The sequence below is a fragment of the Falco peregrinus genome, chromosome 7 (genome assembly GCF_023634155.1).
Source record: "Falco peregrinus isolate bFalPer1 chromosome 7, bFalPer1.pri, whole genome shotgun sequence".
Lineage (NCBI taxonomy): Eukaryota > Metazoa > Chordata > Aves > Falconiformes > Falconidae > Falco > Falco peregrinus.
In genome coordinates this window covers 60,699,663-60,771,751 of record NC_073727.1, presented here as the reverse complement: position 1 = coordinate 60,771,751, position 72,089 = coordinate 60,699,663, and positions in this window count along the sequence as shown.

Genomic DNA, 72,089 nt, shown 5'->3' with positions numbered 1-72,089 from the left:
GCCAGACCTGGGGAGCTAAAAGATATTAGATCTCAAAATTAATCCTGTGTTCTTGTCTTCATTCTACATTAGTAAGTGTTGCCTTCTGCTGCTGCTATTACAGTAAGTAAATTAAACAGGTTTTTCCTTCCTGCCACTGATAAGCAGAGGCCTGGGTGTGGACTAGAGGGTGCACTGAGTCCTAGTCTTTGGTAGAAACTCCAGAAAAAGAGAAAAGTATGTGCATACAACAGAGTAGCTTCTCTATTAGCACATTAACAAGATATCTGGGGTGCAGCAGAACTTTAGTTTATTTCTGTACCCACATGCCCCTTGTGCCTCTGAAAATTTTTAGCCAAGTTGCTTTCAGCCCAAAAGCTATGTATTCCACTTTTGTCACCTCTGTCAGCATTGCTTCTGTGTTCAATCACACGTCTTGGGAGGTCCTCTGCCACCAAGATGACAATGATGTGTTGATTAATTGCCCTGTCTCTGGTCCACACGGAGGAGGTACTTAAAGATGTCAGCTTGTTTTCCTTCTGCTATCCTTCTATTGCTGTTTTTTCTTACCTTGTTCATAGTGACATAGCTCTTCTACTATTTTTGTTTAATTACAGTCACAGAATTCTACATTCCTAGTGTAACTGTTAATTAACAAATTCCTCTGACTATTTAACAGATGAAAAGTGTCTATTCAGACTCCTACTGACATCTCTTTTCCTCTCTCTTTCCCTTTTTTCTTGAGGTGTGAAAAAACCTTCCCCTCCTTATAGACCCTTATGGCTGGCTAAAATAAATGCCAAACTGATTTAATTCACAATTCTACTTAGATCCCTAATTAACTGATATTAGTATTCTGTAGTACCTGATGTTTATCATATCTAAATATTGCATCCTCAAAAGCTAAACACTATTACATTAAAACAGTAATAGTAAGGCATAAATTCTTACAAACATTGAGACTTTGGAAACAAGAAACAAACCCACACCCGCTTCTTTCTGTCCAGAATGAGTTTAACAGAAGCAGTGACTGTGTTAGCTTCCTCTCTTGCCGGCAACTGTGATTACATCTGAGTCCGATGGACTATGGTTCAAGGAAATAAGGTATTTTAAGCTCTCTGCTGAAAACTACAACTAAAGTGCAAAATATAGAAACAGTGAGGTAAAAAACCTTACACCTTAAAAATATGCTCAGGATAACAACTGCCTCCTGATTACCCTTCACCCTGAACTTGAAAATAATCACATAGTTTTCCTGAAGCTCACTGTATTTTTGCAGAATTTTCTCTCATTATTTCACCACTGGAGTTTCCCTTATTATGTCATGAATGACTGGTTCTCTGAATCTGAACTTTGACATTTTGATGTCAATGTACTTTCAACCAACCTTGAAGAATTGGGGAGCTGCGTCACCACTAAATACAATCACAGAGCCACACAAAATGTCAAATTGTTCCATTTGCACTATGACTATAGCACTACAATTTTTCTTTAAAAATTAAATATATGGAAAATGTAGTCTGGAGTCTTTGATAACTGATCCTGTAAAAGAAGCAGTAAAGGGGAAAAAAAGGTGATTTCATGTTAAGATTGCCTTACAAAAGGAATTATGGGTTCTATGTTGCACCCTTAATTTTAGGTTCTTTGAACGGCTTAAGTCAACCCTTCTGGCTCAGGAAACTGCTTAGAATACAAGGCTAGAGGATTAACTTCTCACTCTCATAAACTTAAAAGGAAGATCTGCCTTCCTCCCAGGATTTCCAGAGTGGGGCATATCTCATCTGCTTTAGAAGGCTGCAGTGGAGGTAGTAGAGTAAATTACAGAGGAAGGCATTTCATGAAACTAATAAAAAAATTTGTTTTAGAATAAAAAAATTCACGCTGTCACACAGCCATTTATTTATCATTGACTATAAAGATATCCTTGAATAATTTATTCCTATGTAAATGCCTGCACTGTAGATATATCTGTTTGGAAAGATGTATCTGATCTAGACTGTCAACCAGACTTGTACCATCTAAATTGTACAATCATTTTCTATGTAATAATGAAATAAGAAAAAGCCTCCCTTAGTCTAGAAGAAAGCTGGGTAGCAGAAGAATTTAGTTCAAGTCTTTGCTGCAGTTAATTTTTCCTTTCTTATGCAAAATGAAATACCCATAGAAAAAAAGACTGAAAAAATCTCATTGCACAAAACTAACTACTTGCCTGGTAGCAAATTAGGACCCTTGTGAAGACTTATGCAGGAGAAAGAAGCAAGCTGAGGTCCTTAGTTCAAATCAGACATTGCAGGGAGAAGGGCAAGATGTTTCACAAAGTCTCCAGTACCTTCATGCTGGACTATGGATGCTCACAACACACTTTGTCACCTTCAAAATCATAGCCTGCTCTCTGTGTAGAGTAACATTTGGAAGTGGTGCTCTGAGGCAACACCTGAGACAGCATCAAGAGCTCTCTATAAGGTATCTAGATTTATTTCTGGACTTGCACAGTGGTAGACATTCACATGACCTGAAGGGGGAAATTTTTACTTAAACAGTACTGCCATCTCATAATGTCATAAGTTATCATTCCTGGGCTCCAGCTGCCTTTCGGGGTGTGTGTATGTGTGTGTGTGTGTATAATCTTTCACAGGTCCTACACCAGATTCATCATCTTAATGGAGATATCTCAGGTGAACTCAAATGTCATTAGATTTATTATTTTTTTTCCTGTGTTCTACCCTATGACCTTAGTTTAGGGAACCAGCTCAAACCCAAACAGTGCAACCCAGTAAACCACACAATTTTCCACACGTAATTGTTACCATACATAGCAGACTTTTAAGTCTCCATTACAATCAATGCAGATCTAGTCAGTGGAGCCTAGGCAGTGATTCAGCTTAAAATATTTGACTTAATGACCTGTCAGTTTAGGTGTTTTTCATCGTAGTGGTTAGCTGTCCAAATGAGGATATCTAATGAGCGTCTGCAGTGTGGAGAAGAGAGAAGGTTAGAAGCTGATAGAAGGAGATGCTTCCTCATTGCTCATCTCTTCTGCCTCTAGAAAACAGCATGGAACAAGAGTGATTTTAAAAGTTCCCTGTTGTCAGGGGCTTAGACAAGCCAGGAAGCCTATGATGCAGGGGTGCAGGTGGGTTTTAGCAGCCTTCTCTGGTTGGAGGAAGGAAAGATTGAAGTAGTTCAGGTGCTGCTGTAATCTATATTATTTTCTTAGTCTGACCTCCAAAAGAACAAATCTGAGGAATCTTTTTGTGTGTTTGTGTGTGCATCCTCTTTTAGCAATCTCTCTATGTTACCTTCCTGAGAATAGATGATTCATTCCCGGTTATTCTCAACATCACCTTGAACAGTACTGAAAGGAATAGTTTGTTTAACTTTCTTCATTTGTTTCTGATGAAAACAGTGTAGGTAATTGCACAGTCTTTGTGTATCTGTTTATCCCTCTGGTAACTTTTGAACCTGCTGTCTAATTTCAATAAAGACTAGAGCTCCCACTGAGCATCCCCTAGAAACGGTAAAATGGGTAAAAGAGAAATCAGGGTTTAAAATTTGTAAGTTTCCTCCCAATAATTCATGATTCTGTTTGTAGAATACACTATTGAAAATCCAATATGGCCTCTTGATTTATGTCTAAATTCTCTGTAAGAAAGGCACAGATAACAGAAAAGATTAGTAACATTTTATTTAAAGATCAATTGACTAAGAGACATGAACCCATAGGAAATGAAGTTATAGTTATTTATAATTGAATATGATTGCAACCAAAAAGCAAGTGATTTGCCTTCTAATTGTAATGATTGCAAACATTAATGTAAATAAACTGTTTATACAAGAAGTAGGTACAAAGAAAATTTAAAGTTTTAGGGAGTATTATTCATTGAATTCTTTCAACAGTAGACATCCAATGTGCTTTGCTGAGAATCAGTTCCAGTTTCCATTAATGCATTTACAGGATTTTAAGGTGGAGTTCTCCATTTCAGGGGAACTGATTTCCTTAAGATTTTCAAAGGCAGAAGAATTTCACACTTCTCTGAATGCCACTTGACTGCAAGTAAAAATGTTAACAGCTTGTGAGGGTGCTAATTAAAGCATCATAAAATTTATTTGGCTTCTTTGAAACTAACTTAACCAGAAGATGAAACTCAATCTGTTATGAAAAGCTGAAGATTTTATTTCTATCTTCATGTCTAAGCAAGGAATCTTAAAAGTCAAATTTCAGTTTTAGTTCATATAATGCCACTTTTTATGTTACATATATTTTACCATATTCTTGTATACTTCCAGGTTCCAAAGTCACTTATCACTGGCAGATCTGTTAGGTTTGTACTGGAAAATATATATTCCTGTCCACTTTTTCCTCATTCAGCTCTTCTTGACACAAGACACAAGACACGTAAGACTACAAACATGTACCCACACCCAATTAATAAAATTAACACAAGACATCCATTGTGAACAGACATAAATACATACATAAATGTCCACAGCAATGAGACCCAAATAATTATGACTTGGCTTTTGTAGCTGTATATACACATTCATATGGGGAAACAACCTGTTACTTATTTTTGAGCAGATGTGTCATTCATACATTTTCTGTTTATGTGTTTGTCTATGCAATGCCTTAAAGACAGAGTCTGAGATACAACAACTTTGCTTTCTCAATGAGAAAGAGTTGAAGTTTGAACCAAGGAAGTAGCTATGCCTAAATTTGAGGTATCTAATCAGAGATGATTAAGAGTATTTCATAGCCTGTTGATGGAATTACCGAAGATGTCAAAGGTCTTGGAGAAGAGATGCCGCCTGCTTAATTTCGGCCACTGAAGTTTTCAGACAGGATCTTCCTCTGGAGTCCTTCACAGCTATCCACCTCTTTTTCTAGGCCTTTATATACATGTGGGGTCACATACACATGGCATAGGTACTCCCACAGATATCACCTGCTCTCTCAATGCAGGTTCAAGTCTAAGTTAGATAAACTGGGATTCAACATCCCTGATCCAGACATGGCAGCAAGTGAATCTTTATGAAAAGAAGTTTGATGGAAAATGAAATTTTCATGTTATTTTTCAGAAACAGTTTTGCATATCAGGCTTCCTTTTCAGCATCTACGTGGCACGGCTAAGGTATCCTAGCATTCAGTTTACCACAGCTCCCACTGGAATTGCCATATTTTGGGGGTTTGAACATCTGGATGACTTTTCTTTAAGCTAAAAATTCAGTTTAGGTCAACATTCCTTAAATGGGACCCAAGATCTTCTGAAAACCTGATAGCAATTGCCCATGTCAATTGCTTTGAAATCTGCATCTTAATATTTGGAAACTCTTAAAAGTTCATCTTGTTCTTCTTATTGCTTACTTTCTCTAGGCAAAAGATTGATGTTTGATTTCAGCCTGCCTCACGTAATTTTAACTGTTTGATGAAACAGCATTCCTGAGGTAGGTAGGTAGATAAAAACCCATCTTCCCTGTGTAGCCAACAGAGCCAAGTAAATTCTTTGAAAATTATCTGTTATTTATTTCACTTTAAAAAAATGAGAAAAATAAAAAAAGCCACATTTTTGAAAGCTTTGAGCAACTCATAAATGAAAAGCATTACTATTTGCAGGGATCTTTTCATCTACATTGTCTGTATCAGGATGGGAGTTGGAAGTATCTTTTGAACATTTTGGGGGGGTTCCTCAAGAATTATTCAGACTGTATTCAATTACACAGGGAAATGCTCAAAAGCAATTAGGAGGACTTGTAGAAGAAATTTTAAAGATTTCCATTACTTTATCTAACAAGCTGGTAATTTGCTTATTTTTAATACACTTGCATTGGAAGTGACAATGGCAACTGGGGATTGTTTTAAATGTCAAATTGCTTTATTTTTGTATCAAATTTATCATTCATGTTTTTATGGTCAGAAGGTATAGTACATGTGTGAAGGGGCTGTCTTCTCAATACACATTAATACCAAAATATTAGTTTAATTTTTATGATGTATTCACCATGCTAATTTATATAGCACAAAAACCTAACCTGCATTTTGTAAAAATTTTTGTTACTTTACCTGATAAAAGAAAGTGTAAGTCCCTTTTTGAAGAAACACTGAGAAAGCGTGTCATGCAAATGTCACACAAACTTTGTTTTAATGACCATTTCTACTTACACATCAGATTTAAAAACTGAACACTTTTCCTACAACACTGATTTTACTTCAGATAGTATATGGATAATTTGGTCTACTTGAATACTTCTTAAAATACTTCTACTGACACATCTGAAATAGAAACATGAAAGATATTCCAAAAAGGATTATCCATCACATAAGAAAAAGAATTGCTTTTGCTTCCACAAGAGTCAAGTGCTATTATCTTACCTCCACAGCAATACCAAAGCAAGCATTAGCATTGCCTATGGAAATTGTGACTTGGGCCCTAAAAATCCAGAGATCTTTTTAGCACATGTAAGTGTGTTTGTTTTCTTTTAATTGCCACTTAATTTTTTCATGTTCATATTTTCAAGCTTTCTGCAAGAGCCAGAAAGGATAAAATGTGTCTTATATTCAAGCCTTCTTAAAATAGGGGAAAAGATTGCAGAAGCTAGGTCTTTAAGAACACCAAATATTCTGAGTCTTGAACACACAGAAATTGCATACATTAAGCTACACAAAATGCTTGAATCAGGAATTCGTGGGAAGATAGCATTCAGGAGGTCTAACCAGGGCACATTTCATCAAAACTGACTGTGCAAGAGAAAGTGTGAAATTGGCCAGATGTAAAGTGCTTCAAATACACAAAGCCAACAGAATGAATTCTCTCTAGCTCCTTCAGCTACTACTGATAGCTACGCTATCTTCAGAAAAGGTTATGATTATGAAGTTATTCCCTAGTTATAGATATGTTTAAAATTATTTGTAAATATCTATCAATACAAATGGATTTCTACGCTTGTATATGCTATTCCCATGGTTTATATACATCACGATAAACTATATTAAATGACATATCTGTATATTTACACACAAACATACAGCCTAAGGCAAGAATATACATTAATTAGAAAACTAAAATAACTTCTAGAAACTTTCCATCTTCCCAACAGACTTCTAAGGCTTAAAATGCACACACTATGTTATGAAAGAGTGAATGCTTACTGTAGAAAGAAACAATAGCATCGCTGTAAGTTATTTACACAAGAAAGATTGTTCTAGGAATCATGTGCAAATGATCTTTTAGCACAAAGAGACTCAACTAGAAGTGAAGTAGCATAAGTGGATTTTTGCTGACAATTAATTTTTTTTCTGGTCTTATAGTGTTACTATCCCTTTTTCCCCAGTTGTCAAAGGCAACAGAAACACTTGCTCTTTCAGCAATGATAATAAATTGTCAGAACAATATGTGAATCACACCTGAATTTCTTGATTTATAAACTTATTTACCAGTCTGTAAAGAGGAAAAATATTTTTTTACATTGCTCTATTTTGGAAGTTTTCATCTTTTTTTTTGGCAGAACAGTTATTTCCTGCACCCTTGGAACAAGTTTTTCCTGTATCATTGCAGACAGCTGATGTTGTCTTGGTCAACATTTTCACTTAAAAATATACTCTTTTGTGTCTTTGAAAAGCAGTTCCATTATAGAACCAATTATCTCTTTTCCTTCTTACATCAGGTCCTTGTGCTATATGGTGGTTGTCACAGAAATGCATTTTATGATGAAGAACTTGTAATCTGGAACGCTGCTGTTTTCATTGGTAACTGTAATCTTTTTTGTTTAATGTTGCAAGTATGAAAGTTTCCTGCAGCAATACACATACTTCTCTACTCTAGGCGTATAAATGGCCCTTGGAAAATACAGTTGCACTCACTTCCAGTAGTATAAAAGAGTTGTGGCATCATTTGACTTTGCATGCATTACAAGGAGGGAGAGCTTTTCTCCAAATCTCTGCAAGCTCTTCAAAAGAAATCCATATGTGTATACAATAAAGCAGTAATGGTATTATGTTACCTTTGTGTGTACCCCTGAGCTCAAAAAGAGTGGTTTGGTGATCAAGTTATAGTAAAAGCTTAAGAGTGGAGTACCAGATAAAACATGACCAATGGAGTGACTAATAAGGAACAGGCTACAAGACCAAACAGCAATAGATGTGTGTTTCCCTTTTTATGATATTAAAATAAGGTACACATGCACATGCACACACAGAGAGGATGCCAGAGTAATTAATTCTGCATTCCCAATTCTGAAGTAGATGCCAGCGCATCTGTCTGATTTCTTATGATCTTATGTACAGTCAAAGGATGTCACCACTTATGCTTGCAGTCATGGGAAGCTGCAATAGTCTTTCACAAAATCCTACTCAAGTTATACTCCAAAAGAGGTTTTATGCAGCATTAAAGGTTGCATCTTTAATTTCTTTTTCTTTTTTTTTGTGACCAGTACTCAACATTTGTGTGTATGTTTGGAATATTTGGGGGTTATAGCTAGCACGGCATAAACATTCATGACCCATACCCTAAGGTTATTAAGTATTTAATTATAAGGATATATTATCGTATTGGAAAAATATAGATATGGTCAGAATGTTTTGGTAACTCCTAGTTATTGGAATCTATTACTTACAGGAAATGATCATGTAAGACTGTAAATAATACCCATTCTAAACTGTGGTACTATTCATTCTTCAGTATTTACAGCTGAACAATGTAAAACCTTCCTCCTTGTTGCTCCTACCCTAGTGCTCTTGCATATTCCTTGAGACATATTTTCCCTTAACACTTTTAATTAGTATTGCAAGTACCTTGAAACTGTAACAAAGTCAGCAGAGTGATGCAGCATTCTAGTTCCACTGTAAAGAACAGGGTTTATGCGTAATCATAGGGGAGGTATTTCAGAAGAAATCAAGTTTCATTAAAAAAAAAAAAGTAGAAATGATCATTTAAGGATTTTCTTTACTTAAAGAAAAAGATTCCTGTGACCTTTTCAAAACCATTACCATTGAGAATAAGTCTCTAACTTAATCGATGCACCTGGCAATATTAGTCAAATAATCCTTTTTTCCCATTTGTATAACAAACTGAGGATTAAGCAAGGTGACCTGCTATCCTTAAGCAGGTATTGTTCTCCTGCAGGGGCTAATCAACAAGGGGGGAAAAAAAAAAAGAAAAGAAAAAAAAAGGAAAAGAAAAAGCCCCAAACCCTACACACAGAACATGCTATTATTATCTAGTTAACAGTTATTATCTACTTAATAAGATATTTCCACTGCATTCCTATTGTCTCTGTCCTTGCATGTGGCTCTTTTCATCACTGCAGAAACTCCACAAGTATATAAGCCTGCCTGAATATCTTGCTTCATCCTTCCTCAAACACATAAAAAAAATCGTTGATCCACTGACCTTTTTTTTTAAAAAAGGCAATTTATATCATCTAGTTGAATGTCTTCATTAATACTTGAAAAAAAGGTAAAATCTGAAATCTAGAAAAAGTTCCCCGTATTTTATTTCCAGCCACGCTACTTCTTGTAAACTGTAAGTATGTTCAAGCTGATAAATAATTGCTTTTAGCTCTCTCCAAACTATGCAACTCCAGTTACCTATAGAAGCATTTTGGAAGCCTTAGTTAAGCTGGGTTATTCTGTGACCTGCACTTATTCAGATAGGAAGTTCAATTGAGCATATTGAAATTCCATGTGAATCTTAAGTACACGCAAGGCTAACAATGACAAAATCTAGACATCTGATGATTGCATCTGTGATCTGAGGACAAAGAACTTACAGCAGGTCAATATATTATTCTTATTTTTACAAGAGTCTGGTTAATGTCTAATGATAAGCTCATGTTCATAACTTTTAGACATCATTTAAAAGCAGTATGTTTTTGATTATGAGGTAACTTGCCCTCAGGGCTTAAAACTATGGCATGACAGTGTACACTGTGCATTTTGGTTATTCAGTATTATCAAGGATTGTTAATTATATCTTCCTCCATTTCCTTATTTTCATGATGTGTTCCTTTCAGAATCTACTTTTCTTCCTCCTTTAAATAAATCTTTTTAAAAAAATTAAGAAACCAGTTCAGTTGGTTTTTTTGTATGGGTTTTTTTTTTGGTTTTTTTTTTTTTTTAATTCATACTCTATTCATTTGTGTTTTGTTTTTTTTTTAATAAAAGTCCTTATTTTCTAACTTGGGCTTTCTCCCATTTATCTTTATGGATCTCTGGATAAATCTTTGGCAATTTCATATCTTTTTTCAAAACTTTGTGTGAATATTTTGCTTTGAAAGTATCCTAGGAATAAACAGGTAGTTACAATGCCAACAATAAATTGTTAAGTAATTAATGTCTGATGCCTCTTTCAATTACATTCTTTTGGGAGGATATATAAGTAATCCAAATTCTCTCACTTTAATATTGATTATATGATCCTGCAATGGTAATGTCATGAATATGTAAGGTTTTGAGTGTTTTTTTTTTTAAATTATTCTATTCAAGGGGAGAGCCATTCTAATGAGTAATGTAATACTTTGTGCAGGTACCTCAGTTCCCTAGCAGGAGAATAGTAAAGGAGCCAGAACAGCCAGGACAATTGTGTTGTAATAGATTTCAGCACTCAAATTCTAGTAGCTTATCAAGGTATATTAAAAAAAATTGCTTAAAATTCCCTGAGGTGCAGGAATGCTTGCCTGTGCACACATATCAGCTAGAATAAGACTATTCTACCCTTCACACACTTCAGGAGTGAACTCCATCAAATAGCATGGCTTTTCCCAGTTGCTGATCCCCGACATTTCAGTGATGGATCATCAGTTCATCAGCTTGCTTAACTGCAGTTAGTTTTGAATGCTTTGAAAGCAGAGTTTAGTTTTTATTGCTATTTGCAGCTAGGCCAATTTTCTGAAATGTTGATTTTTAACTCATCTAAATAGATGAATGTCTGTCTTCAAGGTAAGTGATACTTGATTCATAGTTCTGTACAGTGTCATTTCCTTGAAAGGAACTGCAAGAAATGGGAACATCAAGGATAATTGCTTTGCAATGGGCTTCAGCTCTCAGCTCCACTCTTTTTCAAGATTCAAGAGTAAAGATTAAGGCTCAAGGGTATAGGAAAGGAAAGCCACCACCTACCAGTCAAATAACAGAAAACCTCTTCTCCTCTTTCTCACACTTCAAGTAACCTCTAACATATGTGTGGGTTGTGTACTGCGAGCATTTGGATCAAAAGCTACCCCTGTGTAGAGCCAGGGATGGATCAAGATTTAATTTGTTACAGCAGTTCTTTGATAAACAAATGGAATAAATAAAACTGTAAGGCTGGAAATAGGGCTTTTTTAGTTGCTCCAGCAGTCTTCCAGAAGAAGGTTGATCTTGGTCAAGTTATTAATGTAGTTAAGTACCATATAGCAACTATAATTAATTAGTAATCTCATACTGCATTTTCCTTCAAACTCAGCCTACTGGTAGGAGGTAGACAGCACTGCCATATGCAGGTCTAAGTGCTCACTTTTTGTGCATAATACAGTAGGACTGCTGTTCTCTCCCTTGCATCCTATTTGCTTGACGAGCCTTTAGGAGAAAGGATCCTTCAATGATTAACTAACAAGCTCCAGTGCTAAAAGCAGCACAGATTGCAGTTTGCACTGCTTTAGCTTATCAAGGGTAGACTACCTCTATCGCAATTATATCTCAGGGCAAAGTGATACTGCTTTAAACATACTGTAAAACGTGTCACTGATATGGACTTGTAATATTGATAATCTGTTAAACTGGCAGTAATCGTAGACCTGTATTGACAGTGCCTAATGTCAAGCTTTTGTCTGAGATGCCTCTCCCCACCCTAACCCACAAGAAGGAATAAGGAAAAAAATATGCAAACGGTATTTTAATTTAACATTAAATTTCCCTGTAGCCCTAACAGTCCATCTTCTACTTTATCCATATATCAAAATAGCAATGAAATTTAACTGTGAATAACAATTTAAAAAATAACTGATTTGCTTTAAAAACATACTCCATAATTCATAGGAGGGGAAAATAATTAAGCATAGTTACCATATATATATGTGGTTAACAAAATGAAGTAAATATGTATATTTTAGGCAAAATAATTTGATGCAGAGTAAATTTTCACAGGAAGAAAAAAATTTCCAAAGAAATCCATGCAAATCTGCATCTGAGTATTAAAATTTTAAACCTAAAAATACAAAAGAGTATTTGCACACAATTCACTGATTGGCATAAAAGCTGCACAATTCAACAGAAATGCTGTAGTAGGATTATTGGATAGAGGTTTTCCAGTTTAAAAGCCTGAGTACAAAACAAATGACTAGCATGCTGTGCTTACATTCAGGTAATAGACAAAAATGTTTGCTCACTCAGGGGTTCCCACTCCAACCGACTGCAGAGCTAGCTGGTGATCATGACTCTCCTCCACTTGTGCAGCATCTGCTTTGTTCTTTTCCATAATGACATGATTTAACTGACATGTTCAAATAAACTTTGTTTGCTCTTTGCCCACTCAGTGTTAGGAAGCCTAACCTTACTTTTGCCTTCTGGAGGCGCATAGTTCCTTGTGCCAGCCACAAAACCTCCTGGGTTATTACTGGTGTAAGGGCTGGCACCATAAGGGCTGAGAAGACCTTAAAATATTACCTCCATTCACACCTGCTTAAAGCCTGAGCAAAATAAAGGGTTAAATAAGTCTTTAATAAGAATATGTTAAGAGAACTACTTGAGGTGTGCATCAAGCTATCGTTCCACTCATCAGGCAATTAACACTGAAGTTTTGAGGTGCTGATATGCAAACCCCAGGAACAATATCTTTCCTAGCTGCCCTCATGGTCAGTAAGAGGAGTCTGAGGATTGCATACTGAGTCCACAAGTAGTAGCACCTCATACTTTTTTTCAGTACTCTGTGAATGTTATTTTCTTCTGGATATTAATGTTCTATTTAATTAATGTTCTGTTTTCTGATATGTCTGTATAGAAAGCTGATGTTCAAGATTAATGAAAATGGTCCACGAAAAGTGTAAAGAATCAGTAGAGTGCCTTTCCATCTTCACTCAGGGATTATCAATGATTGCTATGTAGAACCACAGTCAGTAGAAACCATGCTATAAAAATGACTGTCTTTTAAACATTTAAACAACTGTCTTGTGATATGGCGTTAAGTCCTGAAGTTTCCCTTCCCATAGTAAAGGCCACTGTAATTTTCTAACAGGTGCAACATTTATGAAATTGAATGTTTTGGGTACAACAATGCACCGGCAGATTTGGCCCCAGTGGATAATTTTGTAGCTGTGGATACTCTGCAGTTTCATACTCTTGGAAATTGGCTGTTAAACTCTGGCCAGCTAGTTGGTTGTACTGAGCTGTGGAACTGTACATCTTCAAAAGGAAAGCTACAAGATCTATGATCTAATGAGCTATGGAACTGTAGGCCAACGGAGCCACCCTAGTGGGAGAAAGGAAGCAATATTAATTTTGGAAATTACTTTATTTCTACAACAAAACTAATCTCAAGAGAGCTGTCAGAACCGCGTTCATGCTGTCAAGGTGTTCAGATGGATTCAAGTAATCCTGAACTCCTCTGCAGCCGTTCACACAAAGAGTACAAAGACAGAATTCAGAGCATAGCTGCACAATAATAAATGTCATGGAAAATACAAAAAGCTAAAGCACGGTGGGAGGATCAAAAAAAAAAGACAGCGAGAATCAGAGAGGTTATTACGAGAGAAACAGTCTAAAGAAGACAAATAGCTTTCTGTAAACAGTTGTACTAATATGAAGAGGGCAGGACTCAATTATTCATATTAACTACAGTAAAAACTAAAGGACAAATACAGCATAGAAATGTTTGGCTGTAAGTAAAAAAAAGGAAAAATATTTTGAAAAAAAACTCAAAATATTAAAATTAGCACTAAAAAGAAGATTACAATGATATAAAAATGTATTCTAGGGATTTTTTAGCATTTTGGTTTTTTTGGTTTGTGGTTTTGTTTTTTGGGTTTTTTTCCCTTATCATGGAAAGAGTAAAAAGAGTTAAAACCAGTCCTTTCATTAGAGAAAGAGACTTGATAGCCATTACAGTAATTTTTCTGACCTAATAGATTGCATGGTAAATTCAGGGCGCAGCTGAAAAAAATGGTATTTGTAATATCATAGAATTCAGGGACCTATGACAAAATGAAAATAATGTCAGTCAATTTGAATCATTCTGTGCTAGCCATGTGCAGTTTTAAAATGTTACAATATCTAGATTATGTACTTGAAATAGGCAGCTAGATTACAGTCTGCATCATTCTTCACTGTCTTTGAGGCAAGTAGATCACTATTATTGTGAGAACATAAGAATAGTCACACTGGCTCAGAGGAAAGATTAATCTCATAATAGGCAGAGGCACATAGAAAGAATGCCTAACCTGCAGTTTCAGTAAAATTCAGCACCGTTTTCTTGAAGTGGTGGTTGTATTTACACCTCTATGTTTAATACCCCATGTATGCAGAAGATTGTTTTAAAACCATCTCTTCTAGAAACTGCTAACTGTCCTAAACTTCCTCTTCTCATAAGAAGTTTCTCTGATCATGACCTACAGAATCTGAGTCTGAGGTCCATTTTGTTTTGTGGGGTTTTAAAAATACATTGGCATCATTCTGCTATTGTTTCTTTTCTTTAGTAGCATGAACGCTATCATTTCATGATCACTTTCACATAAATTGCCTTCCCCAGTTTCCAATTTTTAGTCATTGGGACTTAGTCAAAATCAAATAAGAATCAAATCTAAAATAACTGAACTTCATTATCAATTTAATGAAGATATTTGCCTTACTATTTCTGCACTTTACAAGAACTTTGGAAGTGTCTCTTTTAAAAAATACATGATCTGTTGTAAAGTTTCTCCAAGAGACAATCAAGTAATGAAAGTTTATTGTTATTATCAATCCCACCTGCTGATATTAATATTGTGTTCAAAGAAAAACATGATCTACCTACTAGTGCAAAGATCTAGGACAGTCTTCTCCCACAGCGTCCCTGAGTTCCTTTCCTTTTTTATTTCACTCAGCAAATCTCACTGTGCTTCCTTTCTCATTTCTCTGGACGGCTCTATGCAGAGTGTTTTCTTCTTGACATCTTTCCCGATCAGGCTTTGTACTAATATTCCAGTCCTGACCTTATCTCACTGAACCTAAGTGATGGCAGAAGGCTGTTTTGTTTGTGTTTGTTTTGTGTATACTAACATTAAGATTTCTCTTTGTTTCCTGTAACAATGCACAGATAACTAAGATTTCAAAAAGATATATTGCTATGCCCCCTTGTATCTCTTTGATAATCTTGGAGCTGTTCTATTCTTTTTCTGTGAGATTTCAATCTGTGTGCCAAACCTTTTTCATCTCCTCCCCTTCCCCTTCCCCTTCCCCTTCCCCTTTCCTTCTTTTTCTTTTTCTAACATGGCTTTTTTAACACTCTTCCTCACCGGTTCTCTACCCACACTTTAAACTGATTCATAAGTCAGTGACCTTCTCCTACCTCAGCAGATAAAGCACCATGTTTCCTGGCAGTAATCTTTCATGGAATATCATGCAGTGCAATATATGAAAGAATTATCAAGGAAATATGAGGGGAAACTGATTCTGGAGGATCCTTGAGAATTTCTTTTCGTAAGGGAAAGTAGAGTCACTCAAAAAGTTAGTTTTACTGTTGAGTACATGAATGCAACCTCCTCGCCTTTTCTAAAAGCTCATTTGTGACCAAAAAGTGAAACTTTCCTATTAGTTCTTCAGGTTTTCTTAGCTGACCTTCAAAAAGTTCTGTTCAGGAACTGTATCAAGGTTTTTAAATGAATAACAATCTGGAAAGGACCCCCACTTCATAAAAAAACATGCAATAAATAAATGAGTATGAAGTTGCTCTGTGCTTCTGCTGGTCATTTCAATAAACAGCAGTATTTGTCTCAGGAACTGTGAAAGCCTGTACTAAATGTTACATAAAACAGTTTACCAGAAAGTTATGAATAAGCTAAATAGTTATGAGCTGCTGAAATTTGGTGGAACTGTGAAAAATCCATTCAGTTTTTAAACTTATCTTTGCACTTCATATGGAATAGCCTACATAAAAAATGAACACTGGAAAACAGAGGAACCAATAAAATGACAATGTTCCTGGTGTTAATGTAAGAAAGCAAGAAGTAAATCTCTCCCGTAAGGAGAGGAATTTTGAAATTGAGAGAAGTAGCTTCTGTCAGACTGTGAAATAGCTGCCACCATCCTGAAGAGGACAGAACAATAATGTGGAGTTGTGTGGGCCATTACACAAATAAAGGGCACAAAAAATGCACAACAAACTCCCAGGAAGACCCCAAGCACAGCTGTAATGTTCTGCACACTATATGTATGTAACGCATACTCTGAAAGCTACGGGTTATGAAACATTTTATTCCCTGATTTGGGAGATTACTAAGCCTCTAGTAGTGCTCAACCTAGCATCATTATGGTGATAACGACAGCGGTTTTATGTATCCGTCCAGATCTTCCTCTTTAATTTGTTATATCCCTGGAGAGTTAATGCTCAGCAGGGTTGAGGAATACACACAGACTTTATACCAAGAACTCAAAACCATAGATAGGCAGCCTATTTTAAACAAGAAAGTGGAGCTTGATTTCCAGCAGTCCTTTACAACTTTAGTTCCATGTACTTGTGGGTAGTGATTGAATTCTAAATAAATCAGAAAAATCTAACTCATTATCATCTCAAGATTAAGACCTATTCAGTGACATTTAGATTCACTTTTTCCCACAATCTCAAAAGAGTGTGGAAAAAGTTTTTTTCTAGTCATAATATTAATGAATCAGTTTTGGTCAGATTCTCAAATAATTAAACATGAAAAATACATTTTTGCAATCAGTACAAAATATATTTATTTAAGAAAAATATTTCAAAAACACACCCAAGTTGTCATGTTCTAAATCTAATAGGGTGAAATCTTCAGAAAGCTGGAAATTTTATGACATACAAAAATTATTTTAACTTTTCAGGCAGTTCTTTCTGGTATTATTTTTGACATGATAAAGAATAGAGAAAATACGAGATAAGACATTTTTTTAGAGAAAGAGTTGGGAAAAAAGTCATGCAACACACAGCGTAGACAAAAGTAGATGCTACTATTACATCTCTTACTTAAGGAACTCATTCTTTCCTTTCACACCAGATCTGTGCAAAGAATACACTGCTCAGCTACTTACTCTAATGAATGCTACCTCCATGAATCTGACATCAGCCATCGAGCAGCCATGCAAAGAAACAATGAAAAAAGTAAGCTCTGTCTCCTGGAAAATGCTAGACAGCCCTGGGTCATTCTGCAACTACACTGTAGACTACAAATCCAGGGTTTCTTCTTACAGAAAGCAAAACATACGAGGAATGCTGAAAAAGAGAAGGAGACACTGGTGGATTTTCAGGTACACTTTCAGTTTCTATACCTATGTTTACACTTCACATGGAATAGCTCCACTGGAGAATTGGAAGCGGCCAGAATGCTCACCCAGAAATAAGTATTTAGAAGTGCTCCAGACCCACCACTTCACAGTACGTGCCAGGGAGCTGAGTCTAAGGTGTCGGCTGGGCTCTGAGACTCCATTAAGGCAAAAAAAAGAAAGAAAATAACAAAGGTGACCTTTTTGCCCCTGGCCATGTTTGGCCGTGATTGTGCTCCAGCCCCCACCCAGTATTTCTATCCAAAGGATAACTCCACTAAAGATGTACAAAAGCCCACTGTGTCTTCTAGTTCAGCCTATAAACTGGAACAAGGTCAGTCTGTTCAAGTGTTCATGCAAAGGTCCTGGAGAGAACAAGTCTTGTTATTATCAAATCCTTTGAACAACCAGTGCCAGGCTGTTGTGATTTAACCCCAGCTGATAATTAAGTGCCACACAGCTGCTGGCTCATACCCCTCTCACGCAGGGGGGTGGGGAAGAGAATTGGCAAGGAATGCAAAACTTGATGATTGAGGTAAGAAAAGTTTAAAAATTGAAATAAAATAAAAATGAAAGAACAATAATAATAACAATAACAGTTATATTGAAAAGGAGGGAGAAAGGGAGAGGAAGCAAATACAAAGGGAAGGGAGAAAAGAGAACAAGTGATGCACAACACAACTGCTCACCACCTGCTGACCGATGCCCAGCCAAGTCCCTGAGCAGTGATCGACAGCCCCAGCCAACTCCTCCTAGTTTGTATACCGAGCATGATGTACCATGGTATGGAATATCCCTTTGGCTAGTTGGGTTCAGCTGTCATGGCTGTGTCCCCTCCCAGTTTCCCGTACCTCTTCAGATCCTCCTGCCGGCAAGGCCTGAGAAACCAAAAAGTCCCTGACCCAGTACAAACACTACCCAGCAACAACCAACATCAGTGTGCTATCAATACTGTTCCCACACCAAATCCAAAACAGCACTGCACTAGCTACCAAGAAGAAAATTAACTCTACTCCAGCTGAAACCAGGACACAAGCAAAAGGGATGCAACATGTAAATTGCTTTGACAACAAAGACTGTTTCTCAGCAGCATGTCCCTTTCCATCCTGTAGTCATGACTATGAAAGGCAACGAAAGGTGCAAGATAAGTTGAAGACTCCAGCTTTCTTTGCCCATTTCAGCAGCTGAGGAATTGTTAATTCTAGGGCAATCCTGACCAGGGAACTGAAACAGTAGCTTCAGCAGACCCGGGAATATGAGCCAGTTGCCTGCTTGAAAAAACACCCAAGCAAAGAAGAAAGGGATTTGGGGAGATCAAGGAAAGCTCAAGGCAGATTAGCAGCCTGTGAAGCTAGTAGTCCCTTACAGATTTACATGCTTCTGTGTCTCCTGGGCCCCATGCCTTTTATCAGACAACTACAAGTTCAGTACATTGCTCCAAGCATCAGGGATGCAAGTGCATTTTGCAGGGCTTCTTTCTTTAAAAAATGATTCTCCACACACAAACCACAATTCTGGGCAGCATCCTGTATATTTTCAAAACATTCCTCTGCACAGCACCCTCTTCAAAATATCAAGGCTATACTACAGCAACTGCTACATAGAGGCTTTCTGAATAGGCTGGTAACCCACAGCCTTGAGGTTCAGCTGCCCGTGCCAAAAGTTCAGTTTTGTGAATCATAGCTGTGCGATACCGGCTTGATTTTACAAAGAGATCAGCTGCTTGAGCTGTAAGACAGTAGTAAAAATGTAGAAAGAATGTTGAGAGACTAATGGCTGTCAACTCAAGGATTCAAAATACTTTCAGGAAAAGATATAAAACACTAGGACAGAAAATAATAGTGAATCAGAAAAAAAAGAAGTTCAGGGAGGAATTGTCCAAGCAAAACTGGAGATTGACTCTGCTTTAACCGGCTGATGCTTGCCAGCTAACATGGACTCATTAGGTGGCTGAGTGGGAGTGGGGAATGTATTAATACTTAGATCAGTAAGACAACAATCCTTTTGAACTATTATTAACAGAGAAAACTTGCCATGCACTTGCAAGTTACATGAATCCTGCTTGTAAAGACTTTTTGTACATGGTGAAAGATGCACAAACAAAAGTGGCTGGGTAGAAGGAAGCTCACAGACCTGTGCACGAATAAGTAAACTAGTAGGCAGAGGACACTGTTTCAGCAGGACCGTTCTTCCCTGCCTGGCTGAGAGGGCTGCTGGCTGCATTCAGTAGTAATTACAGGGAGAACAGAGAAATTTATTCTCAATATGAAGTCAGTGACAAGCCAGCGCTTCTTCCTCCTCACTGCGAAGGAGGTTCACTGCAGGATGCTCTCCAGACCCAACCCAGTATCCCAAATGTTCTCCCTGTAACCTGCTGCTGTGGTACACACCCACTGTCAATTGACTTCTGATGTGGACTCCACAAAGAGGAAGTATTCAGTGCAAGGCCAAGAAATGGCTATTTGTGTAGGCTACATATAGCATAGTGCTGTCTTCAAAACAATATTGTTGACTTGGCCATCCTCTTCCAAGGTGAAGGCATGGCTCAGAAGGCACCTCTCATGTTTGAGCATTGTAAATACTGAGTAACTCCACAGAGTCCCACACATACTTGCATGGGCCATGTGCTTGTGCTAAGATTGGCATCATCCAGGGCTCAAACATGACTACTTCAATAGTCTTTAATAGCAAGACCAGTTGTTCTGTGGGTACTCAGCCCCCTTAGCTGGAAGACAGGGATGGAGAGCAGAATGAAGCCCCCATAATCCAAGGGGAAATGGTCAGCGACCTGACTTAGACACACAGAAGTCTATGGGCCAGATGGGATCCATCCAAGGGTACTGCGGGAGTTGATGGAAGAGCTCACCAAGCTGCTCTCCATCTTATATTATGTGTCCTGTCTGGAGCATAAGTCATATGAGGAACAGCTGAGACAACTGGGGTTGTTTAGCCTGGAGAACAGGAGGCTCAGGGGAGACGTTATCACTCTCTACAACTATATGAAAGGAGGTTTATACACAGGTGAGTGTCAGTCTCTTCTGCCAAGAAACAAGTCATAGGACAAGAGGGAACAGCCTCAGTTTGTGCCAGGGGAGGGTTAGACTGGCTATTAGTAAAAAAAATTTTCTGCAAAAGGGTTGTCAGGCATTGGAACAGGCTGCCCAGGGAAGCGCATGAGTCACCATCCCTGGAGGTATTTAAAAGATGTGTAGATGTGGTACTTAGGGATGTGGTTTAGTGGTGGACTTGGCAGTGCTACATTGATGGTTGGACTTCATGATTGTAAAGATCTTTTCCAAACCCCAAAAATCTATTATTCTACTTGTTAGCTATATTCACATCACCCGTGAAACCAAATCTTGGTTTGTCCAGCAATATTATAGAATAATAACCGAAAATTATAGAAAAATAACAAAAATGTGTGGTTAGAGATACTGCCAGTGAAAGTCACTGTGTTAGGAGTTCATGAGGTTTTATAATCATCTGGGCTGCTGGACTACCTTACGTGTTCATGTTCTTCAGTGTAGCCTTTCCCAGAATCTAAGTAGGTTCTTCTGTGATGGAGAAGGTTTTTCTCCTGACAGCTCTGGTCAGCTTAGCACATAAGAGGGAGAAAATCCTAACTGGACTGCAGAGTTCATGCAGGACAAATATAAACTAAACAGAAACAAGATAAAGTTGACCACTGGGGGTTGCTTATTCATTTAACAGAACTGAAGTTCTATTTATAAACAGGGCCTCTGCTTGTTTGATCTTACAAATAATTTCATAACCTCTGAATAACAGATTTGCATGCAGTCAGTTAATTTATAAACTTCTGCACTGAAATAGCTTTTTTATAATTTTTATACAGCACTTAGCAAAATGAGATGTTAATTTCTGCTATGGTTTTTGATGTTTTCCTGATTCCAAATCCTTTCTATTAACGTTGTACAGTATATACTTACTTGCCTATTGTAAAAGTCAAGCATAGAAGGGTTCCAGGGAAAAATGTCTTATACAGTCTTTATATACATGTATAAGTATGCAAAATAAGATAATCTCTCTAGAGGGCACCTAAGCATGCAACTTGTGGAAGTGTTGAACCAGTTATCTTTAGTACAAACAAGGGCACGAAGTGGGATAATTGTTTATCGAACACTCGCATTCAAGTTTTACCCTGTTTTGCTTTTAAAAAGAATGTGATTATTTACAGTAACACTTGCTCAAAATGAATGCAAGTGTAACACTGCAAATAAAAAGCCAAAAAAATTTCAATTGTTAAAATGTACCCAGAAAGCTCTCATTTCCAAACCATTCATCTCTCTGTTGCTGGAGGTGATGTTTTTGAGGCAGTGATGAATGATGCACAATGATAACTGAAGAAAATACTGAATCAGGTGCAGGGAATTAAAGACACACTGTAATGACAGTCCTGCAACAAATGTCTGTCCAAGCCAATAAGCCTGGGGCTTGTTCTGATTACAGACTGAGAAGTACTAAGTTTATGGGGACTGTACACTTTCAGACACTTATTTTGTATCATTTACAAACCTGATCTTTATAGTCATCAGCCTCAACTTTTCAGTTCATGTTTGAGAGTTTTTACTTTCTCTGTGTAATTCTACATTTTTTCCTCTTCTGTTCAGATCTGACAATATGCTTTTCACTTGCATACAGCCATCAGAGGCCTCCAGGCACACCTGAATCCTTAAGACAACCAGGGGGTCAGGTTGGAGGACTGCTCGCTTTACAGGCATTATGTTTGGTACTCCCATTTGGGAGCTTGAAGAGCTGAGGCTTGTCAGTACAGACTATCAGCTGGCACAGCATTCCTGCTAGGTGTACCTGAGCATACTGTTACCCATCTCCCTTGCATTCCCCCCGTGACCAGGTTCACTGATATAATGCATCATGTCTTAAAATAGAAAATTGAAAGCAAAAAGCAAAAGACATCAAACTTTAGACATGTAGAATTTACTTACCAGATTTGAAGCCAGTCACTCTAAGCTCCCTTTGTAGAGATTGTGGAGGTACCTCTCCAGAAAAAAATTAATCTCATGTATCTAAAGTATCTGAGATATTTGGCTTCAATGCTATGAAGTTTAGCATAAAAAGTGACAGTTAGAGACACTTCCAAAGATGGTACCACTGTCTGCTTTTAATATAACAGCCCAGTGTCCCCTTTTTCCAAACCCCAGCTCCTCACTCCAGAAGCAAAATATCAGAGTAATCTCCAATTTGAATCATCTGTGAATCTTTCAGCTGAAGGATGTGCACCTCCCATTTTACAAATCTAAAGTAGTCAAAGGTGAGGAAGAGGGTGACCTATACCTTGTGTGCTAAATTGGGCTATTATGCAGCTGACAGTATCAGAAGATGAAGGTGGAGAAAAAGCAAATTACAACACAGCTGTTGTTTGAGTTTTAGGCATGCAGCCCTAATCTAACTCTTAGGATGGCTGAACTCTAGAAAACATTGCCATCGTTATCTTTTTATACTTGATGATGATGTCTTAGACAAAATGTAGGCAAGGACAATGTCAGAATGCAAAGTCCAAGGGTTCCAACCTCAGAGGTTAGCTACCAGCTCTCAATCTGGAGGTCCCGAACATCTCCCTGCTGCATGACAGAGCAAAGTGCTGCACTCAGTTACAGTTGGATTGTGGTAAAACTGTATGGACATTGCCTCCAGAGAAACCTTTTTCCCTGTGATGACTTGGTCGGGGCTGCTCTAGTTGGCTGGTAGGTTATCCTGTGACTGTGTAAACAAATGCAAATCAAGATGAAAGTCCTTGAATTTAATATGATTATTAAATCAGATTTCAGAAGATTTGAAAGACTCTTTTTCTTGTTTCTTATTGACTAAGGCACACAAGGATTTAGCATCCTATTTAAAATCCCAACACACCAATGAAACTTTCTTCCACATGCATACCAGAGTTGGGTGAGAAAATCTTCTCCCAGCACTAAGGACCTACGTTGCAGCATTGTAGTGCTAATGCTTATGGTTTATTCAAGAACTAATCTTATAAAAATGTTCTTACTAAAATACAAAATTTAGAAAGTTAGCAAGTGATGGAACCTACAAAACCTCATTAAATCTGAAACCTGAATCATCTGCCTGGCCAATTGTGTAGCCAAAACTGCATGTACAGGATAAGATTCTTGAAAAATGCATTCTAATGCAGTTACTATCATTGAAGAAGGTAAAGTGAAGTACAGTCAATTCAGTTAGCTCCATCTTACCATGTTGCAGCAAAAGTATCTAAGCAACATTTCATGCATTTTACAGAAACAGAAACTAGTCCTTAGGGAAGTGACTCCTCAAGGTATCAGGACAAACCAGCAGATGGATCAAGAGCTGACATGACCATGGCATTATGTTCCCATCAGTCAGGGGCAAAAATTTTGCAAATTTCAGTGAAGAGAGAACTTCATCCCTAAAACCATTACTCTCAAATAAAAAAGCATACATTTTCTGTTACTATTAGTATGTTATTTGATTTTTAAAACCCATATTTTTTTGTTTGTACTTTCAGATATAAAATCATAATGAATGATTTTGACCCAATATGAACAGCCAAGGAAGCAGTTTTTCTTGTACATAATTTTAATATATTGGTCGGCAAGTTCTGTCATTAATGCTGAAAAGAGATAAGCGTAGGATTTCATCCTCACATAAAGGCAGCATTGTACTCTTCCACTAGCATGTACAGGAAGTTAATAGGAAGCTAGTAATGTATTTCATTTGCGCTAGCCCTGTTGTAAATTAAAAAGTATAACATAAATAAAAACAGTACCAAAGGTAAGGGAGCAAATTGCACATTATTCCATTGAGGAAAGCAAAGACCAAAGTTCACTCATTTCCTTTTCTTTTCCTGACTACCCGGAGAAAGACAGTAGAGCTTCAAAATATAAGTTATAAATTCTTCAGCATAAAGCAATGGGTCCCAAACAGTGAGAATACAGGAAAACTCAGTAGCAAACTGCTGTAGGAAACTCAGCATGACTACAAAGACTGGGGAAAGATATTCCACTAATAAGTAATCCCCTTTCCAGCCAACAACAATGCTTGCAACACTGAAAAGATAGTTAATAATTTTACCTATAGCTGTATTGAGAATGCATTTATTTGCAAAGTGAACACTGGGCAGATAATGTAAGAAATTAAAAAGCCTTTGGAACAGAAATAATATACTGTGACGAGCTTTGCTCCAGATTTCCTGTCCTTTCTTTTCTTCAAATATCAAATATTTCCATTTTATTGCATTTTATATTTACTTATAAATCATTTGACCATCCTCTGGTGTCACATGCTGATCCAAGACTGGAGTGAGGTTCTGCTTGTATTCTTGGAAACAGAATTAAGACTCAAAACAGAGTCAAGAGCCAAGGAATGTTATTTGCCAGACAACAGGTTTGCAAATGCGAAGGAGAGGGCAAAAGATAAAGGAAGAAAGGAAAGAAAGAAGGAAAGAATGACAGTTCACAGCAATAGTTACCACCCCAGATCTGCGGCATCCTGACAGTCTGATTCCTTTCCAAGTCTGGTGGGGGAACATTCCATTGGATGTTGGTTGGTTCCGTTCTTTTATAAGGTTGTCATGAGCTGTTTTGCTTAACGACATCTTCCACCTGGCAGTGGTGTGCATGCCCAATGCCGATGGTGGTCCCCAGGGGTCTCCGGGCCCCTCTATCCCCCCAGCCCAGGGCTGGGCGCATGCACAGGGGTTTGGTTAAGTTTCTCAGGGTTAGCTCCCCCCATTGCTCCATGGTGTCAGTTGGTGGGTTTGCTACCTTAACAATGCTGAGATAAACCTCTTCTGCGGCAGTGGTCTCGGCTCTCTGCCATAACAATGTTGAGATAAACATTTGCTATGGTGATGGTGTGAATTTCCTGCCATAGTAATGTTGAGGCAAACACCTGCTGTGGCAATGGTGGCTCTCACTGATGCAGTCTCTTATACCTGGTTTAATTAAAACCCAGAGGGAAATAAGTGTGGAAGTTTTCCTGTGGTTCATACCCACTGTTTGAAATATTTCATTATGGTGGATCACTGCAGGTTTTTAGCACTTTTGTGAGTGTTAGTAGAGCAAATAAACCAGTCAAATGTCTTTTTTACATTTATGGAGTGATGAGTACTGTGGAATTATCTATATGAAATTCACCCATGCAATTTTGACTGGACATTTGGTGTTTCATGCCACATTGTTATAAAAATGCCTAATTTCTACCTCCTACCTGTAAAGTTATCCGCTTGACTATAAGAGCATTACAACGTAAATTGAGGAACATTTTTTTGCCCCACTTCACATGCAATCTGCACACTCAGGCACCAGAGTGCTTTGAAATTAATAGTTCAATTAATGCCACATTTCACAAAGTTATCATAATAATAAATCAACACGCACATACCATATCAGTTTTTAGTCCAATCATTTAGACAATTTTACAGAAACTGATAAAGATGACATTGACTTAAACTGCACTAACACTGATACAAAGCGTGCTGAAGTGGTCGTTAAAAGCAGGTTTGGATTTTCTGTGTTGGTGGAGAGTGTGAGTGGTTGTAGTATTTCTAGTAGTAGTGTGAGGAATGCTAAAAGTGTTTGGTAGTATACTACATATCTGAATAATTAATTCTGCTAAAAATGGTACAGTATTCAATGAAATAAAATGTGTTTTGATCTGATTCCAACAATGTCTTTAGACACAGGTAAAGGAAAGACTGACAAAATAAGAATCTGCACAGGGGGCTGGGACCACACTGAAAAGAAGGCAGGGAATTTATTTAAAAATAGAACAGAATGATAACAAGGAGGAAACTGAAAGTTTTCAAGAATAAAGGGAGGTCCACAAAACAGTATTTATCTACAACCAACCATATGAAATTAATTGAATGAGGTGCATCAGTTGAACGGGAGCACATCACACATATCTCTATAAATACTATACTCATACTAAGAGTTCTTTATGACTGTGGCATAGGACTTGATGTGCCATGCACAGATTATTACAGAATTATTAAAGAACTGGTATGGACGATAATCAAAGAACTAATACAGATGTCCTAACATTAAGCCTAATGGGCTTCTGATCAACTTCCTAATTTATGTCTGTGTTGACATTGTCAGTGACTACCAACTCTAAAGAAGGAGAATCTTTTTCATTTTTACTTTTACGTCAGCAATGGGATAGTTAGAATCAACATCAATAAACCACCAGCCTGTGGGTGATGCTTAACTACCTGGACTGATAGATATGTCCCTATAATTTAGTAGTTTCATGCTGAATTGATACTCCCTGAAGCACTCCAGCTGGTACCTTTAACTTTTTAAGTTACAAAATGCTTTACCTCGAATCTCCTTTTTTAGAATAAAAACTAGCTGAAGAAGGAATAGCTTGCAAAGAGCTGTGAAAATAAAGAGTTGCACACCATTGTCAAAAGACTGAGATCGTTATGAGTTGCTAACTGTTAACACTTCTTTCCAGTATGATTTTTCAAAAATTGTTTGCGAGGCTTCTGTTAACTGGAGATAAAATTATTTTGGTTTTTGGACAGTTGTTTCATGCACAAATGTCTAAATAGCTGTTTTGCTCTTGTTGTGATACAACATGATGTAATTAACATGGTGTACTGCATGAAATGACTGGTTTGGAAAATTATAACCAGTTAAGATTTTGATAGAAAAACTACAACTGGATTTTTGCAAGCTCTTCTGGCACTTCCAGATTTTCCAATAATTTCACTGCTCTGTCTGCAGTTTCATTCAGAAGTAGGAATAAAGATGCCAATGAAATGACTTAGGTTTTACAGAAATATTCATGAAAGGCAAACTGGAATATTATTTTATATTTGACATCTAGAAATTTGTTTCTACACCTACAAAAATACTGGTCTCATAAAAGTAAGAACACCTCTAGCTGTAAAATTTAATAGGTAGATGCTATGCAAGATGTAAAACCCACTGGGGGATGTCTGGATTTTAGTAAACACTACCAAATTATATAATATATCTTTAAGACAGCCAGAAAGGGAACATCTCAGGTTTGATATTAAGACTGTTCAGAAAGACATGCATTTAAAAAACAAACAAACAACATATTTGTGGGGCGACAAGAGATAGGTAATATTGTTCTGAAATACTTGCATAAATTGTGGGTTTTAATTTGTAGGACAATATACTCTACCTAAGTGATGTAAGTAGTAAATGTCTTCTTCAGCTCTATATTAATGTTTTTCAGCCACTGGGGTTTGACACTGACCTTAAATTGACTTGTTTCTGGCAAGGTAAGAAATTCTTCTCGAATCACATACAGCTTATTTCTGCTGTCCTTTAAATCATTGGTAATTTTGTACTCAACATCAGCATAAAGAGCTTTGCCACTGTTGCTACGGGAATGTCATGCTTCTCTTTATTACACTGTTCCCCCATAATCGCTGACTTACATACATCCCTCAGCAATGCATTTGTACTTTTTTGCATACACAGTCATGACAACATGCATACAGTTAAAAAAAGGCATAAAATACATGCTGAATGTCAAAATGCCAAATCTGTTCCAGTAAGGCCATCAGAACCAAAAAAGATGCACTGAAAAGATTTACCCTATTTTCAAGCCAAAACTACTCCTGTGGAGTCATCTAGAAATAAAAAAAAAACCAACAGTAATCTGAAAGCACATCTCCTGAAGCAGTGGAAAGGGAGGACTTCCACAGAGCCTTGTAACAAAGCTGATTTCTTGTCATCCTTCAGAGATTGTATTTTTTTTTCCCATTTTTTATCCTCTTAGACTGCATAGTAAACGGAGTGTCTGTAGATAGTCAGTCCAAACACATTTTCAGCAAATTAAGTTTATATCTTATTCATACAACATTCAGAGAATTTTACAAGCGTTATTGATTAACCCTCCAAATACACCTTGAGACACATTAGAACCTTCCCATCAATTTTAGAACTGGGTAAATCAAGCCAACAGTTAAATGGCTCACCCTAGGTCTGGCAGTAGGTCGGTGTCAGGAACAAATGAGAATTACAGTTCCAGTTTGAGATTATAATAGTCTGCAAATTACTGTCATGCAATTTTGTTTCATATGTGCCCTTAATTGTACTATCCATAAAGGGATTTGGAGACAAGTGATAAAAATACATTTGAGTGCAAAGACTCTAGACACTTACTAATGTAAAATGTTTTATAGTAGGCAAATCAAACTTAAAAGCCGCCACTTATAGTCACATTCATTTAGGTTTTGAGGATCCTCCTTCCCTATTGAGGATGCTTAGAGAGTAGCTGTTTCCATTATTTTCCCATACATCTATAATCATGTCACTACTTTCTATGGCTGTCTCACTCCCAGAGGTCTTCCTAACCACCTTTAAATGATTTGGATGCAGTTTCTCACACATTAATATTAATACTTAACTGTGAACATCAAATTCTTTAATTGCTTTCATTCTGAATACTTGATGTGTCTGAGTAAACATCCCTTACTTAAAGCTGTAGCTCCATTAGTATTGATAATTATAGTACACTCCACAAATAAATCCTTGATTTTAATATACTTAAATACTGCAAGATATGAGTAACTAATTATTTTATAGGCATGGAAAGTGGGGAGAAACATAAGGAGAAAACATGAATAAACAGAGATGAACTGGGGAATGGTTGGGCTGTGAAATGCAAGTTTCTTTTAGAGGTCAGAGTACACATTATCTTTTTTAAATTTACCTTTTCCTCTTACATTTCTTTGGCTTGAAATCTCTCTAGCACGACTTCTGGGAAGTAGCCAGAATTTTCTTTCTGAAGTGCAAGCCTAACTGAAATCCATTTCTTTATCATTTTCCATTAGAGTAGCTCTATTTCTTTTATGGCTTTCCAAACCCTGCACTGCAAACTACACAGCCTTGCAAAAGTCATTGCTCCTTCAGCAAATGCCTCCCTTTTAAAGTCACCTCCATCAGCTTTTTCAGAAGTAAATTCTTAGACAGGAGCCAGGATGCCTTTTACCTCCCTGCTCTTTTAACTCTGCTGTGCACAGCATATGAATTGTGGGCCATGCAATGGGGAGGGCAGAAGCACCACTTCTGGCTCATCCCCACCGTGGCTGCCTTCTGCCCCACTGCTTTCCTGTTCCTGAATGTAATTTATGTGGATTTTTCTATGCCCATTCAGTCTAACCAGCCTTATTTCCAATAAACCCCAAATCCAAGGAGAAAATTAGGCATCTAAATCACACTGCAGATTTTTCACATTTGAAGAAGATCTGAGGAGCATTTTAAAAATCAGCCTCCTTCTGTGCACTTAGTACAGTCATTCAGTGGTCAAAGCTCTCACAGCCTTGGGAATATCCAATTTAAAATCTTGCCTCTGCCACCTCCCCACAATGCTAACCATGGTGTGAACAATGTGGTGTACAAATGCCCTTTTCCCACTATTCTTCATTTCTGATTTTACATTTTTTTCAATGATACCTCACATTCAGATTTCTGCCACCATGATATATACTCCTTTCATCTCTGGGAAAAGGCTCCTTCCAGTACTTTAATTACTGCTATTTTGAGATATTCCCAACATGACCAGATTACGCTCCCGACAGTCGGTAGCTAAGCTTTGGCATTAGCAGATCTAGCCAGGTCAGCCACGAGAAGTTTCAGTCTGCAAATTATTATTATTAGATCAGTGAGTTTTGAGTAAACTATCCTGAATCGTGACATAATACATGCTACTGCAACTGTCTAAACTCATTTTCCCAGAAAAGATTGTGTGGGAATCTTTCTGAAAACAGCCTTCTCTCAAGACTTCTGCAGTGATAGCTCAGTCATTAGAGCCCCTCTTAGGCGGTGGGAGATCTAGCTTGAAATATTTACATGGAGGCAAGTATCAAATATAATTTTCCAGATAAAATGATGCATTTCACTTACAGATGTGCAAGATTAAATGAATTCCATGGAATTATGATTCTAAATATATTTTACAGTAATAAATGATTGTCACAAACATATATAATTTGTGTATCCTTCAAAGTGGCATGAGCGGTAAGTCACATTCTCCCTTCTGAAGAATTTATAGTCTGACAGAAAACACACATCTGCAGAACAAAACAAAGGATGACTGATTACGTGAAATTAAGTCTGTGGTTTGATAATTATTGGCCTTTTCCTGCAAAGTTTCAAATGCCTCTCAAGAAATCAATGGGAATGGAGATCACTCAGGGATTTCTTACTGCCATTTAGGAACCACACCTAAAAAAAGTGACAGGAGAGAGTTCTGTTTTTTAACGAAGCCAAACCCTTTCTGGAATTTGAAATCAGATGTGTCCCAGGCAAAAGGCAGCTCTTAAATATAAACTGGTTCCCTTTTAATCATCTATCTTGTGTGATGCTAACTTTGTACTTACAAATGTATCTTCTTTCTATATGTTTTTCTATTAACCTTCTCTCCATATGCTGTTGTATTGACCTAGCTATTCTTGCATCTCTGTAGCGAACACACTGAATAGATTCTGTGTAGCAAAGAAAAAAAAAGAAATGTTGCCTTATATTTCAAAGCGCTTCTATAATTTCTCTAAGGCCATATTATGGAGAAATACAAAACTTGCGATGAGACCCAAGTTATCCAGAGCTAACAGACACTAGCAAGAAATCTTTCTGCAAGTACATTTCTAAACAAAGAGAGAAAAGTTTGATCTCTAAAAGACTAAAGTGTTTAACAGTTTTTTAATTTTTTTTATCCTTTTCATATGTCTTCATTTCATATAATGCTTATAATTATATAGCCAAAAACATTATTTTATGTAATAATGTAGTCAGATAAAAGGCTATGAATTCAATCTAGTTAAAGGAAGGTACAGTTAGAAAGCTGGTTTAGTTTAGAAAGCTCTTTTTATCTTTTGATACAGATAGTTACAAAACAGTTTAATAAAATCTCAGATCTGTTGACATACTTTCAGCACTCCTTAACAATATGAGATACACTGGAAAACTGGAAAAAGCAAATGTGATGCCTATCAAAAGAGAAAAGGATCATTATAGACCAGTTGTCTTCTTCTTACAGAAAAACAATGTAAAAGGTTGTCAAACTATTCCTAATTACCTATAAGATAGCATGGAAATAAGTAATAACCTACATAGACTTTCAAGACCAACTTGACAATCAGTCTAAGGTATTTCTGCAACGTGGTAGCTAGTCCTGTGAACATGGGAAAGAAAAAGTGTATATCATTTATCCTGACTGCTGTATGATTTCTTGGCAGTGTCTCCGATGTCCTTCTCATAAGAAACTTGACCAAATACATATAGCTGAGATGAAACACTCATATATTTTTAAAGAAGGATGATTGAAAAAACATTCTTAGAGTGTAGTTATTAGTGACTGGCTATCAAAATGGAAAGGCTTGCTGAATACAGTCCTTGAGGAATCTGTCCTAGGCCCTGGATATGGAACTATTCAATATTTTAATTAATAAAATGGATGATAAAATAGAGAAAATTACATCCTTATGCCAAGCGTACAGGCATGTTTGAAGACAAATTTAAGGTTTGGACTGACCTTTAGAAATTGAAGACATACCGATATAGAAATAGGATGTTGTCTAAGTATACACATATATATATACATACATACATACATATATATATAAAACTTATGGGCACAAATGCAGTACACAAAACTGGTGATTAGGGAGCAGTGTTACAAGGTATGGGAGTCGCTGGGGTCCCAAGGTGAGAATGAGTCAACAAGGTCATGCAATTGCAAGAAGGATGGACATACCTGCACTCATGAAGACTAAAGCCCAGAGAATACGTGAAGTAATCCCTGTGCTTATGCCTTGGTTGGAATACTTCACACAATTTTTGAGAATCAAATTTCAAGAAAGCTGTCATCTAATTGAAGAGCATCTAGAGGAGAACAAAGAGACCATCACAATCCAACAATAATTTTATCAATGTGAACAACATAGCTGGAAATTTTCCATGCTACTTTTGCCAAATGCTGAAATTTTGGTTAATTTCACCAATTTTTTGTATACACAATAGTATTTTTATATTATTATATAACAGCTCTTCCCACTATTGCACAAGAACAGAACTAGACTGCAGATGAAGCAGAACTATGCAGTAAAGGGAGACTTACTCATACAGTGCTGCACCATTTACTAATAGAAGTTGGACATGTATAGTACTTCGGGAAAGGAAAGCAATGGTTTTATGAAAAAAGGAAGGTAACTGCTGCTTTTGGGGAATTGAGTTCTGGCTATGTAATGGAAAAAAATCAATGTACTCAAACATTTCACAGGTGGTCATTAATTGCATGTTCCTCATTTCCTGTGTTTTTAATTAAAGGCTGTGATTTTTCGTTTGAATGTTTTAAGCTGCAACTGAAATTATAGGAGCTATGCTATATTTAAACAGACTGCTATATGATGCAACATATGCTGATATAAATCAGATCTAGATATTCAAAATTGGCATCCAAAAACAATGAATGTTTCTGTCTGTCACGACACTGTGTCCAGATTCCTCATATGTCAAATAAGAAAAAAATTTCTTTGCATTAAGAAGCTGTTGGGGGGAAAAAAATAAAAATTAGTGTTTGTGAGGTACTTGCATAGTATAGTAAGGACCGCTACAGAAAACCTTTGGTAATATTATCACTTCTGCCTTCGGTGCAGAAAAGATAACATGGGACCACATCAATATCTATTCATTAGCTGTGCAATAAATAAGACCGAGCCCTGGAGGAAGGCTATGCTCTAATGTGCACACAAAGGTCCAAAAGTGCAAGCAACCTTCACAATAACATTTTATGACATTATATTGCACAGCCAAACTCTCTAAAGCTTTTAACATGGCTTTTTATATTTAACAAATATGTATATAAGCAGAAAATACCAAACAGGATTATGGTAATTACAGAATTATCAAAATAATAATGATTCTGTAGTGTATACATAAACCAAAAAGGCCCTATATTGCATTCAATTTTATTTCACCTGTTTTCATATGACAGTGTTGTTTTTTTCCAAGCAATACTTTGGATATCTGTGAGGTTATTCCTGTTAGTGAGGTAGACACACCAGCACTCCAGAGATTTAATTCAAAACCTGAAGAAAACTGAGATTGGGATAAATCAAGCACTCTCCAATCTGAACCTATTGCTCTCAGTTTTGGAGAGAATGTTCTAAGAGGAAACAAAATACCCAAGGAAAGGAATGTCTGTTGTCATGCACTCAGGAATATAAAATTAACACCAGGATAAGAGCAAATATGGATAAATTTATGCTGCAGTTTATGGTTTAAAGGTACCTGTAAAGGAGTCCTGCAAATCTAGGTTTTTTTTTCATAGACTGTTTAATATCTTTACATTTGAAAGCCGTTATACAGGAATATTCATGGACTTAGAAGGATGCTTGGATGCTATAACCCAAACAACTGAAAGAGAGAGATGTTTACACGGTCAGTTTATCCAGTGCAATGCTAATTCTGGGCGTGATCCAGATTGTAATAGGTACTTAAACATGTTCAGCAGTGGAGGAGAGACTTCTATAAATCATTGTCTTGGTCTTACTTGTGTAAATCATGCTTAATTTTAGTTGCATGATCATTTTGGTCTTCCTCAAAGTACTGTCATAGGCATCAAGTCTTATAACCAGTATTTCCTCAGGTAAATTTACATATACAGAGATCTGGATTCAATCAACTGCTATGTGAACATGTCCAACATGATCTAGCACTTGTAATTCAACTACAACACCACTCTATTTTAACTATAGAAATAAACCATAAAATAGAGAAAAGGGCTGTGTGGGTATGGGTGTAGGTGTCATGGATTATATAAAGATTTCTTTTTGATAAGCTTTCTATCAGAGAATTTGTCAACCTCCTTTTACAGTCTCAAAAAAAATTAAAATCCTGTTTGCCTAAAAGACACTATTTTTACTCTGCAGAAGTTTTTTGTTTCAGCTGATATTCTTTTTATTTCTAGAATAAATAAAACAAGCTATATCTGGATGTGGAAGATAATAGTTTTCTGATTAATCTTCAACTACTAAGATATTATTTCCAAGACCCTTTGACGTGGTTTTTATGACAATGTTTTATCTTGAACCTCTTCCACAGTGATGTCTTTCATTTAAATTCAGTAGTCATACATACAGTCATACCCCAGTGTCTTGATATATGTCTATATGTTTTAAAAGTATCAAAGAGGTGAGACCAGGATGGGGTGGGGGGGTGGGGGGGTGGGGGTGGGGCGGAGATGACATTAGGATTTCTTTTAATCATCTTTGTCTCTTCAAATGACCCAAGAATAGTAGAGAGGGCATAGCTCAAAGAGCCAGATTGTGAATCCATGTGGCTGCATTTTAAGTTAGATATTTGTTTTCACCATAACTTGAAACAGAAGAAGAACAAGTTCACAATATTACTATGTACCTACACTGAGGCACAGGGAGACAAAAGAAAGAAAATCTGTGGAGCACTGATACTGCTCTAAAGGCTCCACTCCCTAAAAATCTCTGACAGCACAAATGGGTGCTGCCCTGGGTGTCACATATACTAGCCCATTCCTTCCACATTCACCCCCAAAGTGACCCAGAGATAGAGAACTGGAAATATAGCATAAGTCCCCATCACCAAAATACCTTACCTTGCAATATTAAATTTAAGAATACACAAGAGCTACTGTCAAAAGAAAGCTCAGTATGCATTTCATTCACAGAATTTTATCAAACTAGTGACAGTGCATTGGCAGTTCCACCTGGTTTATAGTAAATAATTTATAACAATTGGATCATCAAGCATTTTTTTTGCTTAAAAATTACCAAAAGTGTGCATTAGATAGATCATATATGTGACATATATATGATCTAAATATACATGTGTTATACATGTATATATACCTGAGCATTTTAAACAAGAAAATTAGTATATTGTTTCTTGGCATGTCATTAAAAATATTAATTCAGATTTAGAAAATAGTGTTAACAAAATGAAAAATCTCTTCTAATGTCTTATTTTTAACTGATGTGGAAATTAAGTGGCTTTTTGGTGTGCCGTTATGTTATAAATTGTTGGATAACTCTGGTTGTCAATGATATACACCTCTTATTCAAGAAAGTATCTATAAATACTCTTTAGTCCCTTTAGTTCTTTTAATTTCCATAAAAATCCAGCCTAGTTCTAATTTGAAGACCAAATAATTAAATTACAAAATAATTGTAGATACCTTTAAGTAAAAATACCTTTCTTATAAGTCTCACAATAGTATCTCTTTGCGTTGAAACAGCTGAACAAACAAAATGAGACCATTAATATACAGCCAACATTCTCTTTCTAAAATGCCTTGTTTTCCAAAATAGCTTTCTGTTATCATCATGCTGTATATAGTGACATGTACAATTGATTTCACAGGTGTTTACATTAAAAAAAAATCATTGGGCTTTGGAACTGACAGGGTGCCCAAAATACTGTTTGTGCATTTCTGTGATCTATTATTAATAATTCTTAATAGAATAATTGTAGATACTATATGTAGGTTTGTTAATTTTCTGGTTTTTATCATATGCAACAAAGCTTGCTCTGCCAACAAAATACAATCTCAGCTCAGAAGAGGAGAGTCGTATCTCCTGGTCTTTCAACCCTAGCCCTTTGCCTGTTGTAGAATCACAGAATCATAGAAATATTTAGGCTGGAAAAGAACTTTAAGATCCTCAGGTCCAACTAGTAATTCAGGACTGCCAAGTCCACCACTAAACAATTCCTCTAAGGAACACATATACGTGTTTTTTAAACACTTCCAAGGATGGTGATTCCGCCACCTCCTTAGGCAGCCTGTTCCAATGCTTGACAACCCTTTTGCAAATGAATTTTTTCCTAATATCCAAGCTAAAACCTGACACAAATTGAGGCCATTTCCTCTTGTCCTATTGCTTGTTAATTGGCAGAAAAGACCAACACCCACTGGTCTGCAGCCTCCTTTCAAGTAGTTGCAGAAAGCAATAAGGTCTGCCCTGAGCTTCATTTTCCTCGGACTAAACAACCTCAGATGTCTCAGCCACTCCTCATATGACTTGTTTTCCAGACCCTTCACCAGCTTCTTTGCTCTTCTTTGGACACGCTGCAGCACCTCTACATCCCTCTTGAAGTGAGGGGCCCAAAACTGAACATAGGATTTGAAGTTCAGCCTCACCATTGCCAAGTACAAGGGGATAAGCCCCTCCCCAGTCTGCTGGCCACACTAATTCAGATATAAGCCAGGATGCTGTTGGCCTTCTTGACCATCTGGGCAGACTGCTGGCTCATATTCAGCCGGCTGTTGACCAACACTGCCAGGTTCTTTTCCTCCAGGCAGCTTTCCAGCCACTCTTTCCCAAGCCTCTAATGTGTGGGGTTGTTGTGACCCAAGCGCAAGATCCGGCACTTCTTGTTGAACCTCATACAGATGGCTTTGGCCCATTGGTCCAGCCTGTCCAGATCCCTCTGCAGAGCCTTCTGGCCCTCAGGCAGATCAACACTCCCCCCGATTTTATGTCGTCTGTAAACTACCAAGGACCAGGTAGATAATATACATAGCTTTTCCCTCATCCACTAAGCAGGTCATCTTGTTGTAGAAGGAGATCAGATTTGTCAAGCAGGACCTGCTTTTCATAAGCCCATTCTGGCTGGGCCTTATCCCCTGGTTGTCCTGCACATGCTGCGTGATGGTGCTCAGGCTGACCTGCTCCATAACCTTCCCTGGCACCGAGGTCAGGCTGACAGGCCTGTAGTTCCCTGGATCCTCCTTCCTGCCCTTCTTGTAGATGGGCACCACATTGGCTAACATCCAGCCTTCTGGGATCTCTCCAGTTTGCCAGGAATGTTGGTAAATGATGGACAGTGGCTTGGTGAGATCTTCCACCAGCTCCTGCAGTACCCTCAGGTGATCCCATCCACTCCCATAGACTTGTGTGTAAGTGGAGCAGCAGGTCATTCACCGTTTCCTCCTGGACTGTGGGGACTGCATGCTGCTCCTCATCCCTGTCTTCCAGCTCCTGACTACCCAGAGGGAAGCTGATCTTGCTATTAAAGACTGAGTCAAAGAAAGCATTAAGTATCTCAGCCTTTTCTTCATCCTTTGTGGCAGTGTTCCCCCCACATCCAATAAAGTATGCAAATTACCCTTGGCCCTCCTTTTGTTTCTAATGCATTTGTAAAAACAATTTTTGTTATCTTTTATGGCAGTGGCCACCTTTGTCGCAGCACTCTTCAAACTATCAAGCTGCAACAAGGTCTTTTGCCATCTCATACCAGCATACTCTTCATGCTAGTCCCTCTGCGTGTAAGGAACTCCAGGAACCTCCTACACTGTTTCCTTTCCACTGTGTTGTATTTCCAGGGGACACCTGGTAGGTTTAAGTCCCCCTTGAGAAAAAGCGCTAGTGATTGTGAGACTTCTCCCAGCTGCTTGTAGAATGTTTCATCTGCCTCTTCATCCTGGTTGGGTGGTCTATAATAGACTCCCATGAGGATATCCACCTTGTTGTCCTTCCCCCTGATCCTTCCCCATAAACTTTTGTCCTTGTTACCATCATCAACTTTAAACATTCAAAACACTCCCTAACTCCCTGTCTTCCTGTAGTTCAAACACAGAAATTTCATCCCTGCTCTAAATCAAACACAGTGTGTTGGCCACCACCATGCCATGGCATGATCTCAAACAGAGCTAATTGGCTAAAATCACTCCAACTTGTTAATGTACTTGGCTAAATACACAGGAACTTACAGCTTCTTATTCAAAATAAAATTATCTTAGTTTAGGTTTTCTGCATTCACTCTATTCTTAATATGTTATTTTTTCCACCAATTTATCTCTTTCTATATGAAAACATTTGAGGTAACCCAGTTATCTCATCTTCACTACCTTCCAGTAGTGGCCATCTTCATAAATCTTCAAGACTACTCATAGCAGAGAATTCTACTCATGTATGAGTAAGGATGGCAAAATCTGGTTCACTATCATTAGAGAAGTTTCAGGTGGAAGACTGTAGACTTCTGAATTACCTTTCCTATTTAATGAGGAAAATGAAGCAGACTATGCATTTCAAATTGAACCGCATTAGTTTAGAATCCATTTTTTCCTTTTTGTATTTTTAATTTTAAAGAAATTACCTCATTTCTAATTCTGAGTTGACTTATATGGTACGTAATGTTCTAAGTCTAAGTTATTGGAAACTATAGTCAGTAATGGAAAAAAAAATAACGAAGTTAATATCCAATTAGTTTAAGTTAAACAGAAGTTGCAGACCAAAAAATACTTTATTAAGTATGGTGAGGAATTATCAAAATGGCTTAGAAAAGCACAAAGCTAAACTACTACTTTGAAGAACTTAGAGAATATATTTCTATATGTTATATCGTAATAATGTGTTCTGAATAAAATGGGATTTCAAACTTAGGAAAACAGAGATGGAAGGCTGAGCGTTAAAGGTGTGAAAAATGTAACAGGCCTACAATAACAGAAAAGACAAAGAAAAGAGACTGGTTTAGGAAGTAGAGGAACTGAATCTGATACTCATCTCTCAGTTGAAATTGGACTGTATCTATGTGGTAGAGTTGGGATTCAACTTAGGAACAAAATATTGAAATTTAGGGCTTTTTCAGTTGCCACTGAATAAATATCTATTGTCATTTAAGCCACAGAGGTATGTTGCCCTGGAGTGTGCAAGAGGTTTGCACAGACCTAGTACATATGATATAACTGTCATAGGAGAAATGAATCCTTGTGGATCTGCAGCTAAAAGCTGTACAAAAGATTTTATCTTAAATGGTGTAGATGTCTATGTAGGGACAATTGAGTGTATATTAGATATCAGCTTTAAGCTGAGTTCAAGCTTGTAGATTTTTATTGTCCACCATGGACTTAGTCATCCAACATTTCTGTAAACACTTGCATGCAGGCACCTATCACTCAGATCAGTGAGTCCTTTGAAATATAATAATATCCCCCCAAAATCCCTAGGGGGCTGGCAGATATGACAAAAAAAAGCAGTGGGAGACACCTAACCTTTTCCACAACAGCAGGATACCAGGAAGCACTTCCTAAACAGCACTCAACACTTGAATAAAAAACTGAATGATGCCCCGGCTGTTTAGCAGGTTTTCATTCAGTTTCAGCAGGATTATCTCTATGAGCTTGCCATCCAGTACTAAGGAATTTTGTATAGTCCTTTTTCCTGCAACTGTTCTTAGTTTGCAGAATTTATAAACCACGTTCCATAATAACTTCTAAAGCATATATTGCTTTCCCTTTCTTCTATATGCTCTGCGTGTGCTACTTCTGTGAGTTTCATAATTCAGTTTTCCTAGAGAAAAGAATATTGACAATCAAATAGTTTTAATATATGTTTGGGGAAAAAAACAATTAATCTTAAATTCCTCAATCTTGCAGCATTTATGAAAATTTAATAAATACTGATAATTACCCCAAAGTGTCTAAAATAAGTACTAGTCCGTAGCTCAGAACAAATTATTTACAAAAAACACATATACAAAAATAATGTGAGTGTTTTTTTCTTCTCTTTGATCAGCTTTCCCTTTATAATTAAAGGCAAACTTGAAACCCTGGAGAATAGAAAAATCTGTATTTTTAGCATTCATAGGAAATAGAAAAGAGATGAATCATTGATTAACATTAAAAAGAGCTATCCAAATCTGTTATTATAATCAGAAAACAGAACTGATTCGCCTACTTCATTTGAACCTCTTGGGTTCAGATAATGCTAAGTCTTTGGCTTTTAATACAACAGTAACAGCAGGAGTCCTTTTATTGGGGAAATATCAAAACTGATGTAGCCTCTGATTTCTAATGGCAATTACTGTTGTTACAAAAATAATATTTACATTATGGAAAATATTGCACTATTCAATTTGCATGGTTGAAAATGACTCGTATTAACATATTTTAAGAAACTATGATTAATTACAGCATTTCAGTTGAAATTATGATCATTTGCATTTGAGAGGGAGTATTATCCATAGAAAGGTCGGTAAGTTCTTAAACGTTACTTTCAGTTGTAAGGAAGTGCCTTAGTATTTGAAATAGGGACAAATGAGATCACTGGATGCCTTGTTGGATAAATGTATGTAAATTAAATCCATTTTCTCATACTGTATACGTGGACTGAACTACATTAGATTCACAACATACAGTCATTCTGACTTCTAAGCAACAAGTAGTCACTTTAAATAAAAAGTGAAGCAATTCTTTTCTCCAGATCTACCAGGGTTGCAATAAAACTTCCCACTAAGCAGCTGCTTCCTTTTTTTGCTTCCCCCCCCCCCCCCGCTTCTTTTCCCCCTTTATAAGATATCTAGGCAAAAGACTGAAATTCATATTCATGACATGGATAGAGGAGAAAGCTTTTCAACTTTTTTCAGGTGATTAATTTAGTTTTACAGCAAGTTCAGAACCACTGCAGATGTATCTTACAGTATTCCCTAGGTGCAGGGAAATCAAAACGATCTGGTAAAAAATTAGAGGTAGTGTAACTTCAGAACAAACGTTTACAGACGGTGGCTCTGGAAGGAATTTCAAGACATTTTCTAGTTCATCCTCTTCAAGGCAAGACCCATATATTGTTTTTCATAGATATTTAACTAACCTGTTCTCTAAGACCTCTGATAAATGAGACTATTTTAGGATTGTCATTTCATTATTCCCAGGGCAATCCCCAGACACAAACTGGTTCCTTTTGTGAATGAAGTTAGAACTCTGTTTCCTGTATTATTTTGATACTTTGAGATCTGGACTTGCAAGTAAATCATTAAAAGAAACATATGAAGATTAAGGAAATTCAGGAGTTAAATTCTGGCAAATTATATGTCCTACATCAGAAATTCTTCTGGCAGCAGATGGAATTTGCAATAAAAGTTGGATTTCTCTATTCTACCTTCTCAAGAGAATGAGATGAAGAATCTTCTATGCTGGTGTTGAAAAATAACTGGAATGAAATAGTTGACAAGTAAGAACAACCTACAGGCCCCTCCCATTTCTCACTACACTGGGCAGCTTTTAGAGCTTTCTTATGTAAATGTAAATAGGACCATTCAAGACCTGTTATTTGAAAACTGTCCTGCTTGCTCACCTCTGCATTCAATCCCTTCATTCATCACAGGGTTTATGCATATGTAAATATCTCAACAGAGACAGACTCTCAAAATTTAATTTCTCCTTTTAAAATTACCCATCCATAAAACAGAGGGAGGCAAAGTCTTCAGTGAGCTACAGAACTGACTGCATATAGCTCATGTAAATTAAATTTGTACCTCTTTTGCAGAAAGCAAACCTATGTAAAGTTCTTGTACTGGACAGGTTTTCTGTATACTTCATAATTTAGTAGTAGTGGCACAAATTAGATCTATAGAAAAGTTTTTAAATTCTATAGCAATTACTTTAGAAGACTAGAGAGTCATCCTGAGAATCAGATTCTTTCTAAACACGTTTTAAACCACACTGAGAAAGCTGTAACAGAAATTTCTCATATGTATCCTACTTTATATATATGTAATCATCATCAGTTGAGTAAGAGCCATTTGAAAGAAAAGCCAAACTTCAAATAGAAGTTACTTGGATTCTTAATGCTCTCTAACTCCTTTCTGTTTATGTCTGCTTATGTCTACCAATATTAAGTTTGATTTCAATCCATAGAATTTATCCTGTATCGATGGATAAATGTTGGTCTAAATATTAACAAGATTCTAACATTAGGGATTGAAATAATAACACTTGCAATTTTTTTAACCAATTCAAATTATAAATAAATTTAGTACTATTAATAAAAACAGACATAAAGGTTAACATTGTTTCTCATGAAACAACAAAATAATAATGAAACGCTACTTTTTTTTGCATAGTAACAGTTTCAGACAACCTCTCATTTTGTTCATCTTACATATTTGGAGCTTATCTATTTATAGTACACTTAAACTGCATGGACTCTTACTATCTAAAACATCATTAAATTAAGAAATAAGTAGTTACAAATCACTTATACTAATGTTAATATATTTTTATTTATACTTTATATATATATTATAAAATTTACTTTATATTATATATAAAAGCATATTTATACTAATGATAATATTTATATATACAAAAATTATAATTATGACATTACCGAAGCTAGACTGAAGTACAAAGGTACGGCCAAAAGTGAAGATTGATGTCTGAGTTAAAAATATTTGCAGGGTGGGAAATGCAGTGGCTCTGAAAAATGATCCTGCAAAAAATTAAGAATGATGGTTGATAGTCAGCTGAACACTATATGTCAGTGTGGCCAAGTATGTAGGCCAAAGCACAAAAGAAGTCGCAAGTAGGGTATCAAAAGTAAAAATCATTCTCAAAGTACATGACTCATAAGGAAGACCAAGGAATTGTTTAACACCTGGGAAAAAAAACAAGACTGCCTAATTTTCATTAAATTTTATAAATTACCACTGTGCCAGCATGTAACTCCTGTCTAAAAAAGATATCTCAATGGGATCCTCAGAAGGATTACAGACCAGTGAGTCTGACTTCCATCCCTGGTGAGATGACAGACTCGGTAATAAAGAATAAACCAGTGAGAAAATGCATAAACTCAATTTGGTGGGAAAGAGTCATTAAGGCCTCTCTAAAGGGCCTCATTAGCATTCTGGAGTGTTATGAGGATGTCAGTGAACAATGGATAAAGGGTATCCTGTGGACAAGGATAAAAAAAGGAAAAAGAAAACTTCAGTCAAGAAATATAAGTTGTCATGGGGTTGGAAGAAAGGCCTTTTTATAGACTGAAATCCGGTGAAAGGGCAGAAAGCATAGGCTAGGTTTCCAGTGGACACTTTTTGGGATGGGGCAGTCATCTGTGAGTCCTACAAGGACAGCTTTTGAGGCCAGTTCTACACACCTTTCTAATCAGTGATCTGAAAAAAGGAGTAATCGATGAATATCCAAGTTTTACGATAACACTAAGGTCTTTAAGTATTCAGATGTCATGCCTCGGTTTAGGAACTCCGAAAGGACTTCATAAAAATAACTGAATGGTCAAAAAGGTGGCAGATGAGGTTCAGTGTGAATAAAGGCAAAGTAATGCCTGGGAAAATGATATATGCCATGCATATGTAAAACTGCACTTGTAACCGACAGTTACAAAGCAAGAAAGAGATCTTGAGGTCATCATTGATTTCAAAGATTTATCATCATCATCTTAATGTGCATGCAGCAGCTAAAAAAGGCAATAAAAAGCATTCAGCAGGAAGAATAGTATGAGCAAAGGCAGAGGTCATCATTTTGCTGCTACCTGAAAACTTGATGGTCCCACACCTTAAACAGTGAGGTGATTCTGCACCCACTACTTCACACTGGTGATACTCCTCCTGGAGTACTGTACCAAACCCTCTAGTCCTCAGTTCAGGAAAGAAATGGACCTGTTGGAGCAGGTCCAGAGGAGGGCCACAAAAATAATCAAAGGGATGGATGTTATCCCCTATGAGGAAAGGCTGAGAGTTTGGGTTGTTCAGCCTGGAGTAGCCTCTGGGGAGACCTTATTGTAGCCCTTCAGTACTTTAAGGGGGCTTATCAGAAAATTTGGGACAGACTTTTTAGAAGAACCGGTTGCAATAGGACAAGGTGTAATAGGTTTAAATTAAAATAGAGTAGATTCAGATTAGATATTAGGAAGAAATTCTTTACTGTGGGGGGTGGTAAGACTGGAACAAGTTGCCCAGAGAAGCTGTGGATGCCCCATTCCTGGAAACATTCAAGGTCAGGTTGGATGCAGCTCTAAGCAACCTGGTCTAGTGGAAGGTGCCCCTGCCCCATGGCAGGGGGGTTGGAAACTAGATGATCTTTAAGTTTCCTTTCAACCCAAACCATTCTGTGATTCTATGACTGTACAGTTTCTGGTGCCCACATCTCAAGATGTGATGAGATTACAGCAAATACAGAAAAGGGCTATTACAATGTTGGGAAGAAGAGGCAAGGCAGGGAGGGGAGGGGCAAGGCATGGGGAGGGGAGGGGAAGGGAGGGGAGGGGAGGGGAGGGGAGGGGAGGGGAGGAGAGGAGAGGAGAGGAGAGGAGAGGAGAGGAGAGGAGAGGAGAGGAGAGGAGAGGAGAGGAGAGGAGAGGAGAGGAGAGGAGAGGAGAGGAGAGGAGAGGAGAGGAGAGGAGAGGAGAGGAGAGGAGAGGAGAGGAGAGGAGAGGAGAGGAGAGGAGAGGAGAGGAGAGGAGAGGAGAGGAGAGGAGAGGAGAGGAATAAAAGGGAAAGATTCTGAGAAAGGTTTTAAAATCAAGAATCTGAAGTTTAAGCTGAATGCACAGCTGTTGTTCACTGAATCATGCAATACTAGAAGAAAAAGAAACCCAGAAAAAACTAGCAGGAGATCAGTTTAAATGAGTTAAATACATCACACAGCAAACAGTGAATGGGAATCAGATGTTGTGTGTATAAAGTCAGATTTTGTGGATGCTGACAAGAGTAGAAGCTTCAAGAAGAGATTAGCAAAATTCATAAACTGTGAGTGGATTCTTAGGTCTAAAAGTGGATAGATAGTACCTACTTATATCCCATTAAAAGTATGCATTTATACAACTTCATAGACAAATTCATAGGTTTAAAAGTGGATGTTAAGAGGAGAAGGTAAGATGGTACCCTCTTACATACTAATAGAGCAGTTCTAGATGCTGTGTCAGTTTCAGCAAAGGGACCACAAAAAGCAGGTGGAGTTTGCAGTATGCCCCAAGTAAATCTTGTTAGTGCCAATGTTGCCACATAATGCTGAGCTAGATAGACCACTGGTTTGATCTATGAGATAAACCTTTATGCTCTTTTTTAAATGACCTCAGTCAATTCTTTCTTCATGTTTCAGGTAACATGCACGGCTTGGATCTGTTCATCAGTTATACCACTGTGGATGAGAGCTGAGGCAGAACAACTGCTTTTGAAGCCTGTGCTGCAATCACTATAAATATCAGCCTTGACCTTTATAATAGTGTTTAGCCCTTTGCATTCTAGCCTGCAAAGCATGAGTTGGTCAGTCAGTATAAATCCTTACACAGAAAGAAAACCTTGGTAATGGCGTCATCAAGTTGGCAGGATGTAGCTGAAACTAGATGAAATCTGTCTAGGTAAAAAGAAACAATATTTAACACCTGTTGCCATTAGTCATTGGAACAAAGAGCTGTGGAAATTCACCAGCTCTTCTTATTGTTGAATATCTGTTCCGCTGCAGAACACTTATTTACAAGGGTATTATAATACACTGTGTTATAAAGCAGAGCAGATCATTCTAGCATTCTCCAGGATCTACAACCTCTGAATGTGTAAAATGGCTAGAATTCATGATATTCTTTGAAATGTGTTAATAAACACAGGTACCTATCAGACAATAGTGTACATACATATACAGTCAGTATGAGATTTCCCTTTAGAGATATTAGTAACTGTTTAAATTTTTTTGGCAAATGAAAGTGTATTCAAATTGTAACTACCTCATAAGATCATTAAACATACACAAGTGTTGTGGGTTAACCCTCGGTAGACAGCTCAGCCCACACAGCCACTCGCTACCTTCCCCCCAGTGGGATGGGGGAGAGAACTGGAAGGCTAAAATTGAGAAAACTCAAGGGCTGAGGTAAAGACAGATTAATAGGTAAAGCAGAAAGCTGGGCATGCAAACAAAGTAAAACAAGGAATTCACTCACCACTTTCCATGGGCAGGCAGGTGTTCAGCCATCCCCAGGAAAGCTGGGCTCCATCACACTCAACAGTGACTTTGGAAATCAAATTCCATAACTCCAAACATCCTCTCTTCCTCTTTCTTCCCCCAGCTTCTATTGCTAGAGCATGGTATCTTATGGTATGGAATATCCCTTTGGTCAGTTGGGGTCAGATGTCCCAGCTGCATCCCCTCCCAGCTTCTTGTGCACCCCCAGCCTCCTCGCTGGTGGGGTGGGATGAGGAGCAGAACACCTTGATGCCTTGTAACCACTATTTAGCAATAGTTAAAACTTGGGTGTGTTATCAACACTGTTTGGTCACAAACCCAAAACAGCACCATCTGGGTTACTATGAAGAAAATTAATTCTATACCAGCCAAAACCAGTACAATAAGGAACTGTTTCTATCATAAATAATCTATAATCTAGACAGAAATTAATACCAGTGAGCTTTGTGTGAGGAAAATATAGTTGGAACAAAGCAAAAAAATAAAAATAACAGTGTGCAAATAAGACAGAAAACATAAATGTCAATGTTTTCTTTTTCTTTTAATGACCAGTAATGAAGCAAGATAATAGCCAAATATGGCTCAGCAAGAGCATAACAGAAAAAAAATTTAAAAATTGTACTTTACTTTCCAAAACTGACCTTTCACTGAAGACAATATTGACATTAATGAACAGAATTGTGGAAGAGTAGGGGTTTTTCTATTTTTCATTTTCTTCTAAATGCTTTTTTTCCTCAAAACTTCTTTTTTTTCTTTTTTTCTTTTTTTTTTTTTTTTTTGTAATTTGTTTTCCTCGGGGTAGATATATCAAGAAAAAGTGATTTTATGAAAAAAATCTCAAGTGCTATGTGTCAAACATATTCAGCTGCTTCTCTTATTGCATTCATGTAGTCTCTTTAATTGCCAATTTTGCACAAAAAAGGGACATTTGCACATACACACTTCATGATAGATTTTGCAGTTATCTTTTTGAAATGCATTACAGCCTGATTTAAAATTCAAGTGAAGTCAATGGGAGACTTTCATTGGATTTCTTTGAGATGATCAGACACAAAAAAGGAGGCCAGGTGAAATTTCTTCCTGTATAATTTAGATGAATATTTGTGTTGTCTCTCCAGTACTTCACATGTATTTCTGACAGTGTTAAAGGCCCAAAGTGCTCTCTATATTCTAAATGCTTCATCAGACCTACTCAACCTAGAATTACCCAAAACAGTGTCCTTTGGTAAAGTCAGTGTAAGAAATTACTTATCTGATACTCATCTCTGCTTGTCTGCAATACTTAAAGCAGTCCAGATAGATCATATAATAGAAATACCTTATTCCTTTCACCAAATTAAAAAATAGTTTAAAAAGATTTAACAGATTTAAAGGTTAGCTAAAAAGGTTCCATTCTTTCCTTCTCTTTTGTATCATATGACGAATTCCTGACTTCTCAGCTCTCAAATCCAGATTGGGCTGTCCCCACTATGATAAACAAGCACACATTCCTTTCTTATTCACACCTAAAATATTAAGGTAATAAATGTCTTGGGCATCCCCACACATAAACGTAAAATTAAACAGTAAAAAGTTTCAGGCCTTCAGTTCTGATGTTTCTGGATTCTCATAGCATAGCTGCTGGAAACATTACCAAGAAGGTGAACAGTGAACAAACATCTTATTTAACAGCTGTTTTTAAATACTGGAGACGAAAGCAAAAGACACTGTTTTTTCCCTCAGTATTGGTATCACCTCAGCTGAGGCAGATGATGTCCCCCTAAGTTGCAGGAGCTCAGCTCTGTCCCAACAACACTAATACCACCTGAGCTTCCCCCTTACTCCCCAGATCTTCATATTGCCTGTCCCTGGCTCTGAGTTCATCACGAATTTCATTTCATATGGTTTGTTGATCTGATTGTCAATTTTGATCTAAATGGGTGTGTGGCCTTGTAAATCCTGCTTTTACCTCTTCTGTTATAGTCTGTGGATCTTAACTGCTCTCACTGCTTTATGAGGTTGCACTCTAACTTCTGCAGGCAAATCAACATCAGACAGACTTTGGTGATAAATTATTTGGTTGCCGCTGGATGGCCTGGACTTGTCATTTATAGACTTTAGATTGTAAAAGTTATATCAAAATCAGCAGTGCATAAAATCCTTGAAGATTTGTATGAAGAAACTATGTGACTCGTCTCACTAACAAATGTATTAAAATTTTCAACAACTGTTTTGAAAATGTTACTGTATCAGCAGGCCACCAGTACTAAAATACTGTAAATTTGTTGCTTGGAAAAAAATCTTTAGCAATAAACCCAGTCAATCAATATTTATCCGCAAGTAAAATTAAAATTAAGTTCAAACGTTTGATAAGGTTTGATCTCTCTCTTCCTTATTCTTTAACCACGGTAACAAAAAAATCAGTTGGGTTGTGCTCTTCTGTCTCCGGATGAAAGTTACTTTCAAGGATATAAAGAAAAAATCCAATAGGCTTTTGTGAAAACTGTTATTGTACAGAAGAGCACCAAATACCAGGCACAAAGTGACTTCAGGGTATATTTACATGACAGACTGCTGCACCAGGCAGAAATACCCAAGCCAGAATAGAACAGCCAACTCAGGTGACAAAAAGGAGGGGGAAACTTTGAATTCCCATCTGTTCTCTCTGCATTTCATTACTAGCTCCTCGAGTTTCCTGTTTTCACATGCACTTGGGGAGACAGTTTCAAGGGTCTGGAATGACTTTATCAGTGGCTTCATTAACTCAAGATCTATTCAAGTTATTTGTTTACTTTCATACCTTCATTTTGAAAGTAATTTTCCTCTTCAGGTTTTCATTTAAGTGTATTCCCTGTCTGCACATAACATCTATGGGTCAACATCCTCAATACCGGATCTTCAGATGGTGCAAATCAGTGTAGTCTGACTGCTGAACCTCTGACTGCTGCTTGAAGTATGACAAAACAGTAGAGTAAGATTCAGGAACAACTTCATGAAAATTACAACTATGAGCTAAATACTAATCCAAAATGGACATACATTATGCTCTGTGTTTATTTGCACTTGAAATCTTGTATGAACAACTCATCTCCTTTGATTTCAGCCTAAAATGGTGGAAAAGTGGTCAGAACAGCTCTTCCCTTTCATATGTTTTATATTAAAACAACCTGTCAGCAACAATTCAGGTTGAGGAATTTAAAAAAACAAAAAATAAAATAAAGTTAGATAAAATCTTGAGAAAAATATTCTCAAAATTCTTTTTAACATTTTCAGCAGTGCATTCAGTGAGAATGTACTAAGGAACCACGCTTAGAAATATTTTTTTCATCAAAACAAATCATCAGTAGATGATCTTCTGAGCTTACCTCAGGGAGTAAAAATGTTTCAAATTAATCGTCTATTATATAGCACAAATTCCATAATACCACCTACAGAAAAGACTGGTTTGAGAGTGACATTGTTCTTGGTAGATATAATTTTAAGCTAATCAGCTTATGCTTTGAACTATGAAAATCTGTAATTCCTTCTTGCATTCTAAAAATTAGTATGTTTAAGTAACAGTGCCAAAGCTTATAATGCGCCACTTCAGGAGATATACAGATCTTGATAAAAAAAAAAAAAAAAAAGCTATGCATAACCTGAAGGTAAAAATATTGAAACAAATCATTGATTATGTTCTCCGTTTCTGCTCTTAGAGGCTTTGGCTAAACATTATTCCAAATTATTGCTAAGATCACATAGGAGAATAATTAAGCCATTAATAACAACTTAAAGAAAGAATGTCACCATATTATTTCATACAAGCTAAAACCCTAATGACATGTCATTTCAATGTAATTTTATCTATTTGATTTCTATGTACAATTAAATTTTGAGCCACATTCATTTGTCTCCACCTAACAACCACCCCCACAAGCACAAGATCCATTGCAACCCTAAAACATTTATGTTCCACTCAGCTGTGCTGACACTTCCAGGATGGCACATCCTAGGATGAGCTAGATCATAGCACTGTTTGGGACAAAGGGAAAAGTGTGCAACCCGTTTCTATGTTAAAGACAAAGTGATGTAAGTATGTCTCAGCACTGAAGACAGTGCATTAAATTGTCCAGGTGGCTTTAAAGATATAGGAAAGCATATTTCCCTAACAGCATGAAAGGATGTGTGCATGAATGATGAAACATCTTCTTGCTGGGTATGTTTTTTGCTTGTAAAACTTTCATTTTCTACACTTTAGGTTTAATGGAATCAACATCTAAAATACTTCAGCCTCTTCAGTAACAGCTCTTTTCAACAAAGTATTTTTTAATTTCAGTCAATAGAGCAATAGTACAGATACAATCTATGTGCTTGCAACCTCTTTTGTATTTTGGAACCATCTTTATTCAAGTCAGTTGCATTTTGTATTAAATGGTTAACTTAATTTGTTGCATGGGAGTTCTCAACCTTCAGTTCAGCTTAGGGTGGTTGCTTTGCCTATTGACTATTGTTCTGCTACGTTGAATTAAAGACATCTTGAGTGACTGTTCTTGTACTAATGTTTCCAGCTTCTCCTTTAGGGTCTCAGTAATTATTGTTTTGTAATTTAACAGAATGGAGTTGTGCACAACAGATAGAGAGAACCTAAACAAATAAAAGGCACTTTAAAATACATTTTGATTAACCATTGAGAGCTTAGTATTTAGTACTCATATTTTCAAGTCACAAAATCTAAAATTCTGTCCTTTTCCAACCCACTTGCTGAATAAAATGAATCATCTGAAGTAAGCTTCACAATAACCTCTACAGTAAGTGCAGATCAATCTGACTTGTTGATAACTTAGGATCTGAATAGTGCAGATGCTGCAATTTAAATTTAAGATCAATATCCTCAAGACAAGGCTAAAATATTAATATATAGCATGCCAGTGAATCCTGAAATCTTTATACTTCAAAAATAGGAGGGAACTTAATTTAACAGAGGGTACAAATATCCCTTTTTATACACTTGTATTGTTAAATTGGTTGTACCATTCTTGGGTTTGTAGTAAATTCTCCAAGGACATGATCTTTCAGTAGCTGTGAAAGACTAGGTAGACAAGTCTTTAAATCTCATTACAGTTTGTTGTAGCCCTCAATAGCTAATATGGCTTTTCATGAAGTGCTCCTCTGAGAAATCTCATTATAAAGTTCTCCCTTCAATAATCCAGCTACCCTACCATTTGGATGTTTGTGCTTTATTACAAAGTTGTGACATAATGCTGAATTCTTTGGGAGTTTGTCAAGGTATATTGAAATAGAAAATTTTCATATATATATATATGTATATTTAAACTAGGAATAAACAAGGTATGAAATATGTATTTCACTTTTAAAAGTACAAATACCCTTTGGAAGTAATCAGTCAGTTATTGATTTACCCAATGAGGTAATGTTGTGCTATTCCACTTTGTCCTTCTGCAGTCTCCCAGGTTTGTCAAAATGGTACAACCATTACATGTTACATCCATACAGTCACCGCTTGATTAAGAAATGAAGCCAGTCTATTGCAAGAGTAGATTTAAGTGAGAAGGCAGGCAATATTGCCCACAGCCTTCCTCACCAACTGTGGGTTGAGCAAAACAGTGCATCTTGAGGGAGAGAGAGGATGTGCTTATGTCATAAGCTACAACAAGAGGTTGCAATACCTCATCAAAATTGGAGCCAGACCAGCCCTAAGGTGAAGCTGGGGCCCCAGCCGCCATCATTCCCTTGGGTCCACATTACAAAAGTTAGGAACACAGAGACTTTAAGGTTGCATGAGAAGTATTGACATATGAGTTCAGAGTGACTTTGCCCCAGCTAAACACAGAATTTAAAGTTCTTGGAAGCCATGGCCTGTACCCAAGTTAAATCTGGAAGAGGCAATGCGAATCCAGAAGTCAAATTCACTGCTGGCCTTCATAGTTCAGGTGTAATGCAGAGAGCTGAACATAGACAGACTGCTTCAATATCAGAAGCTATATTTGCATTGTTCACTGTGTAAATATATGTGCCCAGAGAGAGCTGGAAGACAGATCAGAAAATAGCCCACTTCTTTTCAATTCCTATCCTTCATTTTGCTAAAATATTTTTGTGATTTATAATGGCTTCACAAAATTTAATGGAAGTATGCAAAAAAATGCACTAAACATCATTAAAGTCACACCTTGCAAGTTGCAATGAAAGTATATAGGTGAAACTCATCAAAAAAATATTTGTTTTCCTAAAGCTGATTACTTCATATTCATGGTTGATTACTATTTCAACAAAATAAATGGAACAATTAGAGAACACTATTGCTGGACGCTGATAAAAAGAGAAGCTGAACAAACAACAAATCAAGATGATTCCATAAAGTGCAATATCCTCATACATTTGCTGGTCTAGTAATGCAAACATCATTGAAATTCATGCCAAAAAAATTTGGATGGCTTATGCACTACAAAGAAAAATGAAAAGCAAACAGAATAAATTGCAAACTCTTAAGAACGATAAAAAGCTGCTATCAGGTAAATGAAACAAGTTGATACACCATTAAATGTACTTGACAAACTCATTTGTGTCATAATACCAATGTAGCTGGCTGTGCTCCAGGACCTGGGGAAGCAGGCACGTTGCCACAAGTGGGTTTTTTTCTACAAACAATACATCCTGTCACCTCTCTGAATCATAATCTATCAGTGTCTTTTTTTCTGAGCTTTGACTGTGATATTTAAGTATTCACTTGGTACGGTCACAGCCCACTATAAGGATGAATGTTACCTCATTTGGCAGGATTTCGGTGGAGGGCGTACATATATTTCTATGGGGAAACCAGTTAACTGCATTCTGCTAGGTCAGACAGTGGCAGATCCTTTTATAGCTGAACCTGCTCAAACAATTCTACACACTATCTCCATCTATAATCACCACAGAATATACAGGTTAAGACTGGCAACATTACTCAAACCTAAAGACACACCCTGAGGACTAATTTTTAACAACAAATGTATTAGAATTTTTAAAGCCCTGATCTTCTGAATCTATCAGCATGATGGGTATTCAGGAGTGTTGTGAATAAGGTAAGATGTAAAGACCCTATCACAGCTCAAAGAGGCCAATACAAACCAATTATTTCTCTAGCTGTAACTAAGGGACCAATTAGCGGTAGCTGACATAGAATACTGCAGCCCAGCTAAAAAAGGAGTAAGAGCCAGAGGGGTCAGGGTCTATTTCAGAAAAGGGCTTCAGATAATATATGCAGGTTTTTTTTTTAAAAAAAAAGAGTATGATAGACGACACAAAAGTAAGTGATATCTATTAGGAGACAAAGGTAGGAGCAACCCAGGGAAGAAGAAAGAGCAGACCATTTTAAGCTACTGACTCCTTTGCCTCTTATCTACAGGGGAAGAAAAACTGGCCTTTAAATGTAAAGGACAAGTGTCAGCCTTCTGTATTTGGAAGGGCCAAAGTATGGGAATCAGGCCCAGCAGCCATTAGGCTTTGTTTGTATTTTCTATTACTGGTTTGTTTTCCATGTTTCTCTGCTGTTTGAACTGGCTGGGATAACTCTAGTGTGTCTCTTCAAAAGAAAGTGAAAATGGATCATGCTTCTGCACCTTTGAAATGCTGCCTCTGTAATCTACTATGACACTGACCAACTGAGTTGAATGATTTAAAACTTTCATAAGGTTAAGATTGCACAAAGAAGCAATGAGCAGAGAAAAGTCCTCTCCCCAAATGGTGATGTTGGTAAATTTGCTATATTCAGTTCCATTTTGTTGTTAGCATAGTATTTCAATCACATTTCAAAAGGGATAATTGGAGGCTTTTTTTAAATATGTTTAATATGCATCTTTAGAGTTAGGACCATTCCTCCTCTTTGAATTTCCTATAAGAAAACTCTTAAGGGACTATCTTTCTACTTTTCTATGTGAGTGAAAAAAAAAAATCCTGAATTGATCTGTTCATATAATCTCCTCATCTATTTATTCCTTGGGATCTCTTTGAAATCAGTACAGCAAATCTGAAGTGAAGAAACCCACAAGGATCCCTTTCCCTGTTGCTAGGTTATTTCAAGAACTGAAGTCAGCTTATTTAAAGGCAATTAAAAGTCCACTAAAACAATGTATGTGTCTTTACTGGGCAGACACATCTCTTAAAATTTACTTCCTTGCTTTGGCATTTCTGTTGGGATAGGTTAAAAAGTGCTAACTGTTATAAGAATCCCTGTGTGTTTAGTTATAGATCCTACATATAATCTGAAATTATCTATTAAGTTTTGTAATATAAAAATAAAGTTTTGGAAAGCAAAACTAGCTGCTCTATTTTACACTGATGACATTAAGGTATTATGTTTCTAATACAAAGTTGTCAAAAGCCAATGTCAGGAATATACTTAATAGCAACCCTTAAAATCATGAGGTTTTCTAAAACCAAAAACTTTTCCTATAATGTTAGCTTTTACTTTATTTATTTCTGCCTCTCTAGTTTTTCTAGCAGTTCGTCATCTGTCGCCTTGTGCACCACATTGTAGAATAGATACGAAAACACCACCAACATCAACAGAAATCTAAGGGATTAATTATTACACTCAAATATCATTGGTCACTCTTCATTTTTATCACCTAGTCATACTCACATCAATATCTGTTTGCAGAGCAACCTGAAAAAATAGAAGGGATAATAAGATAGCCTCTTAATTTGTTTGTGTGTATAATGGAGATGATTGCATGTATATATTGAGATAGCGAGTGCAGGAAAAAAATGCAGTATCTCAGTCTTTGATGGTACATAAAATTACCTTTACTAAGTGGACAAAAAGTACAAAATGGCCACTAAAAATCTAATGATAACTTCTGTTCTCAGGTACACCAATCCCACTACTCTTTCATGACTATAAACACAGTGAAGACCTTAACGTAAAAATTCTGCTGTTCTTGAGCTGATAAAACAAACTGGTCATTCCTGTTGATTATGTAACTAGTCACCATCACTGACTTCGAACTTTAACAGAATTAAGCTAACTACTTCTCATGCAGTTTGATGAAAATGCATGTTTCCCCCTGAAGTTGATTGTGGACATCAAGGGGTTTTTTTTCTAATTAACATTTTTAATGTAGTTTCAATTAAAGAAAGGTCTCAGAGGTGTGTGATGTCATGCATATGTGTACCTGATTTGCTTAGTGTTTGATACCAATATTAAAAACTTCTGTAAAACTGTGGGGAAAGTCTGTTCAACTTGTGTGTATATGTGTGTGTGTGCATGTCTGTGTACATGCTTACTTCTCTATCTTGCTATGTGTCTTTTATGCCTTTTAAAATATTGGCTCGATGTACAGTCCTTGATAATAATGTATACTTGAAATGACTGAAAATAGAGCTTGCCATTGGAGCAACTCTGTTAAACATTTTAATTCTGACTGTGAAGTCACATTATTCATAATACAGTAGTACAGTAATTTTATCCATTTGGTATTGCAATTATTAGCGTTGTATTTAAAGACATCAATCATATATAAGACTTCTTTACCATGTAGTGGAGTCATATATTGTCAATTTTATGAAAATAAGGGGAAGTTATGTCTCATGCTGTCAAAAATAGGAAAGTATTATTTTTCTGTAATAAATTTCCTCTGGAGAAATCTTGTAAGATACTCATCTTAATTACACTAGTATTTTAGTAATGCTGTAAGAGTAAGATAATGATGAGTGTATGAGTCATGCTGAAAAGACCTCCTGTCTAAATTAAAGATGATTAGTTTTAATTTACTTAAAGTGTATTTCCCAAACTTTTAAACTACAAAAAGCATCTGTGTACATAATATTCTGCCTAAGGCTGAGTGAATTTGCCAGAATGCATTTTACTGTAGAAAATAAGTTTTTGGGGATGTACACCAATACAGATTCATCCAAATAGTAACATATTTATTCAGTTGTTCTGATAAATGGAACTCCCTTTGGAAACACCACTAGGGGATTTGGAGATGACAAAATTAACTGTGAAGCTAAAGAAGGCACTGACTTATCTTTCACATCTGCAAACCATAACCTTATCAAAAAAGAAGACCATAAAACAACCCCAGAACACAAAGGACTGGATATGAAGGGTAACATCCAATTTGATAGTCAACTATACGCAAGTGTCCATATTTAGATGTTTAACATTTTGCTAGGTTACTTCAAATAAATGTAGTCAGTTCAGTTAGCAGTCTAAACATGTAATTAGTTTACCAGCTTTTAGCATCTGGTGTCATTTCAGATATCATAAGATTCGAAAGTTATGTGCATGCAACTCTCAGGTAAGACATAAAACCTACAGGAAACTGATGCCCTTCTCAAGTGTCAGATGCCCCCCAGATGGCGTAAGTTGTCTACGTATGGACAAGTGAGTCAAGCCTATAGCAACTGCTCCTGTGCATTAGCCCCAATTTAGGCAATGTAATCAGTGGATGTTAAAAATATTAGTTATGATATGAAGAAACGTACCTATGTATTTTTTTTCAGGGATGCTTTCTTAGAAATCAGTATAAAGTGTACATATTACGTTATATTCCATGCTAATCTCAACTGTGAAACCGTGGTGGTTTAACCTTGGCAAACAGCCAAGAGCTCACCCAGCTGCTCACTCACTCATCTTCCTCAAAAGGGCAGGGAAAGAAAATAGGATGAGAAAGCTCACGGGGTGAGATAAAGACAGGAAGATTACTTACTAATTACTGTTGCAGGCAAAACAGACTCAGCTTGGAGAAAATTAATGTACAGTCAATTTAAAAAAATGTGGATTGTAAGAAACAAATGCAAACATAAAACCAGCACCTTTCCTTCCCCATTTTCAAAGCTCAACTTCATCTTCTTCACTCCCAACTCCTCTACGTTCTGCCCTGAAAAGTGCAGGGGGGAAGTGGGAAGGAGGACTAAGGTCAGTCCATAATGGCTCCTCTCTGCCACTGCCTTCACACTTCCTCCTGCTCCAGCACTGGCTTTCCCATGGGCTGCAGTTCTGTTAAAAAACACACTGCTTCAGTGTGTGTTCTCCAAAGGCTGCTGCTCCTTCAGGAAATATTCATCTGCTCTTGTGTGGCTCCTCCATAAGCTACAGTAGATAACTGCTCCATGAAGCACCCTGAAGCACCTCCTCTTCCTCCTCTGACCTTGGTGTTCCCTCTGATGTTTGTTTCCTCTATTTTTGTTTCCCTCCTCTTCTGCCTGTGAATCACTTCTTGTCCTCTTAAATATGTTTTCACAGAGATGCCACCAGCTTTGGTGATGGGCTCAGCTGTGTCCTATGGTGGGTCCACTGTAGTGTTGGCTGGAACCGGACAGAACCAGCTGCATCAACCATGGGGTAGGCCCCAACGTCTTCCCACAGAAGCCACCCCTGCAGCTGCCCCACTGCCAACGTCTTGACACCTGTATGCAATACACAAGCCAAATGAAACAGGGGGGAAAAAAAAACAAAAACAAACACCAAAAAAAAAAGAACCAAAAGAAACCCCCATAAATCTGTCATTTGCATCCAAATAGTCCCTCTTTAATTTGAATTCAGCAGTGAATCTGCCCAAAAGACATAATGAGAATGGAATTTAATCAGCTAGGCAGTCATTCCCATGCTGTTCAGAAGTCTCCCTTTCATGTTCTCGCAAATGGTGATGGGAGAAGCTCAGATCTTCCTCAGGTGATAGGAGATCTTTGCAAGTAACATTGTATAAGCTCATCCAATTGTAAAAAAGTCAGAAATGGATTCTTACCTTTGTATTTGTCCATGTCCAGTTTTCCCATCATCTCCTGCGTGCCACAGCTTCTGCCCTTTACTTATATATTAGAATGACAGCAGATCATTACAAAGACTCTTTCATTTCCTACCAGTAAAATTATTAAAACACATATTTGTTTCCAATGTAATAGAGAGGTTCAAACATATGGGCAGATGCTTGATCTTATCCACTTGCAGATCCTTTCAGCTGAAGTCACCTGGCAGGTAGCAATAGTAAGAGCATGCCAGGTTTGCTTTGTAATTATGGAAAGAATTAAGAGTTTCCAGAAGCTGATTTACCCCATCCTCAAACAAGAATGTAAAACAGATTGTGTGAACTGCATTCTGGAAGTGACCAAGCTAGACTGGTAGCTAAACCAAGCTGCCTAAATAAGACATCTAGCACTGTTTGGAATACCCCAGTGTATCCCACCTAGCTTCCAGATGCTCTTCCAGAAAGGCATGAGCATCCCAAGGACTCTTTTCATATTTGCCGTACCTATGTGGATGTCTTACATACGCTATGATGATACACAAAATGCACTGACTGCCCCCAGTCTGTGGTCAATGACTACAAATCATTCTTCACCAAAAGATAAATAGGTTCCAAAAATTTTATCAACCTGATTTTTCCTGTCCATAATTGGAGTGTAGACAATCAGCATTCATGTCAATATTTATATGCCAACACCTTAATTTAGGTTTTCTAATGTACAGCTGAATCTCACTCCTAAAACTGGTGAGAGGAATTCCCTTCTAAGGTTACCGGTGCACTAAAAAATTAAGCAATGCATAGATGTACTTGTGGTAACAGGAATATTATTACTCGCGCTGTTAGGTTTTTAGAATGGCAGGCAAGGCCAAATCTCCTAAACTATTTCTGGCCATGATTTAATAGTTAGCATAGGACAGATATCATTCCCAGTAAGCCGTTTGGATGTGATCGCTCTGTCCTGAAGTCTAAAATATTTTATTAGCATGGACGTGGCCAGGCTGTGCTAGCTGGCATAAAAGGCAGAGAACAGACTCTGGCACTGTTTATACTTTGAAAGATACAGTCAGAAGATGCTGCAGTTAGTCAGCTACAGATCTCCCTAGTGAAGAAGCTATTTACAGCTACTTAGTTAAATGCAAGAAAACATGAAAGCATGTCTCTCTGAATTAGCCACACACTCCTACAACCACACAGAGGACAGCATTGGCAGCATCTACCCATGAATATAGAGAAGTCATGCTTAGGTTGCCCAAACCGCACATGTACACTCTTCTCTATGTGCTATGTATAAAATAAACCAGCATCCCTGGACCACAGTCCATCTTACTGTACCCATCATCTTCTCAGCTTCACCTTACATTGAGACATCTACTTCACATTGAGTCATCCACTTACAATAGCTTTCCAAGAGGAAAAAATACAGATTCATAGAATGGTTTGGGTTGGAAGGGACCTTAAAGATCATCTAGTTCCACCTCCCCTGCCATGGGCAGGGACACCTTCCACTAGATCACGTTGGGCAGTTCAGTCAGGCTCCTTGGGATAAGTAGATCTGTTGGCTCTGTCTCCTGACTTCTATGGGCAGAAAAGTGCTAGCACCATGTTGGTATCATGTAGTTCACCGAGTCTTCCAGGGACTATTTTTTTCATGTTTCTTTTCTACATCTCTGTGCAAAGTAACAAAATAGAAAAAGTAGCTACTATTTTTGCATGCTGAGGGTGTAATAAATTATTAAAACATAAAGCTATTCAGCAGAAAATATATGCTGTGCTTTCCCTTAATAAAATTTGGGAAATGCTCACTTTTTAATGCTGTTTATATGCAACATTTTTCTGTCTTAAAACGTCTCATATTTTGTAAACTGTGCTTTAGAAGTCTCTAGAGAGATGATTATGAAATATTGATTGTCTTTTTCTTGACTTTTCCCACTCCCCAAACCCTCTTCACCACCTGCAGTACTTCTGATTTATATTTTTTTATTATTTTGACAAATTAAAACCACTTTGTACTGTGAAGTAACTAGTAACAAGGGAGAATTTTATACCCACATACATAAGAAAGAAAAACAAACAAGCATGAAGCACATATATTTCTATTACTGTTAGATGAGCTAACTTTTCAAGCTCTGGACTCTAGCCTTGCCTTTGAATTTATGGGCTGAATTCAGAACACTTAGTCCTTGATTCTGCAGACACTTGAGGGAATACCCAGCTTTAAGCTTATGAGCAATTATATGGAAGTCATATGTTAATAAGTCAGTATAGGGTTAAGTGTTTATAGGATCTTTGACTGTTAAACTGACCTAAAAGCAACATTCTTGTAATTTACTTCAGTCATCCTAAGTTTGATTTTGGAGTGCCTTCAGCTTACTCCATGCCTTTTCTACCTAGACACAATTATGATCCATAAATTTAACTAGTAATTATGTATTCTAGATTACTGAAATTCACGGAAGTTAACATCTCAGGTTAAAGCTATATACTTTCCCTATAGATGAAACCTAACAGATAAATGCGTAAGAGCATGCAGACTTCCAAAAACCTACAGGACAGGAAACTTACATGTCCTGTAAATTGTGTCTGCAAAACTGCAACTGCAAAATTATGAGTGCATGGCTCATGAAGGCTGGAAGAAAAAATTTGCCTAATAAGTTTGTATCAAAATTTTGTGTTGCTGACTAGGAAACTGATACAGACTTCTTCTACCCTGGTTTAACTTCAACCTTTACCTTAAGGTGTCTTAAGAGAGACTGCATCTACCAATTCCATGTGGAATCTTTCCTAGTAATGCCCTTCAATGTAAGGTGGTTGACTCCCATCTGCCAAAAGGGTAAATCTTATCCAAAATCTACAGATCATGAAAAAGCATGCCAAAGCCTGGAAGAAAAGTTTTATATTTATATAAGAAATCACTTTAGTATTCTATAATTATTATCAAATAGAAAAATCCAATACATTCATTAAAAATATAATAACTTGAAGTATTTAAAAAAGGAACAAATTATCAAAAATTAAGTAGAAAGTCAATACCTAACAATATCTAACAAGAGCTGGTGCCTTTTTAATGTCATGGACAGTGAGAATCTATGAATATTTCATGATCTATCTTTCTACTTAAAGTTTAAAAAAATATAGGTCCATAAGAAGGATATGGACATTTTCCAATGTTCCACTTCAACACAAAGGATATTCCCATTTTATGCTTTCCTGTTACATTTGCATTGCAAATTGCACTGTTGCAGTAAGAGGCAAACTAGCAGGTTGGTGACCCTTAACATTTTCATTCAGTAACTAAGTGAAAATTAAAAAAAATACAGTGTACCTTAAAATGGTCTTTTAAATTTTAACAGCAACACAGTCATGTATCACTGCTAATGCAGAATAAGGGAAATTTTTAAAGCTGAGTGCTTATCCTTAATACATGCTGTAAATTAAGTTCCCTTTTCATATCTACCCACAACGACATTTCTGCAGTACAGCAGAAATAACTCAGAAAATAGATGATAGGACTAGCGATTACGTCAGACTAACCAGTAGCATTAGAAACAAGGTCACTTATGATGCAGTAGTTATCACACACTGTTAATTCTTGACAATATATTGCTGGTGATTAATTAATGTCTTACATGACATTGTCTTACATGTTGGTGTATATTGCTGGGGTCAGCATACAAAATATTTACCAATTATTGCTAAGAGGTACTTTAAAACTTTATAATTTGAACTAAAGATTTTTAGTGAGCTGAACTCATTGCTGTCACTAGCTCAATCAATCGCTTTTAGTGGTCCTGATTCTTACCCATGGGAGCTCAGAGCCATCCAAATACCTTCCACCTATGCAACTGCTGTTTGAAGTGAATTAAACACCAATCCTGGTTAACTACTGAAGACACATTTTATTTTTAGAATTGACCTAAAGTCTTCTAAGCATTATGAAAATTATAGCTATGGCGATAAAGAGCATAACTCTTTGGATTTTTGCCCTACAGGTGATGCTACTGAATAGCTTTGACATTCAGTAAAGATTTGCAGATACTTGCTTATCTAGTGCTACTTTATGTCATTGCTCTTATTATAGATATCTTCTTTTCTAGTGTTTTACTCCCTCTAGTTTTAAATGTCACAACATCTGAATTGGGAGCTGATGTTATTCCTTTGCATGGGCTGAGAAGCAGACCTGTTAACTGTTTCACTCCCTGTTCACTATCTATTTACAGCCACACTCAGTAAGTCAATATCTAGGTTTCTTTTGGGAGATAGATCCCTTTTCCCTTCAAAAAGAAACCTGAAAAGCAGTTGATGAATTACATTGTTTTAGAGGCTAACCTCTACAGATCATGTATAGGAGGTAACACTGAATTTATCTTCTTTTAACCAGTACTATTCTTCAGCACTCATTTATCAGACATTGCATGCATACACAACACCCATGCCTCCATGGCATGCTCTGTGACACACATCATGCACCTTTGTTGTGATGATATAATACATTTTTGTGGCAGACTATAGAGCAGTCCTCTCATTTTTCTTTGAAATTTAACAAATATGTTTAAAAAATTCTTGGAACCAGAGAAATGGCTTCTGCAAAGGTCACAAAAATGAATGAATGAGTGAATGAATGAATGAATGAATGAATGAACAAACAAGTAAACACACAAACAAATAAACAAATCACACTCCTGGCTTGGCTCAAATCTTCACATGGGAATCTGCATTCGATAGTAGTATTATGTTCCCAGTAAGGTGGCACTTTTGAGACTGCGGTATGTATACCACAGAGGTAAATATTGAAATTTTAAGCTTAAAATTTCATAAGCAATCAGGCTGGTTGTAGTATAATGTCTTACAGTAAGAGAGTAATGGCATAGACTTGACATTATACAAAGGTACAAAAGCCACTGTGATTCTCAGAGCATGCAGTCTTTTTCTCAGAGATCCTGGTCATTCCCTGGGTGCACACTCCACAGACATCCTGCTGTGAATCCTTGGCTTGACTAAAACATACGTGTCATCCTTCATTGCCTGTATATGTCCATGTGACACAGCCCAGGAGCTGTGGAATAGTAACTCCTGCAATTATATAGACCAGCACTGAACCCACAGGCTGATGTCCATTGATGTGGAAAAAAAAATCTATAATTTATTCTAATGATAAATGATTTGAATACATTAGAAATAGAGGAAGAAATATAACAATTCAGCTATCTTGTGCACACTGCTGAAAAATATGTTCCGTTTAAGGCACTAGGAATTCAGGTGGCAAGTGTTGTCCAGTTGCCTAAAAATTGGCATATACTACAGTTTCAGATGCCTTAATGTCCACTTTCCTGTCCACTTGATGGGTCTTTTTTAGGTCTTTTTCCGCTGCTACTAGACTCATTGGGATGTTTCAGGTACTCTTAAGAGTCCCAGATGACACTGCACACCTTTATATAAGAAAATAGAGCCGTAGAAGTTGAGGCACGTGACTAGAAAAGCCTGCCTCTCCATCAGTTGCACAGGGAAGGGCTATCCATATAGTTTACACATATTTTTCTTTGCACAATAGAAGTACCTAGTAACTAGAGTAAAAACACAAGAACCAAAAAGGTCCTATTCAAGAAGTTATATTCCAGTGAAACACATGCTGGCTGATGAGTGTTAAAGCAACAGTAAGACAGGACTAATTAGGATGAGAGGCAATGATACTGCATTAGGAGCTGTATAGCTGTGAAGCATGTTTTTAAAAATTCATGAAAAAAAAAAAAAGATCAGTTAAGAAGCTTAATGGTCACTAGGAACATCAGTAATACCTTTTTACGAACAGAATAAAACCTATTATTGCTAATATTTAAAGCTTAAATTACAGTTTTATAAGGTAATGGTGGAAATCCACATGACATCTTAAAACACCACAAAAGGAAGACTATTTACAATAAAAAAGTACTAAAAGCCACCCTGATCTCTAGCTTAGCTTTCAATCTTAAACTTTTATATTAAACTTTTCCTTGGGATCATCATTTTACAACTTCTTTTTCTTGGTGACAAAATGAGACAACTAAGCACCATTTTTAGAGCTACATATCTCAAATAATGTTTAGCAGATATTGATTACTAATTTGTCCTATAAAATTTAATTTAAAGACTGCTACATGAAATAAAACATAATAATCATAACTATGTGGGTTTTTTGGGGGGGACAGGGGACAGGAGACGAGGATGACAACAAAGGTATATTACACACACACAAAAAACCAACCTAAACCACAGAAATCTGAATTACTCTTTAGTAATACTCACCAAACGAAAATGTAAAAAGCACAGACTTCCAGAGATGATTTCATATTAAGTAGTTAGGATCTACAGTCTTACATCATGCATGACTGTTTAAAAGATTGTACCCTTTTTCCAAATATTTGCTGGGGTTTTTAGTAGCTGGCTTATTAAGAAGTTATCTCACCTATACCATCCAAAGGACTTAAAAAGGCATTCACTTTGAGTCAGAGCTGGACAGACAGAAGTGAAAATCTTTTAAAAAATTGAAAACATTTTAAATTCAACCATCTTGTCTTCTGGGACTTTGTTCTTGCAATTTTTCATTATTTTGATACAATTTATTATGATACAAACTCCCTTTTAGATATAATTTTACCGCAGAAATCTGTTTCTTAAACACTTCAAAAAAAGATTGAACTCTGAGTTACATTAACTCGTTCATCTTTTACATTATAATAGTTTCTTCTTCTATTCTGGGTTTGTCTATGGCCTGTATATACAGGAGCAGTCCTGGCATCTAAATAAATTTCCATTGCATTCTGAATCATTTGTTTTCACTACTGTTTTCGTGTGTCTCTAGCTCTTTGTTGTTAATGAGATCAAGCTGGATTTCTACTGAGACTGTGACAGTAGTACCATCAGCTTTTAATCTGTCAAGTCCCCATGAAACCTCCTTCAACTGCTTTTGTAACTTAATAGGTCTTTTGGAGTGTTGCTTTTTATATAAAAAGTTTTGATCAAATTCCATCTCATGCTCCATCCAGCTGTAACATGCATGCAGTCATTGTATAGAAATATGGAGGACCATACTCCACACAGCTGACACACACGCTGGGTTTGACCCTTTATCTGACAGCTAAAGAAAATGCCATTCAGAAACTGGAATAGAAATCAGCCTCAGTCAAACAGACAGGCATGTTGGCATTTTTGTGAATTTTACTACCTTCTTAGCAAGCTTGAAATGTTGTGACAAATGATAAGCATGTTTAGAATGACTGAAAATACACCTCTGCATAAAAATATTTCTGTATTGGGGCTGTTTTCTTGACAAAACTGTCTTTAATAGTCCCCCTGTCAACTCCTTGCAAGATTTGCCCATCTGTTTGTGCCTGTGCCAGGCTACAAACACTCAGGTTACACACATACTGGTATAAAGACAACCTTCTGGAAGCAATGGAAAGAGTCTGTAAGGGTTTGCATAGAAATATAAGGTCTTTAAGAAACATAATGTCAAAAAAGCCCTGAATTATTTTAGAGTTATTTTGGGCCTTCTTTCAAGACACATAACTTAAAAATAGTACTTTTGTGTAAATCCAGGAAAAAAAAAAAAAAAAAAAAAAGCATTTATCAAATTGACTAGACTTCTAGGACACCTTTGATTCCAGTCATACCCTTTCCCTCTTTACCCCCTTGCCAAGGAATGGCATGCAAGTCCAAAATATTGAAGTCCTTTCTACCTCTTGATTGATGAAGAATGTCTGTTGCTGCTTGGATAACCCAATACCTCCTCTAAAGAAGAAGCTATCTAGATTAAAACTAACATTAAGATTAGTAAAATAGTGTGAATTAGCCAAGGTATCATTGGAAAGATAAAATGAGCAAAAAATTATGAGAAGGGTTTAGACTGTACAGGCCTCAGGGAGCAGGCTTGGTTTGCAATTTAATAAGCGTATAGACAGTCCCTGAGGACACAATGGAGAAAGACACCGAGGATTTAACCCTATCCAGTTGTCTCCTTTCAAATACCAAGTTGCATCATAGACAAACAGGTGGAAGGAAAAGAGCAATCAAGGAACATGGGCTGAAGAAGGTCCTTTTTGTGTGCTCAGAATCTCTGAAGAGATGCTCTTAAGAAGTTGGTTTCCTTCTAGACAGGGAAGTAAAAGAAAAAAGAACTCTCCACAGAAAAGAAACAATCTCCCATTCCAGCCAGACAGGAAAGCACTTCTCAGCAAGTATGGTTCAATGCTATTTGTGTAGCTAGGCATGAAGCTACTGAGCTGGCAAGCAAGACTAACTGTAGTCCAGCGTCATAGCAACAGATGCCTCACAGGCACTACAACAGTTGGAATTCTCTGAAGGCATGAGACAAATGGAGGTTCTCCTTGCATATTCAACTGTCAAAAGCATATGCCTGTTGAGATGGGACACCTGGGAACCTTGTTACACACAGATCTCTGGGGGCTACAAGGGCAACATGGCTAACAATGACAGAAGTGCCTGTAGGCGTAGTGTGAGATTCGTGACATCCATAACCTTCCCCTAACCTCTGGACATTGCAGACAGAACACGGCTTTCCTATAGACAGCTTCAGAGAAGGGCAGCATAAGGATTCACAGGGCAGTCTCATTGTGGGTCTGGCTTATGAAGGGCATCTTCCAAGGATGCCTCCATTAGTAATGTGAAGATTGCAAATGCTTTCCTACTTTTCTGTTCTTAAATCCCTACAGTATTACTGAGCAGTAACAGGTGGGGGGGCAAATGACACACGGGGCAGGAACAATTTCTTCATACACTGTAGATCATGAACCTTGACTTATTTGAATTTTTAACACACATCTTGTAAACTTTCAGGGTTTTACATGCTACACAAGTATGTCAATGAAAGGTAATGATGGAACACAACTCAAGAGTACTGCAAAGCACTAACCACAAGCATTATTTTCTGTGAAACTAGAAGCATATTTAAGTAGCAGAGGTAATGAACATGCTAGGAAGATATTTATAATGTAATCAAATTTACCACCTTTAAGTACTCCGGCATGAATTCCAGAAGCTATTATGCTCACTAGGAATCAGAGCAGGAGGAACTTTCCTTATATACAATTAAATTCAGCCTGAGAATCAAAATTAAAATGTGAATATTGTCCCTATTGTTCCTTACGGGCAGCAAGCTATATCATATATCATAGCATACCTCATATAGTTATGTGTGATGAGTGGGCTGTAGAACAGCAAAGCTCTGGCCTAAGCTTACAACAGAATTGGAAGGAATTCATTATTGTTTCAAATCCAAAGAGCAGAGGCAGAATGAAATAAATCACCAACACATACCTTCCTGTGCTTGAACACCTTGGTTTCCTCCCAAAATCAATACAAACACATTTTAGTTCAAACAAATAGGAAGGAATCACTACCAGCAGCATTAAATCTTAAAGAATTTGATTTTTTTTTTAACATAAACCTTATTTTTAACCAGCAGCATTAAATCTTAAAGAATTTGATTATTTATTTTTTTACATAAACCTTATTTTTAACAGGTCTTGTTTTAATTTCTTCAGTTTTAGAGCATTACCATAATGTGACTCAGTTTTAGATGATGAAAGGATACTGCATTTTCCCATTGCAGCACTTTGACCCCTATTTCTAAAACCTTTAGATGTTAAGTTTTCAGCAAACTGTTATCCCACCTATTTTATCTCTTTGTGCATGTGTGTAACTGTCAAATTCTTAATTTCACTGAACTCCTTAACTCCAAAAGAGACACATTTTATCAAAACACACCTTCAGAATACTTCATCATTAAAAACATAGTCGAAGACCTGACTTTTACAGTTAAGAAGAAAATGATACAATATTTTTTTATGGTTTTGCAAGTCAACAATTTCAAAGTTAGGAAATATGCTTTCTAATATCTAATTTACATGATTCAGTGTGTTCTAATGCCAGATCACAGACTAACAAACTACACAGTAGTGTCCTGGGATAAATCTCAAGTTCTCCTCATGAAGCCAGTACACCTTCTATAAATAATGGTAAATTTAGGACACATCTGGGATGTCTGCCTGAGGAAAGATGAAGGAAAGACAGGTTCAAGTAGCTTATTCAGAAGATAGATAATTCCAAACACTTCTGTACAATTAACTGGTTTTGGTTTTGAGAGCTGCCAAAAGCTGACCATTAGCCAGCAATGCACCTTGGAAGCAAACGAGGCCAACAGCATCCTGGGCTGCATGAAGAAAAACATTGCCAACAGGTCAAGGGAGGTGATCCTTCCTCTCTGCTCTGCACTGGTGTTGTGTTAAAAAAGATGGAGTAATTTGGCAGAAAATAAACCCCCTTGTTTTCTAACTCTCCTCACTGGAATGGGAGGTTATGTGCAGCTAGGTTTAAATTCTGAGTGATATCCAATTTGCCACTACCAGTCCAGTTGCGTTTAATATGTAAATTAAACTACCACAATTCTGGATACACTAATAGCAGTCTGCACCTTCAGTCCAGTCAAGCTCATGAACTAGCATGACCGGGCTCTAGGGTTCAGTGACAACTGGCTACTTAAACAGTGCAGTTTTATTCATGCAACAGATATGTAGGGTTTTTGGATTGCCGGTGATAGTGACTATCTGCAAGAAAGCACATGCAAATATGATGTTATTAAGTATAAAACACGTGAAAAGGTTATAAATAATATAGCCTGGCTATAAATGTTAGGGAGTAACTTTCTAGAGAGATATCTAAGATTCCCAAGAAAAGCGCTTAGTCTAAATCTCACCCAAGGTATCCACAGGGGGGGAGAAGCAAGGCTCAGCCCGTCGGCCAATCCCAGTAGTCAGAGGCGGTCTGAGATGGAGTTCCCCTTGACTCGCTCATGGTGATATCTTCTCCTCCAAAAAATTCCCCATTTCCCTGGCTATTTTATATCCTTTCTACCTTCAAGGTGGAGTTTGAGTGACTGTAGTCATACATACCTTTTATCACGACTGGTGTAAATTTCTCTCACTTCACGTTTAAAGGTATACTTTACAAAAATCAAGAACACAGACTCAGAGGAGTGGTCGCACCTCGGAGGTGGGTAGCCTTCGGGATGGAGCTGTGTTTTGGTATTAAAATGACATTAAAATGAGCAAAGTTCTCTAAAAGGGTAGCACTCTGGCAAGGTGTCGAAAGACTGTTGGCTCAGAGGACCAGATGGGCTGCTTATCAGTTCTCAGAGGACCATTTCTTCCCATTTATCATCACGGAGCATGGTCACAGAGTCTCCACTCCACTCCACCCTCTATGGTATGTTGCAGGGAGTTGCTGTGTCAGTGGATTCCTCGCATGTCTGCTGCAGCTGCGTCCCATCCTCAGAGATCTTTGATTTTATACTTTTCCTTTATAGGTGAATAATGCTGTGTTTTCCATAGAAACCTTAATTTTCTGATGCAAACATTAATTTTTCTAATAATTCCACAACTGGTGATGCCACTTCTGGAGTGCTGGGTCTAGTTCTGGTCTCCCCCATACAGGATACTGGAAAGACTCCAGTGAAGGGTCACAAATATGATTAAGGGTCTGGAGCATCTCTCCTCTGAGAAAAAGTTGAGAGAGCTGGGACTCTTTATCCTGGAGAAGAGAAGACTCTGGGGGCACCTAATTAATGTATATGAATACCTGAAGGGAGGGTGAAAGGAGGACAAAGCCAGACCCTTCTCAGTGGTGCCCAGAGAAAGAACAAGAGGCAATGACCACAAGCAGAAATACAGGAAATTCCATTTAAATATAAGGAACACACACCCCCCGACACCCCCCCACACCCCCCACACCCCCCACCCCCCCACCCCCCCCCAAGAATTATGGAGTCTCTGTCCTTGGAGATATTAAAAATTTTGTTTGACACAGACCTGCATGAACCTGCTCTGGCTCAGCGTGCTCTGGGCAGGGATGTGGAGTAGACAAGTCTCTAAAGGTCCCTGCCAGCCTCAACTATTCTGCAATTCTAATAAATTAAACTTAAATCACAGAAGCTGGCCTCTTAAATAGAAGGTCCCTGGATTGGAAGCCACTTTTAGACAGTATCTAAGCATCTGGTTTAATGACTTACTTCATTTTACACACAGATTTGTTACAGTTTTTTTCATAGTGTTAAGATATTACCTCTTTTCCTTGAGTATCCTTCCCATATATTATATGGTGTGTCAATTCAGTCTAGAGCACACCCTCTTCAACCCTGAAGCTGAACATAAGTATAAGCAATACTGTATGGCTCTGTTTCAACAGGTTTGATTGTGATCATCTGGTATGACATTGTATGGGAACTATAATGAGAAATAAGAAGTTTCACACCTTAGGGTGGAGACAGCCAGTAAACTGCCTGCCATTAGGAGAATAATTTACTTTTGGTTCTTGAAAGATTGCCTTGCTATGTTTTATGCTGAACTTTGCAATACTGTATCAGGTATTGAGGAAAATTATCACAAGCATGATGAATGAAAATTAACATGTCTAATGCCTTTCAGGTGATACTGAGAAAAGTTACAGTATCAGGGTTTTTTAAAACATCAGTGGAATGGCTATGGCAAGGAAGCTCCACCTTCATTTTGTTCTAAAACTCTGATATTAATAATACATCTGCAGACTTCATCAGTTTTCTAGTTCTGCTGGCCCACTCTTAAAGAAGCACTCAGAGACAACAGTGAAGCCAGCAGTCTGATGAACGCTTTCCTTTTTTTTTCTGCCAATGGGGGTTACAGTTCTTTTATATGGACTCTGAGATGACTGGGTATTCACATCTCCTGTATGATAACATCAGGCTAGGTATTTGGCAGTGGAGTGTAAAACCACACAATCTCTTCTGGATTTTTTAGACACGCACATTCAGTGCAGTGAAAAGTGAAACTCTTGCCCATCAGAGACGTACCTGAGAGGAGTGAGAAAGCCAGGATAATGCTATTCCTCCCATACAGTTGAGCCCATTCTGCAAGCCAGTACTCTTGACAGTTGTATTGAAAGGTGCATGTTGCTTGTCCAGGGCTAACTTTATGATGTCCACCTGTTCAAGCAGTAAGTATAAGTGAGCAACACTCATGCAAGAGAAAATAAATAAAAAAAAAAAAACAAAACCAAAAAAACCAAACCAAGCATTCTTTAAAAGATATTTATAAAACTAGAGAATAAAAAAACCCCACATATTTTATTCATACCTTATGCTCTCTTTCTTCAGCTGAGTAAATGTTGAACTTCAGTGTAGTGTTGTCTGTTACTGCCACATGTCTGAGTTTTGTGTCATCACAAACATTGTGTCAGAAGAGCTGATTTACTGCCAGAGTACGTATCTGATGAATGCCAGGAGATGTTTGCATTTACTTACTGTTATATCAAATTATCTTCCAAAATACTATTCTAGACACATCAATTTATAAAGGAACTATTTATGTAAATTTCATTTTATAAAGTAGAACTGTTGAGTAAGGTGGTTTACCCAAAAATACATTTTGAGATCTAGTTGGCTTTTTAAAAAAATTCTTGATTGGAAAAATACTAATGGTATATCGGAATAGCATGTGAAATGGCTAATTGCACTAAGACCATATTTCAGCTAAAATAAGTGGTATGTCATATTGTCTTGTGTTCAAGCCATTTAGCTAATAATATCTTTCAATAATACATTTTTAAAGAACATAGAAATTGCAATAGCTTCCTTACGTATCATACATCCCTGTAAAGAGAAAAACAACATAATGCTGAAATGTAATGCTGGCAAAACTGTCAAGATGTAACTTTGGGGTCATAAAACCAAACGATTCTAACGCTAGAATAATTTGTATTTCTCAGACTGTGGCATCTATTCGAGAAACACCATGCTACAGTAGCTTCCGGTGTCAGTTCATAGGATACAGACTATATTCAATGCACCAGAGAGAAGTAGTGAAATACATTGATGGACCATTTCAGTAATCTATGTCTACATAACACAGCCATTACACATTTTATTTCTGAGAGGTTTTTTAATTATGTTTATTATATTTGCATTCTTCTGTTCTGGCTCTGAAGATGAGTTGATGCACAGCAGAGAGCTTGGTGAGGCTGTGACACAAACTTTTACAACAAATCACTATTTACTCAAAAGGGCTCTGTGGACAGAGTTGTGTAAATAAAAATGTCCAGGCCCCTGCTGTTCACACCAGGTTGTGCTGATGTCTTTCTAGGAGCAAGCTGATCCTCTCCTGCTGCTCATGAAAACATCTTTCCCAGCACAGTTCAGAAAATTT